Source organism: Globicephala melas, chromosome 9 (genome assembly GCF_963455315.2).
Source record: "Globicephala melas chromosome 9, mGloMel1.2, whole genome shotgun sequence".
NCBI classification, from domain to species: domain Eukaryota; kingdom Metazoa; phylum Chordata; class Mammalia; order Artiodactyla; family Delphinidae; genus Globicephala; species Globicephala melas.
In genome coordinates, this window is record NC_083322.1 from 56,088,441 (window position 1) to 56,160,529 (window position 72,089).

General features: G+C 38.0%; 1 protein-coding gene across 4 annotated transcripts; it reads right to left on the reverse strand.

Moving 5' to 3' along the window:
* Nucleotides 1–12,090: 12,090 nt before the first annotated feature.
* On the reverse strand, nt 12,091–44,332 carry LOC115853700 (sterile alpha motif domain-containing protein 9-like). Of its 4 annotated transcripts, XM_060304593.1 has the most exons (5): nt 44,246–44,332; nt 40,607–40,683; nt 39,029–39,161; nt 29,703–29,792; nt 12,091–19,266 (listed from the first exon to the last, which is right to left on the reverse strand). In XM_060304593.1, the coding sequence occupies exons 3-5, from the start codon at nt 39,057–39,059 to the stop codon at nt 14,507–14,509; spliced, it is 4,881 nt and encodes a 1,626-aa protein (XP_060160576.1). In that variant the 5' UTR covers nt 39,060–39,161; nt 40,607–40,683; nt 44,246–44,332; the 3' UTR covers nt 12,091–14,506. The 4 variants fall into 4 exon arrangements, with proteins under 4 accessions (XP_060160576.1, XP_030713128.1, XP_060160577.1 ...); XM_030857268.3 differs by lacking the exons at nt 39,029–39,161; nt 40,607–40,683; nt 44,246–44,332 and adding an exon at nt 27,148–27,379 and having other exon boundaries at nt 29,703–29,854; XM_060304594.2 differs by lacking the exons at nt 39,029–39,161; nt 40,607–40,683; nt 44,246–44,332 and adding an exon at nt 27,102–27,379 and having other exon boundaries at nt 29,703–29,854.
* Between the last annotated feature and the right edge of the window lie 27,757 nt (nt 44,333–72,089).

A 72,089-nucleotide genomic window follows, 5' to 3' on the forward strand; every position in this document is an offset into this window, starting at 1 on the left:
TAGATCACATCTTGGATCACAAATCAAGCCTCAGAAATTTAAGAAAATTGAAATCGTATCAAGCATCTTTTCTGAACACACCGCTATGAGATTGGAAATCAAAAACAGGAAAAAAACTGTAAAAAACACAAATACATGGAGGCTAAACAGTGTGCTACTAAATAACCAAGAGATCACTGAAGAAATCAAAGAAGAAATTAAAAAATACACAGAAACAAATGAAAATGAAAACACAATGACCCAAAACTTGTGGGATGCAGCAAAAGCAGTTCTAAGACAGAAGTTTTTAGCAATTCAATCTCACCTCAAGAAACAAGAAAAATCTCAAATAAACAATCTAACCCTACTCTTAAAACAACTATAGAAAGAAGAACAAGGAAAACCCAAAGTCAGCAGAAGGAAACAAATCATAAAGATCAGAACAGAAATAAATGAAATAGAAATGAAGAAAACAATAGCAAAGATCAGTAAAACTAAAAGTTGGTTCTTTGATAAGATAACCAAAACTGGTAAACCATTAGCCAGACTCATCAAGAAAAAAAGGGAGAGGATGCAAATCAACAAAATTAGAAATGAAAAAGGAGAAACCACAACAGACACTGCAGAAATACAAAGGATTATAAGAGACTACTACAAACAACTATTTGTCAATAAAATGGAAAGCCATGAAGAAATGGACACATTCTTGGAAAGGTACAATTTTCCAAGACTGAACCAGGAAGAATTAGAAAATATAAACAGACCTATCACAAGTAATGAAATTGAAACCATAACTTAAAATCTTCCAGCAAAAAAAAGTCCAGGACCAGACGGCTTCACAGGCGAATTCTATCAAACAGTTAGAGAAGAGCTAATACCGTTCCTTCTCAAATTCTTCCAAAAAAATTGCAGAGGGAGAAAAGCTCCCAAATTCATTCTACAAAGCCACCATCACCCTGATACCAAAACCAGAAAAAGATATCACAAAAAAAGAAAATTATAGACCAATATCACTGATGAACATAGATGAAAAAATCATGAACAAAATACTAGCAAACAGAATCCAACAGCACATTAAAAGGATCATACACCATGATCAAGTGAGACTTATCCAAGGGATGCAAGGATTTTTCAATACACGCAAATCAATCAATGTGATACACCACATTAACAAATTAAGGAATAAAAACCATATAATCATCTCAATAGAGACAGAAAAAGCTTTTGACAAAATTCAACACCCATTTATGATAAAAAATCTCCAGAAAATAGGCATAGAGGGAACCTACCTCAACATAATAAAGGCCATATATGACAAACCCACAGCAAGCATCATACTCAATGGCAAAAAAATGAAAGCATTTCCACTAGGATCAGGAACAAGACAAGGATGTCCACTCTTGCCACTCATATTCAACATAGTTTTGGAAGTCCTAGCTATAGCAATTGGAGAAGAAAAAAAGAATCCAAATTGGAAAAGAAGAAATAAAATTGTCACTGTTTGCTGATGACATGATATTATACATAGAAAATCCTATGATGTCACCAGAAAACTACTGGAACTAATCAATGAATTTGGTCAGGTTGGAGGATACAAAATTAATGCACAGATATCTCTGGCATTCCTATGCACCAACAATGAAAAATCAGAAAGAGGAATTAAGGAAACACTCCCATTTAACATTGCAACAAAAAGAATAAAATACCTAGGAATAAACCTGCCTAAGGAGGCAAAAGACTTGTACTCAGAACACTGATGAAAGAAATCAAAGATGACATAAACAGCGGAGAAATATACCATGTTCTTGGATTGGAAGAATCAATATTGTGAAAATGACTATACTTCTCAAAGCAATCAACAGATTCAATGCAACCCCTATCAAGCTACCAATGGCATTCTTCACAGAATTAGAACAAAAAATCTTACAATTCGTATGGAAACACAAAAAATCCTGAATAGCCAAAGCAATCTTGAGAAAGGAAAACGGAGTTGGAGGAATCATGCTCCCTGTCTTCAAACTATACCACAAAGCTACAGTAGTCAAGACAGTATGGCACAAAAACAGAAATATAGATCAATGGTACAGGATAGAATGCCCAGAGATAAACCCATGCACATATGGGCACCTAATTTATGACAAAGGAGGCAGAACATACAACGGAGAAAAGACAGCCTCTTCAATAAGTGGCGCTGGGAAAACTGGACAGCTACATGTAAAAAAATGAAATTAGAACACTACCTAACACCATACACAAAAACAAACTCCAAATGGATTAAAGACTTAAATGTAAGATGAGACACTATAAAACTTTTAGAGGAAAACATAGGAAAAACACTGTTTGCCATAAACCATAGCAAGATCTTTTTTGACCCACCTCCTAGAGTAACAGAAATAAAAACAAAAATAAACAAATGGGACTTAATTAAACTTAAAAGCTTTTGCACAGCAAAGGACACCTTAAAAAAGACAAAAAGACAACACTCAGAATGGGAGAAAATATTTGCAATTGAAACAACAGATAAAGGATTAATCTCCAAAATGTACAAACAGCTCATGGAGCTCAATATCAAAAAACAAACAATCCAGTTAAAAAATGGGTGGAAGACCTAAATAGACATTTCACCAAGGAAGACATATAGATGGCCAAGAGGCCCATGTAAAGATGCTCTACATCACTAATTATTAGAGAAATGCACATAAAAACTACAATGAGTATCATCTCACGCCAGTCAGAATGGCCATTTTCAATAAAGCTAGAAACAATAAATGCTGGAAAGGGTGTGGTGAAAAGGGAACCCTCGTACACTGTTGGTGGGAATGTAAATTGATACAACCACTATGGAGAACAGTATGGAGGTTCCTTAAAAAACTAAAAATAGAACTACCATACGACCCAGCAATCCCACTACTAGGCATATACCCTGAGAAAACCATAATTCAAAAAGAGACATGAACCACAATGTTCACTGCAGCACTATTTACAATAGCCAGGACATGGAAGCAACCTAAATGTCCATTGACAGATGAATGGATAAAGAAGATGTGGCACATATATACTATGGAATATTACTCAGCCATAAAAAGAAATGAAATTGAGTTATTTATAGTGAGGTGGGTGGACCTAGAGTCTGTCATACAGAGCGAAGTAAGTCAGAAAGAGAAAAATAAATACCATGTGGTAACACATATATATGGAATGTATATTAAAAAAAATGGTACTGATGAACCTAGTTGCAGGGCAGGAATAAAGAGGCAGGTATAGAGAATGGACTTGATGACATGGATGGGAGGGCAAAGTGAGAATATCATTGACATATACACACTACCGGATGTAAAATAGTTGGCTGGTGGGAAGCAGCAGCATAGCACAGGGAGGTCAGCTCGACGCTTTGCGATGACCTAGAGGGATGGGATTGGGAGGATGGGAGAGAGGCTCAGGAGGGAGGGAATATGGGGACACATGTATGCATATGGCTGATTCACTTTGTTGTGCAACAGAAACTAACACGGTCTTGTGAAGCAATTATACTCCAATAAAGATCTATTAAAAAAACAAACAAACAAAAAAACCCAAAACAAACCCAAAAACCCATCTGGATTCTCATAAAATTAACATCAAACAGATTTGCAAAAATGTAAAATAATACCATGCTTCTCCCTACTTTATTTTGGAAGATATAATTTTTTTCATAAAAACATGTTAATATGCAATGGTTTTACTTTATTAGTTTTAAATAAATAAATATTTTTAAATTAAAAAAAGAAAGAAACTGCCAAACTATCTTCCAGATTGGCTATATCATTTTATAACCCATCTACAATACATGTGTTTCTCTGCTTCCTTCCAAAATATAGTGTTGGCACTACTTTTTTATGTTAGCCATTCTGATAAGCATTTAAGTGATAACACATTTTGATTTTTTAGAAATATCTTTACTGGAGAATAATTGCTTTACAATGTTGTGTTAATTTCTGCTGTACAACAAAGTGAATCAGCTATATGTATACATATATGCCCATATTCCCTCTCTCTTGAGCCTGCATTTCCCTAATGGCTAATGATGTTGAGCATCTTTTCATGTGCTTATTTGCCATCTATATATCCTCTTTAATTAAATGTCTCAATGTTTTTTCATGTCCCTTGTCCATTTCTGATTGGATTGGGTGTTTTTGTTTTTAACAGGTGATATTTTAGGGTTCTTTATATATTCAGGATAATAATCCTTTGTTAAATATGTGGTTTGAAAATATTTTCTTCCATTCTGTATCTGTCTTTTCATCCTCATAATAGGATCTTCACAGAACAAAATTTTTGATTTTGATTAAGTCCAATTTATTAACTTTTCTTTTATGGTGCTTTTGGTGTCAAGTCTAAGAAGTCTTTGCCTGGCCTTAGATAGCAAATACTTTCTCCTGTGTTTTTTTGTAAAAGTCTTATAATTTTATAAAATTTAAAAAACTTATAATTAAATTTAAACCTGTGAATCCATTTTGAGTTAATTTTTGCATTAAGTGTGAGGTTTAGGTTTAAGTTCATTTAAAAACCTGTGGATGATCAATTGCTTCAGCACCATTTGTTGAAAAGACTATCCTTCCTCCATTGAACTACTTTTACAGCTTTGTCAAAAATCAGTTGAGCATTTATAAGCCTTCTATTCTGTCCCATTGACCTACGTGTCTCTTTCTCTGTCACACAGCCTTGACCATTTTATAAGACGTGAAATCAGGTAAGTCGACTCCTCTCAATTCTTTAAAAATTTCTTTTAGCTATTCTACTTTTTTTGCCTTTCCATATAAATTTTACAACAATTTTGTCTATACAAAGAACCTTGCTGGAATTTTAATAGAAATTTCACTAAAAATGTAAAATTTGGGGAGAATGGATACATTTATTATGTTGAGTCTTTTAATCCTTTAACACAGTATGTCTCTCCATTTAGTCAATCTTTGATTTCTTTCATCAGCATGTTGTAGTTTTCAATATAAGAGTGATAGGGAGGGTGGGAGGGAGATGCAAGAGGGAGGAGATATGGGGATATATGTATATGTATAGCTGATTCACTTTTTTATAAAGCAGAAACTAACACACCATTGTAAAGCAATTATACTCCAATAAGGATGTTAAAAAAAGAAAAAAAAAGAGTTTTGCACATGTTTTGTTAGACTTAAATTGAACTATTTCACTTTTTTGAGTGATTATCAAAGATATTGATATTTTATTTTAGTGTCCATGTGTTTATTGCTCATATACAGAAAGACTATTATTTTTGTATGTTAATTTTGTATACTGTGACCTTGCTGAACTTGATTATAAGTTCTAGGTGGGTTGTTTTGGTAGATTCCATAGGATTTTGTATGTAGAAAATCACATAATTTTCAGTTTTTATTTCTTCCTTTCTGATCTGTATGTTTTTATTTCCTTTCTTGCTTTATTGCATTAACTTGAACTTCCAGTACAATGTTGAATAAAAGTGGTAAGAGCACACATCTTAGCCTTGTTCTCATTCTTGGGGTATAAACAATTAGTCTTTTACCATTAAGTATGATGTTAACTGTATGGTTTTTTGTAGATGCTCTTTATTAAGTTGAGGAGGTCCTCCTCTATTCCTAGTTTTCAATGAGATTTTATCACAAATGGATGCTGAATACTGTCACATGATTTTTCTCTATAAGTTGGCATGTTATGTAACTTTCTACTTTAGCCTATTAATATGGTAGTTGATTAATTTTTGAATATTGAATCACCCTTGTATTTTGGTATATACTCCACTTGCCATGGTATATAATTCTTTTATATATTGATGAATTCTGTTTGCTTATGTTTTGTTAAGGATCTTTTGTGTTTATGTTCATGAGGGATATTGGTCTTTTCTTTGGGTGAGGCACTCTCTTTGTCTGATTTTGGCATCAGGGTAATTCTAGATTTATAAAATCAATTAGGAATGGTTCTTCTATTTTCTGGAAGAGACTGTATATAATTGGCATTAATTTTTCTTTACTTGTTTGGTAGAGTTCTCCAGTGAAAGTATCTGGGCCTGGGGACTTCATTTTTGGGAATTTAAAAATTATATATTCAATTTCCTTAGGGGTTATAAAGTTATTCAAATGATCTAATTTACACTGGATAAGATATAGTAGTTTGTACTTCTCTGAGAATTGGTCAACTTTATCTAAGTTGTAAAATTTATCTGTGTAGAGATGTTCATAGTATTCCCTTATTATCCTTTTAATGTTTTCAGAGTCTATAATGATATCCCTGTTTCATTCTTGATATTGGTAATTTTCTTTTTTTTTCTTTGTCAGTCTTGCTAGAAGTTTGTCAATTTTATTGACCTTTTTTAATTAGTAGCTTTTTAAAAGGTGATTTTCTCTATTCTGATTTCAATTTCACTGAATTCTGCTCTTATCTTTGACTCTAGTATGTGTTGGTGTGGCTTTCTTTGGGTTTATTCAAGTGAGGTTTCCTTTGCTCAGCTTTTTGAATCTGTACATTTATATATTTTGCCAACTTTGGGAAGTTTGTAGCCATTATTTCTTCCAGTAATTTTTCAGTCCCACCCTCTTTCTCCACTCTTACAATTACCGTTAAATGAATAATAGATTTTTTTTTTTTATGGTCTCACAGTTCCTGAATCTCTCTGCAATTTTTCAGACTGGTGATTTCTTTTTTTTTAAATTTATTTATTTATATTTATTTCTGGCTGCGTTGGGTCTTTGTTGCTGTGCAGGGGCTTTTCTCTAGTTGCAGCGAGCGAGGGCTACTCTTCGTTGTGGTGCGCGGGCTTCTCATTGGGTGGCTTCTCTTGTTGCAGAGCATGGGCTCTAGGCGTGTGGGCTTCAGTAGTTGTGGCACTCGGGCTCAGTAGTTGTGGCACACGGGCTTAGTTGCTCTGCGGCATGTGGGATCTTCCCGGAACGGGGCTTGAACCCGTGTCCTCTAGCATTGGCAGGCAGATTCTTAACCACTGTGCCACCAGGGAAGCCCCAGACTGGTGATCTCTATTATTCTATCTTCAAGTTCACTAATTCTTTCCTCTGTCCCCTGAATTCTGTTGAGTCAATCCTTTGTGTTGCCTATTTTAATTATTGTGCTTTTAGTTCTAAAATTTCCATATAGTTCTTCTTTACACCTTCTATTTGTTTGCTGAATCTATTTGTTTGCTGAAACTCTTTTTTCATTTGTTTCAAGTGCCTTCACAGTTCCTCACTGAAGCACTTTTACTATGTTTTAAAGTCTTTGTTAGAGAATTCGAATCTCTCTGGCATCTTGGTGTTGGCATCAATCAATTGTATTTTTTCATTCATTCTGAGGTTTTTTAAATTTTGGTTCTTGGTATGATGAGTGGCTTTTTTTTTATTGAAACCTGTACGTTTTGGGTACTCTGTTATGAGGATCTAAATCTTATTTAAAGCTTCTGTTTTAATTGGCTTTTGTGACATCACTCTGTCAGGGAAAATGGCGGTGCCCTTTGCCTTGCTCCTCCCAGTTGGGGATAAAAATCCAGCTTTCCCACTTGATTTCCATTAACACCTGAGTGGGGCATTACTACTGAACAAGGGTGAGAGTTCCGGTTTCCCATTTGGTGCTGATAACACCCTGCATCTTGTTGTTTCTTTTGATCTCTAGGTCCCTAGCTACTTCACCTTCCATTCTCTACTTTTAAAAGCCATCTTTTGACATCTTTTGTACTTAGTGAAAAGAATAGGGGAAAATGTACCTACCCATCTTCATAAAAGCTGAAATCTGTATTTTTAGCTTTATCTGTAATTATGTTTCTTTTTCTTTAATTATTTTATGATCAATCATACCAGAAGTTTGTGTATTTTGTTAGTTTGTTTCAAAAAGCCAGTTTTTGGTTTATTGAGTTCTTCTGTTTTCTTCTTCTTTTTTTTTTTTTTTTGCGGTATGCGGGCCTCTCACTGTTGTGGCCTCTACCGTTGCGGAGCACAGGCTCCGGATGCGCAGGCTCAGCAGCCATGGCTCACGGGCCCAGCCGCTCCGCGGCATGTGGGATCTTCCCAGACCGGGGCATGAACCCATGTCCCCTGCATCGGCAGGCGGACTCTCAACCACTGCGCCACCAGGGAAGCCCTCTTCTTTTTTATAACATTAATTTCTGCTTTTATCTTTATTGTAACATATTTAAAATTTTTCTTTGAGATATTCTATTTTTTTAATTTCCTAAGTTTATACCTAACTGATTTTCGTTATGTTTTATTGTCTGGAATAAGCAATTAAGGCCATACATTTCTCTCCATGCAACACTTTTGCCTCATCTCACAAGTTTTGAAATGTAATGTTTTAATTTTTATTCAGTTATAAGTGCTTTAAAATTTCCTCTTTTTTTAGTGTATAAGTTTTTTGGTTTGATTTTAAATTTCCAAATATATAAGGGTGTTTCTATTTAGTTATTTTTATTATCCACTTCAGACTTCCTTACATTATAGTCCAAGAATGTGCATCGCTTATGCTTATTGTTTGAAGTTGATAAGACCTCCTCTCTAGACAATAAATTACCAGAAACTCAACCAACTAGTAGCCCTAATTGCAATTTCATTGACAGTTGTGGTATCTTTCCTAGAGAAGATTAGAATGATCTCAGGCACATGGTATGAGGGCACTGTTTTAACCAATGCCTTATATTCTAACCCTATCAGAAAAAAGGATCAGAAATGGACAGGAGTATACAGTCAATAGTTTTGCCCAAGGACTACATAAATTCTTGGTCCGTCTGTCATGATACCAGTTGCACATATCTGGACATCCTGCTGAACATCACTGTGATCCCTTATGTTGACAACATCATGCTAATCAAGTCAGATGAGCACAAGCTGGCCAGCACATTAGAAGGTTTGGTAAGAAACAAGTGCCCCAGAGGATGGGAGATAAACACTCTGAAGACTCAGGGACTGGTCACATCAGTAAAATGTGTCTGAGTCTGCTTTCAGAAGAACGTGAACTGCAACAGATTTTCTCACTAACTCTAAAGATACCTGAACTATTGATGCCATATTTAATGTAGGCTAAAATAAATTAAAAGAACATTATTGCTACCTTTTTGTTTATCATTTTTCTTTTGCTGATCCTGTGTTTGGATTTGTTCAAAGAACCAATGAAATCCTAAAGCCCTACTTCAGATCGCAGAATATAATGCTGAATGAAACACACTAACAGAATGAAGTAAACAGCCCATTTCTGTGAATGGCTAATTTTCCTTGTTTTATATGATCACTCTCATCCTATACCTAGTCATTACCATGAGCCAGTGAATCTGAACTATGTGCAGATCAACTTCTTTCTTATCCAATAAACTAGCTATAATGTTTTTTTTTCTGTATCATGATTTTGAATTAATGCTAAATTATTTTTAAACACTTAGCTCACTTGGAGCTTTCTCTACAGATATTTATATTTGGAAACATCTCTTTTTGTAGACATTCAGAAATCAGATTGTCTTAGTTTAGTAAATGGAATCTGTTTTTATCTAGGACTTGGAACTGCTTTAATTTTGTTTTATTTGAGTTTGGTGTTTGTGATAGCCATGGGAATGCACTTTGCAGATCTCTAACCATAGGGAGCTTAACTGACCAACGGCCTTTGCTGCTGGGCTTTGAAATCCATTCCTACATTTGAACCAAGGCAAATTCCATGGGCTTCTTGCAGCCAATGATTTATCAAAGGAAGAATACTAAGGAAGGCTGGTTTCTGGGATATCTGAGACTCCTGATGGCTGATTTTTCGTTTAAGGACTGTGATAGTCAGTTCTCCAGAGAAACAGAATAGGATGTATATATATTTATAGAGAGAGATGTATACACACACACTCCACACTCACATATTGTGTGTGTGTGTGTGTGTGTGTGTGTGTGTGTGTGTATGTTGCAGCTGGAGTCTGAAGGCAGCCTCTCTAGAATTTCTTCTTCCTTGGAAGACTTCAGTCTTTTCTCTCTTAAGACCTTCAACTGATTGGATGAGGCTCACCCACATCATGGAGGGCAAGCTGCTTTACTCAAAGTCTACTGATTTAAATGTTAACATTATCTTAAAAAAAAAAAACCTTTGGACTTCCCTGATGGCGCAGTGGTTAAGAATCTGCCTGCCAATGCAGGGGACACGGGTTCAATCCCTGGTCCGGGGGAGATCCCACATGCTGCAGAGCAACTAAGCCTGTGTGCCACAACTACTGAGCCCATGTGCCACAGCTACTGAGGCCTGCGTGCCTAGAGCCCGTGCTCCGCAACAAGAGAAGCCACCGCAGTGAGAAGCCCACACACCGCAATGAAGAGTGGCCCCTGCTCGCCGCAACTAGAGAAAGCCTGCGCGCAGCAACAAAGACCCAACGCAGCCAAAATAAATAAATAAATAAGTAAATAAATAAATTTATTTAAAAAAATTACCTTCACAGCAACATCTAGATGGCTGTTTGATATAATATGTGGGTGACCAAATATCTGGGTACCTTGCCCTAGCCAACTGACACACGTCTTAAGTAAATCACTAAAATATGGGCTTAAACTATATTTTCGGCAACAAGGATGAGATGATGATAGCATTTCCCTAAAGGGTAAATTTCTGGATTTCAAACTGAACAATTGTCTCCTTCCACTAATGAAAGAAGATGCAAGTTTTTACTTACTTGGAATGTATTCAGTGGTGACATAGGACTCTCAGGCTATAAAGCCTGCCTTGGAATTGGAAACTCGTATACAACGTTATGATGATGGTATACATACATATTTAAGTTTTAAAAATACAGAAAAGAACAGAGAATTATAGTACACATACTTTAATTAGAGCTGGGCTTCTTGACAGTAGAGAAGGTGAAAAATCTATAAATATTTCAGTGCATATGAACTCTTTTCTAGTATGTTTTAAGTTGTGCAGCAGGAAGACCTTTGGAGGAGCAAGAAATATAAAAATAAGTGAGGTGCTTCCCTGGTGGTGCAGTGGTTGAGAGTCTGCCTGCAGATGCAGGGGACACGGGTTTGTGCCCCGGTCCGGGAAGATCCCGCATGCCGCGGAGCGGCTGGGCCCGTGAGCCATGGCCGCTGAGCCTGCGCGTCCGGAGCCTGTGCTCTGCAACGGGAGAGGCCACAACAGTGAGAGGCCGCGTACCACAAAAAAAAAAAAAAGAGAAAATAAAATTTTTTAAGAGAAATAACTTAGTCTATACAATAAGTGAACTTCCCTTTGGGATTACTTTCTGAGAGTTTTCTTTGCTAATCTACATTCCAAACAGCCAGAAGCAGAATCCCATGCAGTTTCCAAAGCTCATTTGTTCTGGTCACCATTTGTTTTGAGAGTGTTGATTAACATTTCCTTTTGAACACTGAGTTGTGAAACTTTTGTATTACAATGACCTAATCAATGATTCTCAAATTAAAAAAATATCTGATGCCTTCTCACTCTAGGTAGGCTCTATCTGAATTGGGAGACAGAATAGGCAATTTGGAAAGACCTCTCGGGGAATTCTGTTCAGCTGAGAACTGCTGGCTTATGAATAGTAAATTATTAATATTTAAATCTTACATTCCAAATTTCTATTTTTCAAGACCAAATTCCATGGACCTAAGGAAAATATAAAGCTAAATGAAGAGAATTATGATAAATCAATATGCTTGTCAAATTTATCCAGCATGGTTCAGCTATGCTTTATTTGCAAAAGAAAAACTGACACACTTATCACTCTGCTGTTCCTTGGTAAAGTGGGCTTGGATGATGATGATGACGATGATTATCATCATTATTATTTTGAGCAAGATAAAAAAGTGATCGTGATCTTCTTGAGTTATACAATCATCTAACTTCCAAAGCACTCACAAAACTGAGCAAATAAAGCCAGTATCTGCATATTAGGGGAAGGAAACATATTGCTAATGGAAGCCACAGGCCTAGTCAAAAATAAATGTTTTATATCAAGTGGTAAAATAAAAGAGGGATTCTACCCCAAGACCACCACCTCGATAAGGACCCATGAGTTACTGCAGCTGCAAGGGAGGGTCCATCAAAGCCACCTCAGTAAATAGCAGCCTAAAAAGTGGATGTGTTGGCACATCATTACAAGCCCCCATCCCACCCCACCCCATCATAGCCATTTGCTCTCCAGAGATGATCTACAGTTTCTTGCAAGGGAGAGATGCACTGGCAGGGCCACCTCCCAATTCCAAAACAGGGAGAGACAGTAGCATGGGGCTGGCCTGGGGCTCTGACTTTCTGAGGGTGGACAAGTAAAGCATACAGACAGAGCCCCTGCCTGAAGAATAATCAGATTTATCTGCGAAAAACAGATTCAGTGAGACAAAATGTTGTTAAATTTTAACTTTGGCCCTAAAATGATAGAAATACCAAAGTTAGGTGATACACCAAAATGTGTACTTTCAAAGTAAATGTCCAAGAAACAATTGACCTACAATAAAGACATAAAAGCATTGATAGCATAGAGCAGGGGTTGGCAACCTTTTTCTGTAAAGAGCCAGATGGTAAATATTTTAGGTTTGTGGGCTGTATGGTCTCTGTTGCAACTACTCAACTCTGTTGCAATGCAAAAGCAGCCAAAGCCAATACTTACAAAAATGAGTGTGGCTGTGTTCCAATAAAACTGTATTTAAAAGTAAAAGACAGGCTGCATTTGGTCTACGAGCTGTAGTTTGCCCACTGCTGGCACTGAGGAAGAGAGGGTTTATGAAGAGGTTCTTTTGGTGAAAGTTCTCCCAACCACCACGAGAACCTCATCCTGAGCCTAGAGAGGGGGGCTACAAGAGGACCACGTGGAGTGCTTGATGCATCCTCTTGACTCTATGGGGCACGTTGTTCCCAAGACTGGACGTTAGCTGCACTCCCTACCAATGGGAGAACAAACATCCATGAGTGTTTCTCATGCACCCCAGGTAGATCATGGGGGAGAGAGCATCTGCCTAAGCTGGTTTAATTTGAGTTCAAAAGGATCACCTGGGAAGGTAAGAGGACTCCAACAGAGACCATCCTCTTTAGAGTAGAACGAAACCTGGAGCAGAGTGGGAAGTGGCCCCAGAGAAAAAAATGCAACTGGACATTCTCATCTCTAAATTGAGACTGTGTTTGAGCAGAGGATTTTTTTATGCCAAGAGTGAATTGGTAAGTTATGAAGCTGAAATTTCATGCAGGAGCAAAGGAAAAACCTCCTCCAGTGAAAAAATTTGAATGGGATTGTAAAGACAAAACAGCATTTCTTGTTTGTTTTGTTTTATAAGTATTTTATAACAGAAAACTTCAAAAGCACAGTCCAAAGAAGAGAGAAGAGTCTGATGAACTCCCATGTCCTCATAATGCAGCAATTATTAACTCCTGTCGAATCTTGTTGCAACTATACTGCCCACCTACTCTCCTTTCACCATCCCCATACCCCATACACAGAATTACTTTGAAGCATATCCAATGTCTGTATTTCCTTTAACTTGGAAGTAGGATCCAGAGGCTTGATCAGATTCAGTTTCAATTATTTGGCGAGACTGTCTCACAGGTGTTGTATGCACTCCTACAGGACTTCCAGGCCCATGATGTCTGGTTCTCTCTCAGCAATGTTAATATTGATCAGGATTTAGGACAGTTTGATTCATCTGTTATAGTTCTTTATCAGCTTTTTATCAGTTTTAGCAACCACGGATGATTTCCCATATCCATAATTTTATTAGGAAAAATTACATTTTGATTACCTCTCACTGGTTGTGCATAGGCTATATGTATACATGCTAGAACACTGGGATCCCCTGGATTGGAGACTCATTAGTCTTTTCACAAGAGTCCTTTTTATTCATTAGCTTTGGAATTTTGGTGTATTTTTGTTTGTTTGGAGGTCTATGAGTTTGTCAGCTGTAGAAACAAAATTCATTTTTGCTCAACTGCCTGCTACTGCATGAAAAGGAAGCCTAATTCTCCAGCCTACTTACTTTGGTAAGATCTGCAGACCTCTATGGGTATGACCTTCAGAGAACTGGTTGGTCCTCTCCTTTGAAAGACCCTTCAGTGCCAAGTACATGGTACCTTTCTGGTCTGCCTGGTAGGAATAAATGTTTATATTGAGAGTTTTCATCTGTTTTTGTGAAACGGTTTCCCAGATACTGTAATGTCTTGGTACCGTAACTATTGTTTTTCAATTCTGAAAAAATTTCACATTTAAGAAGAAAGTAGACAGTCTTCCTCAATCCATGCCTTGGTTGGTTAATTGAGGGAGGTGGTGGGATTCTGTGTGGCTGAATGATTACATTCACCGCTCCTAATTCCATCCATAGCTCCTTATTTTGCCCTTGATGGTGTTGTCCAAGCCAAGGTAGATATTTGATAGTTTCCACATCTCTCATTCCTTCCTTTTCCAACACAGTCTATTTGAGACTCACAACATGCTTAAGAGGAAATATAAATATTGTCTGTACAGGGCTGAAAAGTCAGAGGCTGTATCTATAAATTTGCCAATTTAAAGTATAGATCTTGGGTCTAAAAAAATTAAGTGCTTTTGCGTCCACATTCCTGGAGGGAGAAGATCAAACTCTTAAATAACCTCAATGTCATAAGCAAGTGGGCCTCCAACGGAAAACCCCAGGTAAAAAGATACTTTTTCTATGCTTCTACCACTTCTAAGTTGACCAAGAAAAGCAGGTGTGATGGGTATTGTGACTTTTTCATTTATTCCATATTCTATGTATAAACAATTATTTTCAGCTCTTCCCTTTAACCGAAGCAAAAGTTCTCGGACTTTTTCCTCCTTCCATACATCTCCACTGTGCCACAAGGAATTAATATCAGCTGTCTTTCTAAAACATTGGTCGATTTTTCCTTTGTGAACAAGTCTGTTCATATTGTTACCTTTCCCAAGAAAGAAATATGCAATTGGTTGCTTTGTACGATACATATGCTTATATTGCCCCCTGAAAGAATTTTCCAGTGACCGAGCATACTTTTCCATTTGTTTAGAATCTTGATCTAGTTGTTGGTTTCCTGGCCAGAATAACAGGGAGGCTAGGAAATAAGGTTCTGAAAATCGATAATTCATTCCTACTTGTTGCAAGACTTCTTGAAGCTGATCTTTCAGTTTTTTAATTGGCTTCACTAATTTGGAGGTAGGTTTAATACAGTAGAGAATGATGTTGGCCAAGATGAAATTTTGCTTTTCCCTTGGCAGGATTCTGACAGTGCACTGCTCAAAGAGAAAAGTATATTTGTTAATTATATCTTCCATGGTGCGTATAGCATCTTCTTGAGTTTTGATAAGATATTCCAAGAGCCCAGAAAACTTGTCTGCTTTTAGAACTTCTAGGCTTCTCCGATACAGCTCTACTTGAAGTGGCAAACTAAGCTTTGGTCCAAGATCTTTGTTCTGTGATTCCTCTGAGGGACCGAATATATCTGCATACTTCTTAAAACATCCAGCCACCCTTTTCCGAGTTTTGGCCTCTTCATTTTGCTTACTATTGTTCCTGGGTTTTAGAAGGACAAAGTAATCATCAAAAAAATCAAAGGACTTTTTCAAAGAAAATTTCAAATTGGTTAGATAAGGAATAAAGTTCTTGAGGACTACTTTAAATTCATTGCTCGGATCTCCAGGAATATCATTATTTCCTGATATAAAATTGATCATATCTCTTTTACATAGTTCACTTTTATTGTCAAAAAAAGGAATGAGCTGGAGAATCTGGATTGTGTAGAGCCCAACTTCTATCTCCCCTTGATACCCAGCTATATTGTAAGTATCATACCGCCTTTTTGACTTCTGATAAAATCTTTCCTTTGCTTCATACTCTCTATCCTCACTTTGCTGTTGAGATTCTTTGAATGCATTTGAGGCACGCACTGCTAAATCCAAAAGATCAGATAGATCATCAACTGAAATGTTCCTGTTTCTTCCATTATCCTCTAACCACCATCTAATTTTACTTTTGTACACTTGACCCAGTGTGTCTGAGATATAAGAATTGGCAGGTTCTATCTTTTTTGCTTTATTTGCCCAACATAGAGCACTGTTAAAGTCCTTCTCTTTAATGTAGAAATGTCTTGACAAGGCTTGGCAAATGAATGCATTTGGGTTGAACCGATGAATACCTTCAAGTAATACATTTTTAACTGCCACATTCCCTTCATCTCTATGTAATGCTTCAATGAATGGGGAAAACCAAGTTCCTGTTTCACCTTCATGTTCGTTGCGCTGTCTTGTGAGCAGCAGTGTATGCATATCTTCTAAAAATTTGCTTTTTCCTATACCAGTATCATAGAACACATTTTCTGTTAGCATATCCAGCATAATTTGACTTTTATCTAAGTCATAGCTTATCTTCAATTCTTCCAATGAGCGAATGGCAATCAAAGGGTGAATAATGCGTACTCCACAGTAGTTCCCACATTCTACCACCTCTGTTTTTATTAGAATTGTAGAGTAGGTGCCCATCTTGTCTTCAAGCTTTTCTGTTCCCCAGAAAGCTTTCTTGTTTGTGATTCCTAAGAACTTTTCACACTGTGATAGTGAAATGGTGGTATCAGGCACATATGAATTAAGAAGAGCCAGAAAAGAAAAGAGCTTTGCTTCCTTGGTGGAAGTATTTTGTCCTTTCAGAATATTCCGGACCACATTTTCTATGTACGTTTTATTAAAGTTGGTTTTCATAATCATGAAGGAATAAAAATCTTTAAAGTTTTTATGTTGCTCTTCAATTTCTTTCAGTTTAAGCTCAAAAGCTCTCTGTTCTTTGGGAGATAGTTTTTGTATTAGGGCAATACTGTCTGAGATCTTTGCACTTTTTTCAGGATTCTGTGATCTCCTGCAATTTAGGATGATCACTAGAGGCCTCTCATATCGAATATACCTATTAGCTACAGCTGTCTGAATAGAGGCCTGCAGAAGATAGACATTATCTTGTTCTTCAAAATCATCAACAAGCAGTAGTACAGGTAAGTATTCCTGATTATTTGTTGTCCCATAGGTTATTAAATTAGTCACTTGTTCTCCAATTTCAGAAAAATCCACTGTCTTGTTTTTCAGCACAGCACATCTGAATTTCTTCCTTAGTTCCCAGAGAATATGCATGGCCAAGGTAGTCCCACCACAGCCTGGATGATGAAACAGATGAATAATTTTGACACATATTGGCTTTGAAGAATTTGCCCAGTTTTGAATAATTTCTTCAAGTATTTCATATTTATCCCTTTTGACAAAAGGGGAAGAATAGTTTTCAGAAGAAAAGTAGAAGTTCCACCATGATACTTTGCCACCTCGATAGAAGTCTTCCTCTTTTGATGCTTTGAATTCAAGTAATTTTTTTTTGTCCTTCTCTAAGAGTGTACCTTCACATTCATTTTCACAGAGAACTTCCAGAGCAGTCATGATATCTTCTTCTTTTTTCAGAAGGACAGTAGATGAACCAATAGATGGTAAAAATCTCTTTGAAGATTGAGTCACAGATTTTAGCTTAAGAATAGTTCCATTTATCTCTTCAAGACTTAAAGCAGAAACACATTGGCTTGATAATTCATCTTGCTGTTTCGTTAATCTTGCTTCAAGTAGATCTTTCCATCCCTGACATATGTGTGAATGTGTGCAAATACACAATATATTTTCCATTCCTTTGAGATCTTGGTAGAAAGCACAGAAGGTCTCAATGAGGGGGTCTCTTGGGTCATCCACAGAGGAGAGTAATAGAAATACCACCAAAAACTTCCCTCTTGGCATTATGTCTTCATGTGTAAGAAATGAAATCAGTTTCCTGACTTCAGACGCTTTTTCTCTTTGCCAGGAACTTGGATCTAAGGGTTTATATTTTTCACTGTCAAGGTCTAACCTGCCATTGCAGAAAATCCAGCTGAGTTGTTGATAAAGATTCAGACTAGTAATCTTCTCATTTGTAGTTTTCCCTTCCACATATAAACTTGGGAAGTGAAGGTTTGCTACTCGGGTTTCTTTGTAGGCTTTGACCACACCCTTGCTCAGAGATTCAGGATCAAACTCCAACACAGCAAACCATTTAATTTCCTTTAGGAAATCTAAGTGTTTTATTTGAGTTGGATGGCATTTATTTATTACAAGAATGTACCATTCATAGTAGGAATTATCTAACAAATCCTGATTTCCTGTCAACAGTTTAACAAGCTTTGGTCCCTCACTCTCTTTTTTATTTGTTTTTACTCTGCATTTTTCTTCTGCTTCTTTCCTACATTCTGCCAGTCTTTTTAAATCTAATTTAAATGATGTGAAATATGCATTATTTTTCATGATGTCCTTAGTACTGGCCCCATCGCGCACAAAGACTGAGAATTTTGGACTTTGTGTCCATGTCTTCTTGCTGCAATTTTGCATTTTAATCTGGAAATAATCATGTTCACATTCAGAATATTTTGGAACAACATCCACTTCAATAACAAATCTGTCAGATGGAGTACTATTTGGCATTAAAACTTCTACAAATCTTGGCTCTCGAATGCAATTCTTTGCTTTTTGGACCTGATGGTCTTCAAAATATTTGTGGATCATCAGATTGAAGTGGTCAATGAGGGCTTCCTTGGTGACAGTGGTGACTTCCACGCCAACAATTTTTCCATGGGGTTTGTCCTTGACTCCAAAATGAATAGTGCCATTGGTACGTGAATTCATACAAGCTGAAGCAAACCGGAAAACCTCATTGCTAAATTTCATCTTAACATCCTCTTCTGTGGCTGTTCCTGTATTCGTGAAGCATTTGAATTCATGTATTGGATCAATGAGATTGAGTGGTCCTGTTTCAGGCTGTAGATTAAAATTTAATTTGTAACGATATGGATTACTGAATTCATCAAAAGGGTATGATACACATGTTGGTTCTGTGGATGGCTGCTCTTCCTCTGTGTCATCTATTTCATCGTTCATGAACTCATGTTTCAGTGACTTAGAACCTTTAGTAACTGTACTCATTGTAGAGTCATTAACCATGTCTGATTTCTCTTTCTCCTTTTGTTTTTGCTTTGAAGTTTCTCCATTTTTCTCCTGTTTTTTAGGAACATTTTTACTGCCTTTCCCCCTCTTACTTGTCTGAAAAGGATCTCCAGAGGATGTTTCCAGCAACTCTTTGAAGAGATATTCTATTTGGATAGCTGGTCCAAATGTTATGCCCATAGCAACAAGGTCTTCTTTAGTTAAGTACTTCAAGTTTGCGCCATTCACGTCTTGTGCAGTCAAAATTTCCCTGTGTTTTTGGTCAATTTTTTGACTTTCTAACCACCGATTTACATCCTCTTTTGTCCATTCATCTGTATTATCTGGTAAGTTAAGTTGTGCTGCCATTCTGATACCTATGTATAGAAAAAGAAAAATTATTTAGTATTTTTATAAGTAAATTTTAAAAATAGTCAGTTAATTTTTCAATAAACAATATGTACATGTCTTATAAAACCGAAAAAGCTCAAAAGGATATACATTCCATCTAATTACCCTCCTGAGAGGAAACTACCATTATCAGTTTCTTCTATATCCTTTCAGAGAAATACTACCAAATACAAAAGCATAAACACTTTTTTCCATTCAAATGGCAACATACAATACTCAATTCTCTTTGCTTGCTTTATTCACTAACTGTATCTTGGGGATGCTTCCAGTCAATATATATATAGAGAGAGATGTTTCATCCTTCTTAATGGTTGTTTTCTATAATGTGTGTTAGCTCTATTGTTTATAAATATTCAATTCTGCTATAGAAAATAAGAAAACCAAAGGAGGCTATATGAAACTAAAGAGAGAAGGATTATGATATGAGGAGGATACATGAAACAAGGTATAGAAGCAGGTAGTTTGTGAAACATGTTATGATAGACATAGATAAAGTAAATAGAGCATATGAGCGTTAAACATAGTTAGGAAGAGAAAGAAGGGCCAAATAGATATTAAATATTCATGCGGCACACTTGAAGCACTTTATATTTTTGACATCTTAATTGGGCCACCTACTGTTGACACCCATTCTGATCCTTTGTATACTCTAATTAAAAGACATAAATAAAATCCAGAGTAGCTTATCAGGCTAACTGATGAGTTAGAGCTGTGGTCAGGCACATATGCCCCTCTGCATCTCTCTGATTGGAGCAAGTGTATGCCACTGACACAGGTGTCTTGTATCTGTTGATTCCTCTTGGACAGACCTCAACTCTGGTTCTCAAAATCACACAATCAGTGGAGAATGCTGATACTGCAGAGAGGGAGAGAGAGGATATATGAACTTGTATAACTCAGGTAATGAGATCCTTCCACCCCTCTTGTACCTTATCCAAAGTGTGTTACCCATCTCTTTCCCCCTGCTTTTTGTTGTGTATTTTAATTGATTTAATAAAGATGTGCCTCAAATACCTTAAATTGATCTGTGAGCCATTCTGTTCCATGACTTCTGGGATAGCTTGCTGGGTAGTGAACTTGGGGGCTACTATTATATCCATGTAAATTTTCACATAATATTTGGTAATAGCTAATTCCTGGGCAGTAACAAATGGCATTACTATTTCGTATTCAGGTTGAAAGACTACTATTTGGAAAAATTATTGGCAATCTGGGTTGCAGAAATATAGCAATGGTTAGAAAAAAACACAATAGAATCCAGATAATAATAGTCAGCTTTAAGTACAATCCAAAAATGGCTCAAATAATGTGTGCCATTCCTATAAAATCACCATGGGAGAAATCAAATCAACAGAGGAGATAAGCCTGGAGAATAGTGGAAAATAGACTATATAGGCACACTTCCATGAAATAATACACAGGAATATTACCTACCAGTGGTACATAAAAGATCAAGGTAGGATTTACCTTCCCGTCCAGACATAAAGCTGCCAGAGCAATTGTCCAATGTTAAAGCTATTATTTTTTGGTTAGTAACTCCTGCATTCATATTAAGTGAATAAAAGATATACCTTACAGCTACATTAAAACAAAAATAGGCAAAGATATGCACAACTGATGGAAATTTTACTCTATTACAATACTATGACAATCAGAAACCATGGAGATTTAATGCTTTCTAAAAAAAGTGAAATAGGTGAAATTTCTTTCAGTTATTTGGCCTATAGAGATTAAGAAGCTCAAATTTAAAATAAGCTGGGGAGAGAGAAAAGAGTGGAGGTGGGAAATTGCTTTAAGTGTACTACTTTTTAAAGTAAGCCCCTTGTGTGGGACTATATCAAACTTAGAAACTATGCATTGAAGGACACAATGAACAGAATGAAAAGGCAACTTATGGAATGGGAGAAAATATTTGCAATATTTTCAAATCATAGATATGATAAGGGGTTAATATCTAAAATATATTTTAGAAAACTCCTGCAACTCAATGACAAGACAAATAACCTGATTAAAAGTGAGCAAAGGATTTAGACATTTCTCCAAAGATGATATACGAATGACCAACAAACATATAAAAAGATGTTCAATATCACTAATCATTAGAGAAATACAAACCTAAAACACAGTGATATATCATTTCACATCTACTGTGATGACTACTATTTTAAGAAACCCCAGAAAATAACAAGCATTAGCGAAGATGATGTGGAGAAATTGGAGGAACCCTTGTGCACTACTGGTGGGAATGTAAAATGATGCAACCTACACAACCTACCTTAAGAGAATGGTTAAAGGAAGTTTTCTAAACAGAAAGAAAATAATAAAAGAAGGAACCCTGGTACATTAGGAAGAAAAAAGAACACAGTAAGCAAAAATATTGGTAAATATAATAGACTTCTCCTCTTTGGTTTTCAAAATTACGTTTGATTTTTGAAGCACTGGCTGATATGGTTCTAAATGTATGTAGTGAAAATATTTAAGACCATTATATGTGGATAGGGTAAAGGGATATGAAGGGAAGTAGGATTTCTATGCTTCACTCAAACTGGTAAAAAAAACACTATTGGACTGTCATAAGTTATGTATGTATAATGAAACATCTAGAGCAATCAATAAAAAAGCCATACGAAGTGATACACTCAAAGTGATATACTCAAAAGTGATATACTCAATTCCACTAGATAAAAGTGGAATTGTAAAAAAACTTTCAAGTAACCCTCAGGACATCAGGAAAATAAGAAAGAAAATTGAAAAACATAAGTTCTAACATATAAATAATTAATTACATTAAATATAAATGGCCTAAATACAGAAGTTAAAAGACAGAATTGGTAAAGTGGATTAAGAACATGACCCAACTATATCCTGCCTGTAAGATGCTCACTTGAAATAAAATTATATAAATAGGTTGAAAAGAAAAGTATGGATAAATACATATAATACAAATATTAATCAATAAAGACAGGAATGGTTATGTTAATGTCAGATAAAGTAGACTTCAGAGAAAAGGAAATTACCAGAGACAAAGGCATATTACATAATGATAAAATGTTCAATTCAACAAGATGACATAACAATCCTAAAAGTGTATGTGCCAAACAAGAAAGTTTCAAAATGTTTGAAACAAATACAGAACTTTTCAGTTTTAGACAAATCCACATTTATAGCTGGATATTTTGACACCTTTCTCTCTATAATTGAAAGAAAAATTAGACAGAATGTTAGTGAGGTTACAGAAGAACTCAACACCATCAACCAACAGGTACCAAACCACATTTATAGAACACTCCATTCAACAACAGCAGAAAATCTTTCTTTTTAAGTGCCCAAAATAGACCATAACCTAAATGATAAAACAAGCTTCAACAAATTTAAAATAATTGAAATCATACAGAATATGTTTGCCAACCACAATGGAATCTTATTAGGAACTGATAACAGAAAGATAAGAGGAAACTCACTAAACACTAAAACTACACTCCTAAATAATTCATGGGCCAAAGAAAAGTCTCAAGTGAAATTAAAAAAATACATTGCAGTGAATGAAAATGAAAATACAACATACCAAAATTTGTGGTACGTGGTTAAAGCAGTATTGAAAAAATTGTTGCAATAAATGCATACGTTAGAGAAGAAACGTCTCAAATTAATAATCTAAGATCTTACTTCAAAAACTTAGAAAACCTTGAAAAAGAAAAGTAAAATAACCCAAAGCAAGCAGAAGGAAAGAAATAATAAAGATAAGAGCAGAAATCAATTAAACTGAAAACAGAAAACAATGGAGAAAATCAATGAAACAAAATCTGCTTCCTTGAAAGATCAGTAAAATTGACAAAACTCTAGCAAAACTGGCAAAGAATAAAAAAGAGAAGACACAACTTACCAATATTAGAAGTGAAACAGTGGATATAATTTTGAACTGCATAGACATCAAAAGGGAACAAGGGAGTAGTATGAATAACTTCACACACACAAATTTAACAACTCAAATGAAATAGAACAATTCCTCAAAAAACAAACTTCCACAGTCCATTCAGTATGAAACAGATGATCTGAATAGTCCCAAACTTTAAAGAAAACTGGATTTTTAATTTTAAAGATCTCCCTACAAGGAAAAATTTCCAGGCCCAGACAGATTCACTGAAGAATTCTACCAAACATTTAAAGAATTAATGCTGATTTTATATAATCTCTTCTAGAACACAGTAAAAGACGGAATACTTCCCAATTCATTTTATGAAGCTCGTATTACCCTACTAGCAAAGCCTCTGCAAACCCAGCCTTCAGGTGAGCTCCCATGGACCAAGACTCCTGCCTCGCCCCAGTGCCAAGCCAGTCCCTGAAGCCCCAGGCTCAAAGCAGTCTCCTGCAGATCGAGGCTCCTGCCTCACTCCAGTGCAAGGCCAGCTCCCATAGACCCAGGCTCTTTGCCTGCCCTGGTGCTGGGTTGGGTTCCAAGGACACAGACTCCAGATTGGTTCCTATAGACTCAGGCTCCTGGCTTGCCCCAGCCTCCAGGTTGGCTCCCGAGGACCCAGGCACATGGCCAGCCCCACTGTCAGGCTACACCTCATGGACCCAAACTTCAGGACAGCACCTGTACCCCAAGGCTATAGGCCAACTCCTGTGGGCATCAGAATCCAGGCCCACCACCAGCACTTCAGGGGCCAGGTCCACCCCATGGACCCAAATGCCAGCCTACCTCTGTAGACCCAAGCACTAGTCCAGCCCAGACACTGACCCAGGCAGCAGACCTTCCCACCTGAGGATCAAGCTCATCCTCAGAATCTACCAGACAACTCACCCACAATCTCTGGACAAGCTGACTGGTGAAGGGCTTTTCTGGTCTAAGCCCAGTCTGTAAAGACTGAAAGAGGTGCCTACTTCTTCAAATGTGCAGACAATAATTCAAGGCCAGAAGAATTATGAATAATCAATGAAACATGCAAGGCCAGAATAATTACCAATAATCAATGAAACATGACACCATCAAAGGAAACTAATAAAGCTCCAATAAATGACCCTACAGAAATGAAGATCTATGAACTACCTGACAAATTATTCAGAATAATCTTCATAAAGAAAGTCTGTGAACTACAAGAAAACACAGATATACAATTAAACAAAATTAGTAAAACAATGCATGAACAAAATGAGAGGTTCAGCAAAGAAACAGAAACCATTAAAAACATATAAATGAACAAACAGAAATCCTAGCATTGCAGAACACAGTGAATGAATTGATGAATTCAACAGAAAGCTTCAAAAGCAGACTCATCCAAGCAAAAGAATCAGTGAACTTGATGACAGTACATTTGAAATTCTCCATTCAGAGGAGCAAAGAAAGAAAAAAGAATGAAAAAGAGTGAAGAAAGCCTATGTGAATTATGGGATACCATTGACAGCAAAATCTACTATTGTTGGAGTTCAAGGAGAATAGAGGAAGAAAAGGGCAGAAGGCTTATTTATAGATATCATGGCTGTCAATTTCCCAAATGTGGGGAGAGATTTGGACATCCAAGTTCCTGAAGCTCATAGGTGCCCCAAAAGTTTTGACACAAAAAGATCTTCTCTAAGACACATAATAATAAAACTACCTAAAATCAAAGACAAAGAATTTTAAATGCAGCAAGAGAAAAAAATTCCCACATACAAAGGAACCTCCATAAGACTATCAACAGATTCCTCAGCAGAAACCTTATAGGCCAGTAGAGAGTGGGATGATATATTCAAAGTGCTGAAACTGTCAACCGTGAATACTTAAGAACCTTACAAGTTGTCCTTCAGAAATGAAGGAGAGATAAGGACTTTCCAAGACCAAAACAAACAAACAAACAAACAAAAAAGTTGTAGAGTTCTTCACCACTAGACCTGTCTTACAAGAAATGCTAAAGGGGTGTCTTTGAGTTGTAACAAAAGTATGCTGACAGCATGAAAAGAATATGAAAGTATGAAACATAGTGAAGGTGAGAATATAGTCAAACTCAGAACACTCTAATACTGTAATGGTGGTAGATAAATCACTCTTAACTCTGGTATAAGAGTAAAAGATAGGGACTTCCCTGGTGGTCCAGTGGTTAAAGACTTCACCTTCCAATGCAGAGGGTGTGGGTTCAATCTCTGGTTGGGGAGCTAAGATTCCACATGCCTTGTGGCCAAAAAACCAAAATATAAAACGGAAGCAATATTGTAACAAATTCAATAAAGACTTTAAAAATGGTCCACATTAAAAAAAATCTTTTTTAAAAAAAGTAAAAGACAAAAGTATTAAAAATAACTATAGGTAAAATAAAATAATGTGTTAATGGATACAACATATATAAAAGATGTAAACTGTGACATTAATAACATAAAATGTGAAAGAAGTTAAGTTAAAGTGTGGAGGTTTTGTACGTGGTTGAATTTAAGTTGTTATAAATGTAAAACAGACTGTTATATCTATAAGATGAATAATGTAAACTTCATGGTAACCACAAATAAAAAACCTGTAGCAGATATACAAACAATAAAGAGAAGGGAATCAAAGCATATCACTACAAAAGGTCATCAAATCACAAAGGAAGACAGCAAGAAAGGAAGAAAGGAAAATGAAGGAATTATAAAGCAGCCAGAAAATAATGAACAATATGGCAATATTAAATCCTTACCTATCAATAATTACTTTAAATGTAAAAGGATTAAATTATCCAATCAAAAGATACAATGTGGCTGAATGGATTAAAAAAATCAGATCCAACAGTAATATGCTGCCTACAAGAGACTCATTTTAGATTTAAGGACACACATGCACTGAAAGTGAAGGGATGGAAAAACATATTCCAAGCAAATGGTAACCAAAAGACAGCAGGAGTGATTATAATTAGACAAGATAGACTTCAAGTCAAAAATTGTCAAAAGTGACAAAGAAGGTTACTACATAATGATAAAGGGGTCAATTCATCAAGATGATATACAATTGTAAATATATAATGCACCCAAACTTAGATACTTCAGTGTACCTAAAAATATAGCAGATATTAGCAGAACTAATGGGAGAAACAGACATATACAGTAAGAGTAGGTGACTTCAATATCCCAGTTTTAACAATGGGTAGGTCATTCAGACAGAAATTCAATAAGGAAACAGCAGACCTAAACAACACCATAGATCAAATAGACCTAGCAGACACATTCAGTACAGTCCATCCAATAGCAACAGAGTACACATTCTTTCAAAGTGCACATGGAACATTGTCCAGGATAGATCATATATTAGCCCACAAAAGAACTCTTAACAAATTTAAGAAGGTTGAAATCATATCAAATGTCTTTTCTGACCACAATGATATAAAATGAGAAATCAATAATAGAAGGAAAATTGGAAAATTCATAAATATGTGGAAGTTAAATGACACACTTCTGACAAACCAACAGGTCAAAGAAAAAATCAAAAGAGGTATCAAAAAGTATCTTGAGACTTTTAAAAATGGAAACACAACATACCATAATTTAAGAAATGCAGAACAGTTCTAAGACAGAAGTTAATAGTGATAAATGTCTACTTTAAGAAAAAAGAAAGATCTCAAATAAGCAACCTAATGTTACACCTCAAGAACAAACTCAACCTAAAGTTCACAGAAGGAATGAAATAATAAAATCAGAGCAGAAATAAATTAAATAGAAACTAGAAAACAATAGAAAATGTCACCTCTTCCTGGTGCCGGACCCCCCAGGCTGCGGGGCCTGACATGGGGCTCAGAATTCTCACTCCTGTGGGAGAACCTCTGTAATATAATTATTCTCCAGTCTGTGGGTCTCCTACCTGGGGGGGATGGGGTTTGATTATATCACTAGTCCTCCCCTCCTACCAGTCTCACTGTGGTTCTTTATGTCTTTAGTCGTAGAGGATCTTTTCTGGTAGGTTTCGATCTTTTTCAATGATGGTTGTTCTGCGGATTGTTGTGATTTGGGTGTCCTCTTGAGACGAGATGAGCTTAGGGTCCTTCTACTCCACCTTCTTCAAGAGAAGACCTTCCCATTGATACCAAGTTTCTTAAAAATAGTTGTATCTCAGAGCAGCTGGGCATAAAGGAAATAACACTGCAGAAAGAAAAGGAGACCAGCCAAATTAATGACCAAGGCATCCATCTTCTCTTACCACTAAGAGCTGTTTTTTGTAAAGTAAACAAAATTAATGAACCTTTAGCTAGATTAAGAAACAAAGAGCAGAGATTCAAATAAATAAAATTATAAATGAAAGAGAGATGTTACAACTGATACCACAGAAATGCAAAGGATCATAAGATAGTACTATGAATATTTATATGCCCCCAAACTGGACAGTCTAGAAGAAATAAATAAATTCCTAGAAATATACAAACTACCAAGACTGAATCATGAATAAAGAATCTGAACAGACCAATAATGAGTAAGGAGGCTGAATCAGTAACTGAAACCTCCCAAGATGGAAAAGCCTCGGACTTCATGACTTCACCAGTGAATTCTGCCAAATATTTAAAGAAGAATTAATGTGAATACTTCTCAAACTCTTCCAAAAAATAGAAGAGAAGGGAACACTTATAAGCACATTTTATGAGGCCAGCATAACCTTGATACCAAGGCCAGATAAGGACAGTACAACAAAAAGAAAGTTACAGACCAATATCACTGATGAACATAAGTGCACGAATCCTCAACAAAATACTAGCAAACCAAGTTCAACAGAACATTATAAGGATTATAAAGATCTTATACCATAATTAAATGTGATTTATCTCTGGGATGCAAGGATTGTTTGATATATGCAAATCAATAAATGTGATATACCACATTAAAAGAATGAAGGATAAAAATCATATGATCATCCCAATAGATCCAGAAAACTAAGAAAACAGAAACAGAGTCATATATACAGAGAACAAATTGGTGTTGCCATATGGGAGAGGGGTGGGAGGATGAGTGAAATAGGTTAGGAAGATTAAGAGGTACAAACTTCCAGTTACAAAATAAATGTGATGGGCATGAAACGCATAGTGTGGGGAATATAGTCAATAATAATATCAATAGTAATATCTTTGCTGACTAGATTTACAGTGGTGATCATTTCGTAATGTATAGAAATATTGAATCACTATGTTGTGTACCAGGAACTAATTATACTTCAAAAACAAACTAATAGAAAAAGAGATAAGATTTCTGGTTACCAGAGGAGATGGGTAAAGTGGCTTGAAGGTGGTCAAAAGGTACAAACTTCCAGTTATGAGATAAATAAGTACTAGGGATGTGATGTACAACATGATTAATATAATTAACATTGTTGTATGTTATGTATGAAAGATGTTTAGAGAGTAAATCCTGAGAGTTTTCATCACAAGGAAAAAATATTGTTTTCTTTTTCTTTTATTTTGTATCTACATGAGATGATGGATGTCACTAAACTCATTGTGCTCATCATTTCATGATGCATGTAAGTCAAATCATTACGCTGTATACCTTAAACTTATATGACATATAAGATATGTCAGTTATATCTTAATAAACTGGAAGAAAGAAATTAAAAAGTCAGAAAAATAATCAGGGAGAAGGCTAAATATGGGTAGAAGAGGAAAGAAGGTGAAGCCATGGAGTAAAGTCAGTGCCTAAAATAACTTTTCAATTCTATATACTTGACTAGAATTGGCCTGAAAATTTCATTCTGAGCTTCTTAGCAACCCCATAAAAAATGCAAACATAATTTGTTACATGATTGGTCAAACCTACATATATTTATGAACTGTAGGGTTAACTGTAGGGCTTTTTAGCTTTACTAAAGGAAGTTGAGGAGCAGGGCTTTAATCTAAACTGTATTTCCCCCAACTCTTTGTATTACCTTGTTCCTTACTTTGGGGGAAATCAGACGTAAACCCAGGATTTTTAGGAAGAAATAAGAAAGCTGTCATAATTTCAAGTACTTCCTGTAGTAGTCTGTCTTCATCTCTGTCACTGTCTCTGTCTCTGTCTGTCTGTCTATTATACATATAATTTGACACTAATATCTGAGAAGTTATCAGGGAATTTTATTTTCTGGCAACTCCTTAGAGTAGATGGTGGAAGGGATCTTTGATTAATGTAAAGTACATCTTTAAATTTTCATTATATGTTCTTTCTGAAGATGCTCCTAACGCCTTGGGGGATTTCATCAATAAAAGTGCCTCTAGTTTTCCACTGCATGCATCTTTTATGGAATGTTATGACTCCTTCCTCAACTAATATAAAGCAGACTCTGTCACAGCAATGAACAGTCTAGGCTTAAAATATTTTTAGGTTTAAAATATTATTTTTGGAGTATATTTCAATTTTCTAATTAAGAAGTAGATTCCTTCCTAGTCAATAAAATGCTGCTATAGAGAGTAATAATACTATAAATAACAGATATTGTACTTACCCAGATTTTTCCTGCCAAGTTCTTCTACATAAATGAGGGAAAAACCATGTATTTCGGTGCAGGAAACAAACGTCTGTGTTCTTCTTCCTACTGTGTTAGATAAAAATACTTTTTTCACTCCAGTTTTTATGACAGTTTCTCCTCTGCTTCCACTTCAATCTGAACTCTAATCGGCTCAGAAAGGACAGTGTTTCTCAGTAATGGGTGTGCCGAAACTGGAAGGTGGGGGAGGAGGAAGCCTGCAGAATTGATTTCAGTTTCGCTTTCCTAGATATGACTTTTCTCTCTGAAATGATTTTTTTTTTTTTTTGGTAAGCCATTATTCTTCCACCTTCTGGTGTGATTGGTTAGAAGCCAAAGGTTTAAAATCTGTTCTTTGCTTGAGAGTTTTGAGGGCTGCAGAGAGCCCAGAACTTGGGTAGGGAAGAGCTTATGTTGGCATTTCACTGGCCTTCCTGGGTGGACTGTCCATCCATCTCTGTTTTCCTAAAGATAATGTAAAGGAATGGCTTTCGGGGACTTTTTGGAGCTCCCTATAAATGCTAAATTCCTCTGGGTTAGTTCTGCAGGGCAGACCAGGGTGGGACCCCTAGTGGCCACATTGCAGGGATTTTCTTTTCTAATGTCAGCCTCAGGGACAGGCACAGAACAGCCTGAGTGAGAGTGAAGAAAATAGTGAGCATTTAAAAAATTGATATCAAGTGTTAAAATTTATTGTGTGTGCTCAGTTAGCATTTGGTTTCCACATTCCACTGTTGATTCACACTGGCTTCATATGTTTTATGAACATTTATTGGGCACATACTATGTACCAGGCACTGTTCCAAGTGCTTTATATTAATTTATTTACTCTTCACAACAATCCTCTGAGGTAGATGCTATTATTATTTCCATTTTACAGCTAAAGAAACTGAGGTGCAGAGACGTTAAATAACCTCTCTCTCTCCCCCCACCTCCCTCCTTCTCTTTCTCCAATATGTACTACTGGTTCTGTTTCTCTGGAGAACCCTAATACAAACAGGTTATAAAAATTAACTTCTCTGCTGTCTCAGAGAAGTCTTATTCCCCTAGCTTATCTCATTGCTCACATTCCCTGTGTGAGGCCAGGTTCCAGATCTTCAGCATGAGCAACCTTTCTCTTCTATCCTGTGTCGCCCTCCTCACGCTGCCTCTCTGACCACCCAGACAGTGCTTTTCCATTTCTTTATTAGACTATTTCCCCCTTAAGGAGGGGAATTTTAACCTAGTTGTCCCCTCCCTTGAAACTGTAATACTACAGATATGCTGTATATCTGTTTATGTATATCTGTGCTTTATACATAAAAAAGAGCATCATATGCCATTAGGGAATTGCAACTTAAAACAATGAGATACTGGGCTTCCCTGGTGGCACAGTGGTTGAGAGTTCGCCTGCCGATTCAGGGGACACGGGTTCGTGCCCCGGTCCAGGAAGATCCCACATGCTGCGGAGCGGCTGGGCCCGTGAACCATGGCCGCTGAGCCTGCGCGTCCGGAGCCTGTGCTCCGCAACGGGAGAGGTCACAGCAGTGAGAGGCCCGCGTACCGCAAAAAAACAATGAGATACCAATACACACCCATCAGAATGGCCAAAATCCAGAACACTGACTCCACCAAAGGCTGGTGAGGATATGGAGCAACAGGAACTCTCATTTATTGCTGGGGGGAAATGCAAAATGGTACAGCCACTTTCGAAGACAGTTTGGTGGTTTCTTAAAAAACTAAACCTACTCTTACCGTATGATCTGGCAATCACACTCCTTGGTATTTACCCAAAGGAGTTGAAAATTTATGTCCACACCAAAAACCTGCACACACAAGCTTATAGCAGCTTTATTCATAAATGCCAAAGCTTGGAAGCAACTAAGATGTCCTTCAGTAGGTGAATGGATAAATAAACTGGTATATCCAGACAATGGAATCTTTATTCAGTGCCGAAAAGAATTGAGCTGTCAAGCCATAAAAAGATGTGGAGGAATATTAAATGCATATTGCTTAGTGAAAGAAGTCAATCTGAAAAGGCTACATACTATATGATTCCAACTATATGATATTCTGGGAAAGGCAAAACTTTGGAGATAGCAAAAGGATCAGTGGTTGCCAGGAGTTAGGGAGGAGGTAAGAATGAACTGGTGGGGCATAGAGGATTTTTAAGACAATGAAGTTATTCTATATGACACTATAATGGTGGATTTATGCCATTATATATGTATTTGCCAAAACCCATAGAAGATACAACACCAAGGGTGAACTATAATTTGAACTATGGAGTTTGGGTGATGATGTGTTAGTGTAGGTTCATCAATTGTAACAAATGTGCTACTCTGGTGAGGGATGTTGATAGTGAGGGAGATTAACTTTGAACACTCTGAAAATATATACCCTCTCCCCCAGAGGGTATATGGGAAATCTCTGTACCTTCCTCTCAATTTTGCTATGAACTTAAAACTGCTCTAAAAAAATAAAGTCTATTTTAAAGAAAGGTTTTTTGTGGTTTTTTTTTGCTTCCAAGAACAAATTTTTACTCCCTTGGAGGTGATAGTGTCCCAGTTGAGAATGCATGATCTAGACTTGCATATATTGTTTGCCTGGATTCCTCATTACTTCACCCACCATGTTGGTTCAGTCCTGCTATTGCATACGAACTTCTTGGGCCAACTGTTTCCTGAAACGGTCCTATGAAAAGGGGAAACCAGTTATGCCTTTCCACCTGAGGGGATGGATTCTGCTGGTGAATTCTGATGTTGCCTAGCTCCCCCTCTCCTCCTGTGCTCTAGGATCTCAGTCTGGTTCTTCACCCATCAGTCCTCTCCTTCAAGTAAGCCTCTGAATAATCCTGGGATGTGGGCTGTCTCACTAGAGGACACGTCCTATATTTGAGAGGAATTCTCTGGTGAAGATCAGGGGAAGTTCCTTCTCTTTTCCAGGCCTTCTTTTAAACTCTTTTATTTAAATTATTTCAATAATCCAAAGAGTGAGGATCCCTTTCTTAAGAGAAGAGTGTTCAAAGTTAAGCTCCCTGGATACTATCTGATCAATGTTTCTCTTTTAACTCATTTGGGGTCCTTATGCTCTAATAAAATTATTATAATGTAGCAAGCACAGAAAAATGTGTCATGATCTAGAAACACTCTGTAGAATATCTCATGCTTTCATTCCATTCTCCTTCTTTTTTATAAAATTTCTCTTAGGAACAGAACCAGCAAAAATTTTACATTCGATCATGTTCCTCTTTCTCTCAGATGAAGGAAGTATTGCCACATTATAATACCAAGAAGCCTCTTAGTCCATGAGACAGGATTTTTGCAAGTGTCCGGAGCACATTTCCCTTGTTGTTATTGATTCAGAGTAATTAGGACTGAGTCTTTTTTTTTTTTTTGGTTGTTATTATTGTTCATTTTTAAGAAAGTAATATTTACAGTATATTTTTCTAGTTAAAAAGCTAATATGTGTTCAATTAAAAACATCAGAAACAACTAGAAAAAAGAAGAAAAACAAGCTCTACCTGAATCCCATCCCCCATTCATTGTTATGAACATTTTTGGTATACAATCTCTCGGTCCTTTATAGATAATCTCTCAGATAAATATTTGCCCAATAGTAGAAGTATATGCCTTATAATGTTTTGTTCTTCTACTTAGCAAAATATGGCTTCTGTTTCCCCACATGATGAAATAGACTTTTATGGCATAATTTCTTTGGAAAATTTTAAATACAAACAAAGTAAACAGGACAGCATAATGAATCCCCATGTAGTCATCACTCAGCTTCAAAGCTATTAGCTTTCTGCCATTCTCTCTCTTTTACATTCTGCTACTCTTGAGGTAAAACTGGAGTGCACATATATTAAATGTAAAATTTTGACAAACCACCCCAATCTAGATATAGGACATTTCTGTTACCCCATGTCCCTTCTCAGTTACTCCTAACCCCCTCCAGAGGAAACCGCTCTGCTGATTTTTTTTTTCACCATAGATTCGCTTTACCTGATCCAAGTGTTGATATACTGGAATCATATAGAATATACTCTTCTGTGACTGGCTTCTTTTATTCAACATAATGTCATTGAGATTGGTCTAAATGTTGCATGTATCCATAGTTTGTTTCTTTTTATTGCTGAATAGTATTCTGTTTTATTAACATACCACACTTATCTAATGTCCTTAAAGAGACATTTGAGTTATTTCCATTTTTGGCAATCACACAGAAAGCTGTTATGACTATTTCTGTACAAGTCTTGTGCAGACATATATCTTCATTTCTCTTAGGTAAATAACCTTGGCAAGGAATTGCTGGATCAAATAGGTGTGTGTTTAACTTTATGAAAAACTGTTAAGCCTTTGTCCAAACTGGTACCAGAAGCAATACTCTTTAAGGCATGGTGAGTCTTTGTATCAGGCGACTCTATCAGTCAAACTGAAATAAGGAACTGGTGTAATCTCACCTGGCAAATTTAGGAATAAAGAAATAATGATACTTGGCACATCCGTATCAAAAGTCTAAGGCTGCCAGACATCACAATTTTACCCCACAACACCTGTGAGTACAAGGGGTTTAGTTTAATTGGTACCCATAATATGTGGCCTGATGTTAGAACTGTCTAATATGTTCTCACCATCTTAGGAGTGGTCAGATGTGGCACTCATTAGTCAATGTTTATATTTTTACAATAGCTGTAATGAACATCATTTCAGGACTTCCAAGATGAGCCAGCAAAGCGAATCTGCTTTATACATATTGAGCAGGCAGATGGAAATTTAATACAATTGGTTGAAAGAACAAAGTAAAGTGACATTATAAGGGTCACATATGGATATTGTATCCTACTAGGCAGTTCTTGCTCCTTTGCACACAATGGATATCTTTTAAATAACCGCAGACCACATGGATATTTCCTATTAACTCTCTAACTATTACTAATTTTTTCTTTCTGGATGGACTTATAAATTGTATGCCATGACTCATTTGAATGCTACTTTCCAATTTTCTAAGACTGTAAGAACAAATTGAATCTTCCTGTGGCTATTTATACCCAATACACATCTTCAGTCTTTTGGACACATGAAGCTTCTTGAAGAGCTGACTCCATTCAGGAACTGGCTTATATCCTATGAGCAATAGATAATGCATTGCCACCTGTCCACCTGGAAGGCCCAATTTTCCCACAGGGACTAGGCATGTTTAGACAACAGAGTCTCTATTCCACAAAATGTTAAAAAAAAAATTGGTTAAACTCAGAGCATATAGGTATGCTTTATTTACCAAAGGTTACTCAGCTTTAAGCAGAGACCTTTGATCTTTGATGTCTGTTAAAAAATTTCTTCCTGGAAATTCCCTGGAGGTCCAGTGGTTAGGACTCGGTGCTTTCACTGCCGGGACCTGGGTTCCATCTCTGGTCAGGGAACTAAGATCCCGCAAGCCGTGTGGTGCAGCCAAAAAAAATTTTTTTCTTGCCTCTTGTTACATATCTCTTTGCTAAGAGTCTTTTTGGTAACTTAAAATACTATTTACATGATTTAAAATTCCACATTGGGCGTGCATTTCTTATTATAGGTATTTCCAAATTAATATACCAGTTATCCCTTCAGAGTGATACCAAGCTTACTGTAAGTTTTTCTCTAATCCAGTCTCTTTGTTTATCTAGTCATGTGTTTTGCAGAAACATTGGAAGTATTGTTAATATTGGAAAATAGAATGATTGTTCCCTAAAGGATTTGCTGATCCGAAGGGCCTGTATTTATCCATCCTTCAGGAAGTGTTGTAACATGGCTTCACAGTGCTCAGTAGAAGCCAACCATGTTTAAAGATATTCTGGCTCTTAGATAACTCATGCATATTTGATATTCAGGAATGATATTTATTTTCTCAAATAAAAATGAAAAAATAAAAAATTTAAATGGTTTGAAGAAACATTCTGGGGTATATTTGCTTTTTCATTTTATACTTAATTTAGGTATGAGTAATGAACTAAAAAAACCCTATGGGTTTGTTTCTTGTTTTTTCATCCAGTTGTTCATTTCCCTGTTTCCAATGTGATAATTAGTCTTCCAACTACTTGGAAAATATTGTTTTTATTTAAAATCATATAAACTGATGTACTGCAACATATCTACATGTGAAGATGAGTATTGGAAAAGGGGTAAACAATACAGTTTGAGAAAACTAAGGTTGTATGTTTAGGGGAAAGGGCTTGAACTAGAGTGTCAGTGAATAACTTTCTTTAACCAAAGACTGAAATGGAGTGACAAGGACAGCTATTATTTAAATTCAAGAAGGCCTCAGCAAACTTGGTAAAACACACCCATCTTAGATCAATAAAGCAATATTCATCTAGTGCTTCATAAAAATAAATTGCCTTTCATGACTGAATAAACAAAATGTGGTATATCCATATAATGGAATTTGTTTGACAGTAAAAAGAAATGAAATCATGATACTACAACATGGGTGAACCTTGAAAACATTATGCAAAGTGAAAGAAGCCATTTACAAATAAACACATATTGTGTGATTCCATTTATATGAAGTGTCCAAAATAAGCAACTCCATAGAGAAAGAGAGTAGATTAGTGGTTGCCAGGGGCTGGAGGATGGGGTAAATGGTGATTGACGGCTAATGGGTACAGGAATTCTTCTGGGGTGATGAGAGTGTTCTAAGATTGATTGTGCACAACTCTGTGGATACACCAAAAACCACTGAATTGTATAACTTTATGGTATGTGAATTATCTCAATAAATTTGCCTCCTAATAAGAACCTACCAAGTGCCAGATATGTAACTTATGCTACCCAATTTAATCCTCATCAGACGCCTGCAAACGAAGTTTATTATCATTTGACAAATGAGAAAACAGGGTTCTAACTTAACCTGTGTACGCTCACTTTATGGATGACTGGCACAGGTGGGCTTGCATTGTAAGCCTATTTTCTAAGTATAAGCTTCTTCCACTGGCTGTCTTGGTTCACCCTGTTTCATAGTTCTATATTCCAGGTCCTCAGTGAGCTCGACTCACAGGGTCTCTGCGTTATCCTCTGCCGTTTGAACTGCTCTGGTTGTCCTAGGCAAACGGACTTTCCTCTGGACATGCTCTTATCATTCTCCACAGACTTGCTCTGCCCAGGTCCGAGGCACTATCTTCTCTTAGCCAGAGTCTTCTCTCAGTAAGCTACCCATCGGCTCCAATGGGCGCCCCAAAGACTGTAAAGAGAAGCTCTAGGTTTTCTCTCCTGTTTGAGCCAGTGATTGCAGCAATTGCCTCCGAGCTCAGCATTCTACAAAAAACAGCATATGAAGGACTTCCGGCTTACTGGCTATTATTATACTTGCCCAGAGACATTGTACGTGCGTACGCGCACGCGCCCACGGGCACGCGCATGTGCCCGTGTGTAACATGGAGATGGTGGGAGGGCTTGTCTTTGCGCCACCTCACAGGGGAACAGGTTCCTTCTTGCTTTCTCCTTTATTGTTTCAATTCTCCGAGGAATTCTATCCAGGGAGATGGAATAGGGTGACTGACATCTGTTCTCCGCAAGCCTATCTTTTTTTTTTGCGGTATGCAGGCCTCTCACTGTTGTGGCCTCTCCCGTTGCGGAGCACAGACTCCGGACGTGCAGGCTCAGCGGCCGTGGCTCATGGGCCCAGCCGCTCCGCAGCATGTGGGATCTTCCCGGGCCGGGGCACGAACCCGTGTCCCCTACATCGGCCGGCGGAGTCTCAACCACTGCGCCACCAGGGAAGCCCAAGCCTGTCTTTTTATCTCTACCTTATCTCAAAGGTTCCCCCATTATTCAAAGATGAAGACCCTTTATAACATTAAAAAATTTCTCAGCTGCCACTCCTATGATGGGAGCTGAGAAGATATATAATGATCTGAAGCTACTATACATTTGGTAACCCCTTCAGATGAATTTTGTACTCTGTCAATTACATGAGCAACTTATGTGGTCTCTGATCTATGTTTGGTTTGGAGCTATGTATTTAATTCAAGGTGAGAATGATTTGAGCAAAAAGGTTATAATGCTTTGACATAACTCCTTGGCACATCAGTGTCTTCAACCTTTTTTTCAGTGATGGTTTGTTAATATTTATATAGAACTTTAATATAGTTCACTGTTCTGAGGCTTACCAAGTCCTTTCATGAACATTATCTGATCAGATTTATGTTCTGGAGTGTTGGCATATTTTTTAACATGAGGGACCTTTATGTTTGGCAAGAAGCTGCATAGTGTAAGTAAAGGGGGAGGAGTTGTGATCAGGAAAACTATGTCATAATTAAATTATGTGTCCTCTCAGCCAACCTGTTTTCCCATTCATTGTGCGTATAGGGGAATTGGACCAGAACCAGTGCTGTTCGTTGTTTGTTTTGTTTCTTCAAAAGAAATGCACATGAAACTTCTGTGTCTAAATGGGTAAAGGTGGAACTGCTCTGGTTGGAACTGGGGGAAGAATTACACTTTACCTTCTTTATTCTGTTCTGGGAAAATTTTGAACCCTAGAGGTCTCCTTATGAGTACTTACTTTCAGGATCCATTCCCTAAGGACTTGTACTTTCTCCATTTGGGGGGTGAGAAGGAAGGATCAAACTAGCAGCTTTCAGGGTGAGAACCAGTGCCCACCCCCATCTTTAGGAGGCTGGGCCTTGGCAGCATGCAGGTAGTCATACCTCCAGAGAAGGATGCTCGAAGTCCTGGCTGGAGCTCAGCAGGCTCATGCCCTGCTCTAATGTTCTTCCGGACTGAAACTACAAACCTAGCTACTTTCATTTTCTGGAACTATATTTAACTACATTAAAATTATGTAATTCTTCTCATAGTCTCTGTACAAGCTAATTGTGAAGGAAAGCCTTAAATAAAATGTTGATTAAACTTTGGAGGGTTTCATCTTTAACTAGATGTAAACTTTTGATATCATCTTGAGTTACATAGGACAGAATTTTGCATAGCTGCATGTGGTCACAATTTTCTACACAGTTTCATATGCTTGAATTCCTGATCTTCTGAACTACATTTTACTTAGGTCTTCTAGCTTCATCTCCAGAGCCTTCCACCATCAAACATTCTGCACCTTGCTTGCTGGAAGATTTCTTTTTTTGAAGAACTCTGCAGTCAGCACAAGTGGCATCTGGCGATATGTATATGAAAGCACTGAGATTTCTCATTCCTTTTAGAACCATTTTGCTAGAAATGACTTATGTACACTTGGAAGTATATTCATTTCCAAAGTTTTGCTTTAGTTTTTAGAATTAGATTTTAAAGATAGCTTTCAAAGAAAGTTGATGAAACAGATATATTTAATGATTAGAAACTTACCAGAGCTTTTCTGAAAACTTCTACTTTTCATATCAGCAACTTGAAATAGTTCTTCAAGAGGTTCTTTAATCTCCAGCAGTTAGATGAGTTGCATTTTCTTGTGAATTTTCAGGAGTCACATCCCGGAAAGCATCTATGAGGAAGTAGATATGTGAGAAGAATAGACCTGGTCATTTCCTAGTTTACCTGAGGGTATATTTGTTGAGAATCTACTACATTAAAAAAAAAAAAGATATCACAGCAAAATTAAAATGTAGTTGATTGGACTGTTGCTTAGAAATTGTTTACAGCACAGATTTTCCCCTTAACTTTCTACTATAAAAATTTTCGAACATAGAAGATTTAAAAGAACATCCTTCAGCTAGATGGCATCTCTTCCTATATTCCTAAATACTGATACTTTTAATAAAAAAAATAAACATTCAAAACATGTTGCAGGCATACTTTCTCTTTCTCTTCTCCCACATTCTACATTCAGTGTGGAGAAAATCCTATAGGTTGCTTCAAAACAAGCATCTGATTACCAGCTACCACTTCCCACCAGCTGGTCCAAGTCCCCATGTCTCTCTCCTGAATTATAGGAGTGGCTGTCTCACGAGTTTCCCTCTTGCTGTTATTGATCCCTTTGGGAGCTTCTCAAAATAGCAGCTAGAGTGATCCTTTCAAATGTAAATAACATACCAATATTCGGTTCACTCCTTCCAGTGGCTTTCCGTTTGACTTGGAGTGAAAGCTGAGCTCCTTATTAGGAACTACAAGGCCTCATATGACCTGGCACCCTGTTACCCCTCTGATATAAAATCTTAGTTTTATTTTTCCTCTCTGTAAATCTGGTACAGCTCCCTGGCTGCCTTGTTGCTCCTCACATGTGGCACCTGCTCCTGCTTCCAGCACTATACTTGCTTCCTATCCCTGGAATGTCCTTAGACACCTGCAGGGCTCACTCCTTCACTTCCTTCGGGTCTTTTATCAAGTGCCACCTTCTCACGGAGGCACTGCTCTGCCAGCCTACTGAAAACTATCCCATCTCCCAAGGTCTCCTATCCCTCATCTGGCTTTTAAAAAAATCTAGTTAAGACTTACCACAATCAACTATTCCATTCCATATATTTTAACGTATTTGCCTTGTTTATTTTCTGCCCCACCCATTATTCTGTGTGATTCATGAGGACAAACATTTTTGTGTGTTTTGTTCACTTATTTTACAGTGCTTAACACATAGTAGCTTCTTAACAAAAATTTGTCAAATAAATAACATATTTTTCTTAGAGTAGTAAAAAATAATGAATTTTTGAAAACCCTTGAGTTAGCAGTGTCTGTGGGTCAAGGGATTTTGCTCATTTCACTAGGTCAATTATTTTATGTGGCTTGAATCCCAGACTGAAATCTGGGGAACTTTCTTTTCTTTGCTGCCTGTTAGGCCAGAACTAACTCTAGCTTCAATCATCTAGTCACAAAAGATTGAAACAAAGCTACAGTAATCAAGACTGTATGGTACTGGCCCCAAAACACAAATATAGATCAATGGAACAGGATAGAAAGCCCAGAGATAAACCCACACACATATGGTCACCTTACCTTTGACAAAGAAGGCAAGAATATGCAAAGGAGAAAAGACAGCTTCTTCAATAAATGGAGCTGGGAAAACTGGACAGCTACATGTAAAAGAATGAAATTAGAACACTTCCTAATACCATACACAAAAATACTCAAAATTGATTAAAGGCTTAAATGTAAGTCTAGACACTATAAAACTCTTAGAGGAAAACATAGGCAGAACACTCTGTGACATAAATCACAGCAAGATCTTTCTTGATCCACCTCCTAGAGTAATGGAAATAAAAATCAAAAATAACAAATGGAACCTAATGAAACTTAAAAGCTTTTGCACAGCAAAGGAAATCATAAAAAAGACAGAAAGACAACCCTCAGAATGGGAGAAAATATTTGCAAACGAAGCAACTGACAAAGGATTAATCTCCAAAATATACAAGCAGCACATGCAGCTCAGTATGAAGAAAACAACCCAGTCCAAAAATAAGTGGAAGACCTAAATACACATTTCTCCAAAGAAGACATACAGATGGCCAACAAACACATGAAAAAAGATGCTGAACATTGCTGATCATTAGAGAAATGCAAATCAAAACCACAGTGAGGTATCACCTCATACTGGTCCGAATGGCTATCATCAAGAAACATACAAACAATAAATGCTGGAGAGGGTGAGGAGATAAGGGAACCCTCCTGCACTGTTGGTAGGAATGTAAATTGATACAGCCACTATGGAGAACAGTATGGAGGTTCCTTAAAAAACTAAAAATAAAACCATTGTATGACCCAGCAATCCCACTCCTGGGCATATACCCTGAGAAAACCATAATTCAAAAAGAGACATGTACCACAATGTTCATTGCAGCTCTATTTACAATAGCCAGGATGTGGAAGCAACCTAAGTGTCCATCAACAGATGAATGGATAAAGAAGATGTGGCACATATATACAAAGGAATATTACTCAGCCATAAAAAGGAACGAAATTGAGTTATTTTTAATGAGGTGGTTGGACCTAGAGTTTGTCATACAGAGTGAAGTAAGTCAGAAAGAGAAAAACAAATACCGTATGCTAACGCACATATATGGAATCTATAAAAACGGTACGGATGAACCCAGTGGCAGGGCAGGAATAAAGATGCAGGCTTATTGAATGGACTTGAGGACACGGGGGGAAGGGGAAGCTGGGATGAAACGAGAGGGTGGCATTGACATATATACACTACCAAATGTAAAACGGATTGCTAGTGGGAAGCAGCCGCATAGCACAGGGAGATCAGCTCCGTGCTTTGTGACGACCTACAGGGGTGGATTAGGGAGGATGGGAGGAAGGCTCAAGAGGGAGGGGATATGGGGATATATGTATACTTATAGCTGATTCACTTTGTTGTACAACAAAAACTAACACAACATTGTAAAGCAAATATACTCCAATAAAGATATAAAAAAAAGGAAAAATAAGTTTTTATCAAAAGGAAAAGAAAATGAATATATTTCCTCCCCCAGTCCTTCTAGGTACCCCAGTTCCATAATAGCCCATATCAGTTTTCTGCTGTGTCATTCTCAGTCCCCAAATGAAGCCATTTGTCATACCAGGTTTTCCCCGGCATGGGTTCCTTTTTCCTCTGGGTCCTCAGCACCTCTGCTGTTTTAATCTCCTGCCTCTGCTCTGGGAAGCTGATCTCCAGGTGAGGGGCCTGCCCCTTTCCACTGACACACTCTGTTTAGGTCTGATGCAATACCTTCTCTTAGCCAGAGTCTTCTTTCAGTAATTTAACCATTCCCCTCTCTCTGCACATCCTAAAGACTGAGAGCACAGACTCCAGATATTCTCTTTTGGTTTAACCAGTGACTACAAAATTCCAATAGGGTCTAACCTTCTGGAAATGAAGCAGCGCATCAAGAATTTCCCTCTGCAGTCTGCCCTTATTCCTACAGCTCTTTGGCCTCAAACCACCAGTGACTGTGTGCTGTGTCTAACATAGGGGATGTTGCAAAGGGAACTTTGTGCCATCTGACAGGTGACAGTTTTCTGTTACTTCCTTTTGTTCTGATTCTGCCAATAGATACCAGGGAAATAGAAATATTCTTTTCAAATAAGGTCACTGACATTTATTCCTCAAGTATGGAGTCTTTTCTTCTGTTAAATGGAAACATCAGGAATACCTGGTCTCAATATTATATACTAAACTTCAATAATATCCTTGGACTGATTATAATGTCAAAAGTTGCTCAACTTCCCTCTCCCCACATGATAGCTGTTGCGAACATATAAAGATTTGAACCTATTCTATCAGTAATGCTTTTTTAAATATATTTATTTATTTATTTATTTATTTTTGACTGTGTCGGGTCTTTGCTGCTGTGCGTGGGCTTCTCATTGCAGTGGCTTCTCTTGTTGTGGAGCACGGGCTCTTGGTGCACGGGCTTCAGTAGGTGTGGCACGTGGGCTCAGTAGTTGTGGCTCGCGGGCTCTAGAGCACAGGCTCAGTAGTTGTGGCGCATGGGCTTAGTTGCTCCATGGCATGTGGGATCTTCCCGGACCGGGGATCGAACTCATGTCCCCTGAATTGGCAGGAAGATTCTTAACCACTGCACTGCCAGGGAAGTCCTATCAGGAATGCCTTTAAACTAGTTTATACTTTATTAATTTTAAGAGCATATGTATATATATTATTGGAGATAAATAAAGATTAAAATGACTGGGTTGGACAAATTTTGAGAATGCCTTGATATAACTCTTGGCTTCCTAAGGGCCCTCATCTTCCTGTTTTGAAATAATCACGAACACAAATCTTCTTATTAGTAGTAACTAATTATTGGCAAAGGAGCTATAGGATGCCATTCTCAAGTGACTCCTCCAGTTTTCTCTCTTGAGGTATTAAACAAGAAGTAACAAATCAGCAGAGCTCTTAGGGACAAGTACTCTTAGGGGTAAGTCCACCCACCCTCATCTCAGGGGCGTCCTCAGTAGCACCCCGGATATCCATGCCCTGAGGAGTTGTTCTGCTCCACAGGACTTAGAGCTGATAGTGGGGAGAGACAATTCAGAATCCTGGCTCTTGCCCAGGAAGGCTACACACACACTCCTCTGATGGTCTGATGAACTGAAACCACACATAAGCCAAGTTAGGTTTTATTTTCCTGAGGATAAGTTTTTGTTTTAATTTTTAAACCAGATTGCTGTATGACATGGATGTTAAGGAAGCACTTACATTGAAAAATAGCCTCTGGAGGACGTTATCTTTGATTACATGTAAAACTCCTAGTAACATCTCAAGTTCTGGAAGACAGAATTTTGCATAATTGCACACAACCACAGGTTCCTTTACAATCTTTTATGCTTAACTTCCTGAACTTCTTTGCATTGTTTCTGTATCGTTTTTCCCACTGCCCTACATGACCAGAAACACTCCCGCCACCTTATGTATATACTTAATGATCCATTTCTTTGTAGAAGAGCATTTACAAAGTTAGCTTCAATTAGATATACTGATATGTATTTAACCCATTGAAATTTCTAATTACTTTCATTAGTTTTACAAGTAATTGGCTTATGCACAAACACATGTTTTATTATAAAAAGAAGTACAGCTGGAGTTTATGAAAATAGCTGTCTCCTCACAAGCATAAAAAATAAAAGTGTAATGATTCAGAAACTTACCCGGATTTTTCTGAAAACTTCCTCTTCTTATGTCGGAAACTTGAAATAGTTGGTTTTTAATCTTTGCTTTCTTATTCCGCTTCTAATGGGTAGGAGATGTATGATTGTAAGGATCCTTTTTAAAAAATAAGCCTTTAAGTTGTGAAGTTTTCTGGTCTCCTGAGGCCCTGCCCCTGTGCTGATGCAGAATGAGGAAGTAGAAATGTGAACAGTTTCAGTTTTGCTTCAGAATGTATTTATCTAGGTTTATAAAATATTAAATATATTTATAATATATGTAAATATATTTTAATGGTTATAAAATATTAAAAGATTAACATCACAAAAAATTACCAATAAAGTTGAACCATTGCTGAGAAACTATTCACCAGAGTTTCAAGTTATAAGAGTTAAGAAATCAAGGTGAAAAAACACCTATAGAAAAAAACACTGGGAAAATATTAAAAACTCAGTGTGATCCAAGTGCCTGTTATGGACTGAATTGCGCCCCGCCCCCAAATTCACATGTTGAAGCCCTAACCCTTGGTATCTCAGAATGTGGCTGTATTTGGAGATAATGTCTTTAAAGAGTTAATTAAGTTAAAATGAGGTCACTAGGGTGGACCCTAATCCAGATATGACTAGTTTCCTTGTAAGAAGAGATTGGTGCTTGCATGCTCTCTCTCTCTCTCTCTCTCTCTCTCTCTCACACACACACACACACACACACACACACACACACAAGACTGGGTGAAGACACAGGGAGAAGACAGCCATCTATAAATCAAGGAGAAGGCCTCAAAAGAAACCAACTCTGCCAAATCCTTGATCTTGGACTTCTAGCCTCTGTGAGCAAATAAGTTTCTGATTTTTCAGCCACCTAGTCTGTGGTACTTTATTATGGCAGCTCCAGCGAACTAATACTTCTGTGTGCTGAGTCGTCATTAATTTCATTATTTTTTGAAAATTAAAGCATTAGTTTTTTCATTATGAACATGACTAAAATTCACTTTCAAACTTAAGAAATACAGAATATGGAAAGAAGCGGGGAGAACCATATTATCCAAATGCAATCTCTATCTTCCACTATATTTTTTTCTATTCATACATTAAAAAATATATAAATTTAATATTTGGGAAATTTTACCAAACCTTGAAACATATAACTTCAAATAGGTAGTGAACAGTGCCTGCTAAAAGCTGAATTACATTTTATTTCTTGAATTAATATGATATGAACATCAAAATTCAGGACCACTGGAATATGCTAACTTTTGTTTTGGGGTTGTGTGTACAGTTTTTGTTAATTTTTTTTTTAAAGAAACAAACTGCTACATCTGCTAGTGGAAGAAAATGCTTTGTTCTGCTTTGAAGTTCTGAAATTGTTCAGGTGTATCATGGTTCATAGATTACAAAGAATAATGCTAGTTAAATGCCAAAGAATTATTTTTACTCATTTATATGAAATGCACAAATTTTGGGGGAGTGATAGTGGCAGTGGTGCCTCTTACTACCTTATGGAAAACACTTGAACATTCTCATCAATATTGCCATCAGCTGTTTAATACTCCCAGTATATTTTCTCAGTCTGTTTACTTAAAATTGTATGGAATGATATAATTAATAAGCAATAAAATCTGAATCACACACACACACACACACACACAATCTTGGTTAGCTTGTTAAGAAACAAAATTCTCTAAGAATGTTTTGAACATTTTTTCATTATTAAATGAAGATAATTTTTATAGCTGTTAGAGGTGCTGTAATGTCTACTGATACTCCCAGTTGTTTTACCAAACTGGCTGGCTGTTTTAAAAGCCAAGTGAGGCGTGGGTCTTCAGAATGTGCATGCTCCTGTGTACTACAACATTCTAAAGATGAACAATTCACCCCAGGAAGACTCTTGCTACAGTTTTTGTCAAATTCATTATTTTCAGAGTCTTTCGTTCTTATTTCAGTTTGTCTCCCTCTCTCAATAAGCATAGTTTCCTAGATTCTCCACTTCCCACCCCCGAAAATTTTGACCTCCATCACTCTCACCTGATGACAACTCTTCCTACCTAACGAACAAAATTGAAGGTATCAGGTGGGCTTTCTCACATGCTCTATTCTCCAGATCCCTAAACCCACGTGCACCCCTACATTCCTCTCCTCTCTGTACCTAATAGAGCAGTTCTCAACTCAGACTCCACAATAACACCATCTGGGGAGTTTTCAAAAAAAGCAGATGATGGGACTTCCCTGGTGGCACAGTGGTTAAGACTCTGCACTCCCAGTGCAGGGGGCCTGGGTTCCATCCCCGGTCAGGGAACTAAATCCCACATGCATGCCGAAACTAAGAGTTCACATGCCATAACTAAGGAGCCTTCCTGCCGCAACTAAGGAGCCCGCCAGCTGCAACTAAGACCTGGAGCAACCAAAAAAAAAAAAAAAAAGAAACACTTTAAAAAAAAAGGCAGATGATGCCCAGGACTGTTATTGGGCAATCATATCTCTAGGGATAGGGCCAAATATCAATAAATTTTTAAAAGCTTCCTAAGCAGTTCTAATATGTAGACAGGGCAAGAATGTCTGGAATAAAATGAACTCTTCCTCTTCCCCTTACCTTTTTATTTCTCTTCCATTTTCAAACAATTATGTCCTAAAATCATTACATATGCAGAGAAAGGCAGGTGTCTGTGGTGGGAGAGTGGGGAAGTCAGGGCCCAGGAAGGTGGCCCTTCAGAGAGGTGACCTGGGGTGAGGAGTCAGAACCTGGACAGTGTGAAGGGAGTATCCATCTGCAAAAGTGAGCCAGTGCTGGGAATAAGAGCCTGAAGGAGGCGTGGAGGGTGTACAGGGGCAGCCTGGTGTGGGTGTCAGAGCCCAAGCACAGTGAGCAAAGTGTCTAAATGGAGAGTTGGCCTGGTGTGGGATATCAGAGCTCAAGCAGAAAAGACAATGTTCTTCTGGGAGAAGATCCTAAAATGAAGAATGTCAAAAATTGCACTGAGCAAAGTTAAACAGGCAAGGAAAACTTTATTCAAGACTATGGTGATAGAGGGGAGATAGACAGAACTCAACTCAGCTGAAGTAAAACATGGGAAGGTTTTTTTTTTTTTTTTTTTTTTTTGCGGTATGCGGGCCTCTCACTGTTGTGACCTCTCCCGTTGAGGAACACAGGCTCCGGACGTGCAGGCTCAGCGGCCATGGCTCACGGGCCCAGCCGCTACGCGGTGTATGGGATCTTCCCGGACCGGGGCATGAACCCGTCTCCCCTGCATCGGCAGGCGGACTCTCAACTACTGCACCACCAGGAAAGCCCGGGAAGGATTTTAAGCCCTGGAATGAACTAGTGGAAAAGAACTGGAGTACTATCAGGTAGGTTGGTCAGTGGGGTGTGTCAAGCGCATGGATTGCTCCTCAGTTTGCAAACGTTTTTCTCTGTGATTAGGCCACCTGGGTTTGCTAGTTGATGTGCATCCAAGTCAGGTTTCCACCCTCCTACTGATACTGGGAGACAGGGGTGCTATCTTCTTTGATGTTTACATTTCAAATACCTGGTTCCCTGGTGCTTGAGAAAGACAATCCTGGGTTATAAAACTGGCAACAGGGTGGGAGAAGATTTACATTCATTTTAATATTAAAAAAAAATTTATATTTATTTATTTATTTAGCTGCACCAGGTTTTAGTTTGGCACACGGGATATTTTTTAGTTGCAGCATGTGGGATCTTTAGTTGCGGCATGTGGGATCTAGTTCACTGACCAGGGATTGAATTGGGCCCTCTGCATTGGGAGTGTGGAGTCTTAGCCACTGGACCACAAGGGAAGTCCCGAGATTTATGTACATTTTAAAGGGACAGAGAAAAAATTTGCAATTACAAATTTTCTAAAGTAAATGCTCTAAGGAAAGGGAGGCCTTTAGTCAGGGACCTATAATCTAGAAGATGCCTGTCCAAAGTTTAGTAAAGCTTAGGGGATTGTTAAAGGCCACTTTGGTCAAGAGTCAGATCTGAGTTGAGAGAGGAACACACTTGTGATGGGCAAGGGATTGCTGGGCATTGAGATAGAAGATTACACAGAGGGACTGCTCAAATAAAGAAATATATAAGGAAATGAAAGCCATATTTCTCACTGTTGGAGAAGTGGCTTACAAATATGAGGAGAGAGTAACTTGCAGTATGGAACTACAATTGGAGATATCTGTGTGAACTCATGGTTTTTTAATATATTTATGTACAGAAATAAATATAGCTGTGAATATATTGTCTAGGCTTGCTGATTGAGAGGGAGTAGGGACACCACAATAGCAATGAACACAACTAGAATTCAGATGGTGTCTTCTAAATGCCATTTTTCTCTATGAAGAACCAGGGCCCCTTGGAAAGACAGCTGATTCCAGAGATGGGACAGAGAAAGTATTAGATAAGCTTGGAACATCTTTTGTTCAGAAAGCAAGGAAGAAGTCAAAGAAAGATACGGACAACATTAAAAGGTCTAGTCAACTTGTATAAGCTCCTACTAGTCAAATCTAGGACAATTGGAGCATCAAAATAAATAGTATAGTAACAGATTATCCACTGAATAATCAGATAATTCACTGAATGAAATGGAAAACCACGAGTCCATACAGATAAGGAAATGAATAGATGGAAAATTTGGTAAGAAATAGTGTATTTACAAAGTTTCAAATTACCTCTCCACCAATGACACATGGGGAAAGACAACTTTACAGTGGAGAAGTCTGGCCTGTATGCTCTTTTTTCAGTGGTATTTTCAAGTCACTGAGGTAAACAACATCAATATGGGACAAATGAGAATAATGTACCACCTAATGGGATGCAATGAGTACATAGCATCACTCCTGTGATATTCCTGCCAAGATGCATAGCTTAAATCTAAGAATCTTGGAATATCATACAAACCTAAATTGAGGGATATTCTGCAAAATAACTGGCCTGTCATCTTAAAAAGTGTCAAGGTCATAAATATCATGGAAAGGTTAAGGAAATGTTCCAGACTGGAGGAGATTAAGTGCAACATGTGCTTCCAAACTGGGTCTTTTTGTTATAAAAGACATTGTTGAGACAATTGGTGAAACCTGAGTGAAGTGTGAGGATTAGATGAACACAAGCAACATTAATATCTAAGTTAATATACAATGGAATATTACTCAGCCATTAAAAAAGAACAAAGTTGGGTCATTTGTAGAGTTGTGGATCGATCTAGAGACTGTCATACAGAGTGAAGTAAGTCAGAAAGAGAAAAAAAAATATCGTGTATTAACGCATATATGTGGAATCTAGAAAAATGGTACAGATGAACCAGTTTGCAAGGCAGAAATAGAGACACAGATGTAGAGGACAAATGTATGGACATCAAGGTGGGAAAGTGGGGAGGGCGGCAGTGGTGGTGGTGGTGGGATGAATTGGGAGATTGGGATTGACATGTATACACTGATGTGTATAAAATGGATGACTAATAAGAACCTGCTGTATTGGGCTTCCCTGGTGGCGCAGTGGTTGAGAGTCCGCCTGCTGATGCAGGGGGCACGGGTTCGTGCCCCGGTCCGGGAGGATCCCACGTGCCGCGGAGTGGCTGGGCCCGTGGGCCATGGCTGCTGGGCCTGCGCGTCCAGAGCCTGTGCTCCACAACGGGAGAGGCCACAGCGGTGAGAGGCCCGCGTACCACAAAAAAAAAAAAAAAAAAAAAAAAGAACCTGCTGTATAAAAAATAAATAAATTAAATAAAATAAAAAAATAAAAGGAATGCATTCAAAAGAAAATAAATGTGTCAAGTGTTCAGAAATTATATAACCAACAGCGAATACAATCCAGCTTTGTTAAATCTGCACATTTTGCATTATTTGCTTCAGATTTTTCTTTTAAGAAATAAAATATAACCAAACCAAAAAAAATAAAAGTGTCCATCTTAAGTTAACCATCTTGATTTGGATGGTTGTGTTGTGATTAGCTTTCCTTATACTGTGGCTAGAATTTCCTTGTTTGTTGAAATACACACTGAAATACTGGAGAGTGATTCAATATCTTACTCAACTGTTCATTAAAAAGTTTTGTCCTTGCATTTCCTATCAATCTATAAGTTTTTGATTGGTGGGTTACAAGTTGGTGATTATTAAAAATAAAAAAGGAATCATACAATTATCACCTGTATAATAACACTCATAATCCCCAATAAAAGAAAGAAGTAAACTGAAGTTCATTCTCTCCTTCACTCTCAGGGACTTAACTCCAAATTAAAATTTCTCACTTTAAATGGCATCTTTCCCATCAGTATGCAAATAGGTTGAGGTTTAGAATTCCTGGATTTTCTTTGGAGATTTTACCACCCATAAAAATATCCACATACAATACACTGCTTAGTTTTGTCTACTGGAACTGGATTGTCTGTATTCATGCATTTCTTCTGAGATTCATCCACACTGATGTAACTGTAGTTAATTTTTTTCATTGCTATTTAATATTCTATTGTTTGACTTTGTCATATTGACATATCCATGCTTCTGTTGATGAATATTAAGGTGGAATAATGTAGTTTTGAACATTCTTGTGCATGTCTTCTGATGCACATGAACAAGAGCTATTCTAGAAAATATTGCCTGGAGGGGAATCCTGGTTGATGCACGCAATCAACATTCCTAAATAATACTCAAGTGTTTCTCAAAGTTGTACCAGTTTACATTCCTATTAGTAGTGGATTAAGAGTTCTCTTTACTCTACGTCCTTGATAATTCTTGGTATTATGAGACTTTCCAACTTTTGTCATTCAAGTGGGTGTGAAACTGCATCTTGCTGTGATTTTAATTTCCATTTCCCTCATTACTAATAGGCTGAAAATCTTTTCATATGTTTGGGGCTATTTATGCTTCCTCTTAATTCCTGTTCTTTGCACATTTTTAAATCAGTTTGGTCATATTTTGTTTTGTTTTGTTTTGTTTTCAGACGTTTTAAATCCTAATCCTTTATTCACTATATGTGTTGCAATTTTAATTCTAGCTTTTAGTTTCTCTTTTCACTTACTTTGTGATGATAAACAGAAGTTCTTAATTGCAATGTGGTTAAATTTATGAGTCTTTTCCTGTGGCTTATGCTTTTTGTGTCTTATTTAGAACATTTTCCCTACTTTGAGGTCATAAAATATTTTCCCATGTTATTTTGTAAATGCTTTCTAGTTTTGCCTTCTACTGGGCATGAAGTAAGGGGTTCACTTCCACGTGGCTAACAAAATTTCCCAGCACCATATCTTTAAAAATCCATCCCTTTCCTACTGACCTGCAAAATCATACCATATTTCAAGTATCAAAATATTTGTGGGCCTATCTCCAGGCTTCATAGTTTGTTCAATTGTATATTGACTACCACTGCATGAAAATCATACTGACTTTATTATGACAACTTTATGTGTTGATGGCAGGTAAGGAAAGTGCTGTTAGCTTGTGTGTGTTTTTTTAATTGTCTTGGCTATTTTGGACTTTTAAAATTTTGTGTATAGAAGTTTTAAACCAAATTAAAGAATTTTCCTTTTTCAAAGCTTAATAAAATGAGTAAGAGAAAATAAAAATCAGAGGAAAAATCTCTAACCACATACAGACAAAGGATATGGTACAAGCTTATTCCATAAACTTAAAGTGTTAATCATGAAGAGAAAGAGACAATAATAAAAGAATTTACATGTGGCATCTGCTTTTAAAATTCAAAATGAGGGAAGAATGAGTATAATAAATCTGGAAAATTTTATTAGCCTATGGAGAACCAAATAGGTCAGCAGGCAACCAAGAGGAATGATGCAGAAAAAGCCCTTTCCTATCATCTCAATGTCTTCATCCTTACCCTAACCAGAGAGTAAAGAGATGGCAGAAAAATCAGATTTTTACTTCAGTGAAATATCTCTAGCAATGAAAGCTGAAAAAGGAAAGTAATAGGTAAGATCCATGGAGGGCATTACACACTGGAAAGCATGGTACACGGAGAGCTTCTGTTAAGTCTATCTTTTCACACACAGTTCAGATCAGTAATTATAATCTATAGGTTTCACCTCTTTTTCTCTCTTTGTCTATGAAGAGAATGAGAACAGTTGATGAAGAGTCAAGTGAAAAAAAAGGCACTTTAAAGGTGACCTAATACTCTGAAAAAAAATATGTATATATACTTGAAATACAATAACTATGGAATCTATCTCAGGGTAGATGGGGATGGTCTCTCTTGGAATCAATGTTTCTGGGCTTAACGTGATTAAGAGAATTATACTAATAGTACCCCTTCCATATGGTGTCCATTACATAACATGCTTCCTGATATAGGACCAAATAAAATTAGATCACTTAAATCTCCTTACATTCAATTACATTGCAGATGACTCAACGATTTAAATGTAATAAATAAATGTATTAATACCCTCTCAGAAAACATGACAGTTTTAAACATGGCATGTATCAAACTTTTCATGTGAGTTTCTGTGCATGTTTTATTTAAATGGTAAGCTAAGCTATTTAGAAACAAATAACTGGAAAAATAAAATGATCTACTGTACTTTTCTTCCTTGCCAAGGATGTTTCCCAGCCAAATCATGATTTTTGGAGGAAAGGGGATCCATTATCACTATTTTCCCTGGAGCATATGTTGAGGGCGGTGACTATTAGAACCCAGCAACCAAAAGGTACTACTCATTTTAGCTTCAATGTTCAAAAAAGTTCAATTTTCCTGTGTCAGGCTTCAAAGGACAGTGCAGACTATTGAGAATTTAAAATTAGATGGCATCAGGTCAAATCATTTTTAAAAAATTACCCTTCTCTGGAATCAAGGATATCTAGGAGTTGGATGGGAGAAGGTAGAGAAGGGTTTGGAGGAAAGTATCTCCTGAGATAATCTCAGGAGAGAGAGTGAAGGGCAGGGAGAAGCTCCCTCCTACTCCCTGGGATAGTAGGAGTAGAGCCCAGGGCATGAGGGCTGATAGCCAGGAAGGAATAGTCTCTGGCCCCCAAGGGATTGTAATTTCAAGCATTGTGAAGTGAGCTGGCAAAGGGTTCCCCTGTGCCAGCACCAAGAGGTGACTTGATAAATAAGAGGTGATGTTGGGGGATCAGTTTATATTGCCCACTCTTCAAGATCACTCCCACCAGGGAGCTATGAGGAAATCCCATGGGCCACTCTCTAGCTAACACTGAGAATCACCCACACAGAAAGAAAAGGCCACAAGGTAATTGCACAGCCACAGCACATAAGGCAGGAATGGGATCAGACTCTCTGTGAAGCTGAGCCTACTCAGGGAACTGGGAGAACACAGATATCGTCTCATAACCAGAAACCAACCAGGAACTGAGCCAACACAACTGGCCCAGGACTCCATCAGTGACAACTTCATCACCACAGTGGGATTCTGGATGCCAGGTGGAAGCAACTGCAAGTTTGCCAAAGTGGTAATGATAAGCTGGAGAAGAAAGAGATAGAGGGAGACAGAGAGAGAGAGAGGGAACGAGTTCACTTAAAATGAATTCACAAACCAAGATTCCAAAACACAGAAAGCAGCTAATGTCAAAGAGACGGACAACAAAATTAACTATACATACATTCCAAACAAAAATAATTAGAATTTTGATAAGCATGTTTAGGATTATCAAAGAGAAATGAAGAGATAATATCCACAAATACAACAAGAAATTATGAAAAATGTAGAAGTTAAATAAGAAAAGATAGGGAGATTGGTTCAAGATGGCAGAGTAGAAGGACGTGTGCTCACTCCCTCTTGCAAGAGCTAACTGTTGAACTAACATCACAACTAACTGTTGAACAATCATCGACAGGAAGACACTGGAACTCACCAAAAAAGATACCCCATATCCAAAGAAAAAGGAGAAGTCATAATGAGATGGCAAGAGGGGTGCAATCACAATAAAATCAAATCCCATAACTGCTGGGTGGATGACTCACAAACTGGAGAACAATTATACCAGAGAAGTCCACCCACTGGAGTGAAGGTTCTGAGCCCCATGTCAGGCTTCCCAACCTGGGGGTCCGGCAACAGGAGGAGGAATTCCCAGAGAATCAGACTTTGAAGGCTAGTGGGATTTGATTGCAGGACTTTGACAGAGCTGGGGGAAACAGAGACTACACTCTTGGAGGGCACACACAAAGTAGTGTGCTCATCAGGACCCGGGGGAAGGAGCAGTGACCCCATAGATGACTGAACCAGACCTACCTGCTAGTGTTGGAGGGTCTCCTGCAGAGGTGGGGGCTGGCTGTGGCTCACCACGAGGACAAGGACACTGGCAGTAGAAGTTCTAGGAAGTACTCCTTGGCATGAGCCCTCCTGGAGTCCACCATTAGCTCCACCAAAGAGCCTGTAGCCTCCAGTGCTGGGTCACCTCAGGCCAAAAAACCAACAGAGGGAACCCAGCCCCACCCATCAGCAGACAAGCAGATTAAAGTTTTACTGAGCTTTGCCCACCAGAGTAACACCCAGCTCTACTCATCACCAGTCCCTCCCATCAGGAAGCTTGCACAAGCCTCTTAGATAGTGTCATCCACCAGAGGGCAGACAGCAGAAGCAATAATAACTACAATCCTGTAGACTGTGGAACAAAAACCATAATCACAGAAAGATAGACAAAATGAAAAGCAGAGGACTATGTACTAGAAGAAGGAACAAGATAAAACACCAGAAAAACAATTAAATGAAATGGAGATAGGCAACCTTCCAGAAAAAGAATTCAGAATAATGATAGTGAAGATGATCCAGGACCTTGGAAAAAGAATGGAGGCAAAGATCGAGAAGATGTAAGAAATGTTTAGCAAACACCTAGAAGAATTAAAGAACAAATAAGCAGAGATGAACAATACAATAACTGAAATGAAAAATGAACTAGAAGGAATCAATAGCAGAATAACTGAGGCAGAAGAACAGATAAGCGACCTGGAAGACAGAATAGTGGAATTCATTGCCACGGAACAGAATAAAGAAAAAAGAATGAAAAGAAATGAAGACAGCCTAAGAGACCTCTGGGACAATATTAAATGAACCAACATTTGCATTACAGGGTCTCAGAAGGAGAAGAGAGAAAGGACCTGAGAAAACATTTGAAGAGATTATAGTCAAAAACTTCCCTAACATGGGAAAGGGAATAGCAACCCAAGTCCAGGAAGTGCAGAGTCCCAGGCAGGATAAACCCAAGGAGAAATATGCCAAGACACATAGTAATCAAACTGACAAAAATTAAAGACAAAGAAAAATCATTAAACGCAACAAGGGAGGCACACGCAAGATGGCGGTATGGGAAGATGTGGCGTTAGCATCTCCCCACAACTGGGGCACCTGCCAGCTGCTGGTGGGGGACTCTGACACTGAAGATGGGAGGAACCCCAAAGTGAACTGGTAGGACATGGGGGACTGAGGGGGGAGGGGAAGTGGAAGCCAGAGAGGATCGGTGCCCCTGAGGCCAGGGAGATCAGGAGAGGCAGGCAGGAGGGACTCTCTGAGAAGAGTGGGAGAGGAGAGGAGGGTGATCACCTGGCCCACTCGGTCCAGGGAGTCTGATGAACTCCCAAGCCAGTACTCCCACTCCAAAGCCCCGTGCAGGCTGCATGGGACCTGGGGGGCATATGAGGGAGGCTGGGGAGATCAGGAGAGGCAGGTGGGAGGAGCCATCCAGAGGAGCGGGAGAGGAGGAGAGGGCTACTGCCCCACCCACTCTGACCCACAGAGCCTGCTGAGCTCCCAGGCTGGTCCCCTGCCCTCCAAAGCCCTCTCCAGGTTGCGTGGATCCTTGGAGGCATGGGAGGGAGGCTGGGGAGATCAGGAGAGGCAGGTGGGAGGGGTCCTCCCAGACCGGAGGAGCAAGAGAGGAGAGGAAGGAATTTGCCTCACCCACTCTAGCCCAGGAAGCCTGCTGGGCTCCCAGGTGATGTCACCTGCACTCTGAGACCAGGGGTGGGGGCACACATGGGCCCCTTCTGTTCCTTGAGCCTAAGCCCCAGCTCCCACATCTCCCAGGGCCTTTTCCAGCCCTGTGGTTCCTAAGCATTGGATTGCCCCCCCGCACTGTCCAAACCTCACCCTGGCTTAGGCCCTGCCCACCATGGCCAAGGCCTCTCCCTCCCCCTACCCTTTTTTTTTCTTTTCCCTCCTCCTCTTTTTTACTATTGTGGTACTGATGTACTTTCTGGTTGTTGATTCATCTCTATTTTTATTTTTATGTTCTTTCTAACGTATCTGTTAGTTTGCTAGTCTAATTTTATTTTTTACTTTGTTATTGTTCTTTTTTTTTTTTGGCCACCCCACTCGGCCTGCAGGATCTTGATTTGAGAGCCCGGGGTTGGGCGGAAACTCCTGTGGTGGGAGCCCCAAGTCTGAACCACTGGACTGTCAGAGAACCTCAGACCCCAGAGAATATTCATCGGAGTGAGGTCTCACAGAGGTCCTCATCTCAGCACCAAGACCCAGCTCTAGCCAATAGCCTACAAACTCCAGTGTTGGAAGCCTCAGGCCAAACAACCAGTAAGACAGGAACACAATCCCACTAAGTGGGATTTTCTCTTTCACAATTCACAATAAGTGAACCGGAAGACAGAATGGTGGAAATAACTGCCGAGGAGCAGAACAAAGAAAAAAGAATGAAATGAATTGAAGACAATATCACAGACCTCTGGGACAACACTAAATGCACCAACATTCGAATCATAGGGGTCCCAGAAGAAGAAGAGAAAAAGAAAGGGTCTGAGAAAATATTTGAAGAGATTATAGTTGAAAACTTCCCTAACATGGGGAAGGAAATAGTCACCCAAATCCAGGAAGCAAAGAGTCCCATACAGGATAAACCCTAGGAAAAATACACCAGGACACATATTAATCAAACTAACAAGAACTAAATTCAAAGAAAACATATTAAAAGCAGCAAGGGAAAAACAAAAAATAACATACAAAGGAATCCCCATAAGGTTATTAGCGAAGTTTTCAGTGGAAACTCTGCAGGCCAGAAGGGACTGGCAGGATATACTTAAAGTGATGAAAGAGAAAAACCTACAACCAAGATTACTGTTCCCAGCAAGGACCTCATGCAGATTCCTTGGAGAAGTCAAAAGCTTTTCAGACAAGCAAAAGCTAAGAGAATTCAACACAACAAAACCAGCTTTACAACAAATGCTAAAGGGACTTCTCTAGGCAGGAAACACAAGAGAAGAAAAACGCCCACAAAAACAAACCCAAAACAATTAAGAAAATGGTAATAGGAACATACATATCGATAATAACCTTGAATGTAAGTGGATTAAATGCCCCAACCAAAAGACACAGGCTGGCTGAATGGATACAAAAACAAGACCCATCTATATGCTGTCTACAAGAGACCCACTTCAGACCTAGGGACACATACAGACTGAAAGTGAGGAGATGGAAAAAGATATTACGTGCAAATGGAAATCAACAGAGAGCTGGAGTAGCAATACTCATATCAGATAAAATAGACTTTATTTTATTTTATGTTTTCATTGGAGTATAATTGCTTTACAATGGTGTGTTAGTTTCTGCTTTATAACAAAGTGCATCAGTTATACATATACATATGTCCCCATATCTCTTCCCTCTTGCTTCACCCTCCCTCACACCCTTCCTATCCCACCCTTCTAGCTGGTCACAAAGCACCCAGCTGATCACCTGTGCCATGCGACTACTTCGCACTAGCTCTCTATTTTACATTTGGTAGTATATATATGTCCATATATAAACTACCACCCTCTCACTTTGTCCCAGCTTACCCTTCCCCCTTCCCGTGTTCTCAGGTCCATTCTGTAGTAGGTCTGCATCTTTATTCCTGTCTTGCCCCTAGGTTCTTCATGACCATATATATATATTTTTCATTCCATATATATGTGTTAGCACACGGTATTTGTTTTTCTCTTTCTGACTTACTTCACTCTGTATGACAGACTCTAGGTCCATCTACCACACTACAAATAACTCAATTTCGCTTCTTTTTATGGCTGAGTAATATTCCATTGTACATATGTGCCACATCTTCTTTATCCATTCATCTGTTGATGGACACTTAGGTTGCATCCATGTTCTGGCTATTGTAAATAGTGCCACAATGAACATTGTGGTACATGACACTTTTTGTGTTATGGTTTTCTCAGGGTATATGCCCAGTAGTGGGATTGCTGGGTTATATGGTAGTTCTATTTTTAGTTTTATTTATTTATTTTTTGCGGTACGCAGGCCTCTCACTGCCGTGGCCTCTCCCGTTGTGGAGCACAGGCTCTGGACGCACAGGCTCCGGACGCGCTGGCTCAGTGGCCATGTCCCATGGGCCCAGCCACCCCGCAGCATGGGGGATCCTCCCGGACTGGGGCACGAATCCACGTCCCCTGCATCGGCAGGCAGACCCTCAACAACTGCGCCACCAGGGAAGCCCCCTATTTTTAGTTTTTTAAGGAACCTCCATACTGTTCTCCATAGTGGCTGTATCAATTTACATTCCCACCAACAGTGCAAGAGGACTCCCTTTTCTCCACATCCTCTCCATCATTTATTGATTGTAGATTTTTTGATGATGGCCATTCTGACCGGTGTGAGATGATATCGCATTGTTGTTTTGATTTGCATTTCTCTAATGATTAATGATGTTGAGCATTCTTTAATGTGTTTGTTGGCAATATGTATATCTTCTTTGGAGAAATGTTTATTTAGTTCTTCTGCCCATTTTTGGATTGGGTTGTTTGTTTTTCTGATATTGAGCTGCATGAGCTGCTTGTAAATTTTGGAGATTAATTCTTTGTCAGTTGCTTCGTTTGCAAATATTTTCTCCCATTCTGAGGGTTGTCTTTTTGTCTTGTTTTGGTTTCCTTTGTTGTGCAAAAGCTTTGAAGTTTCATTAGGTCCCATTTGTTTAGTTTTGTTTTTATTTCCATTTCTCTAGGAGGTGGGTCAAAAAGGATCTTGCTGTGATTTATGTCATAGAGTGTTCTGCCTATGTTTTCCTCTAAGAGTTTTATAGTGTCTGGCCTTACATTTAGGTCTTTAATCCATTTTGAGTTTATTTTTGTGTATGGTGTTAGGGAGTGTTCTAATTTCATTCTTTTACACGTACTGTCCAGTTTTCCCAGCACCACTTATTGAAGAGGCTGTCTTTTCGCCACTGTATATTCTTGCCTCCTTTATCAAAGATAAGTTGACCATATGTGCATGGGTTTATCTCTGGGCTTTCTATCCTGTTCCATTGATCTATATTTCTGTTTTTGTGCCAGTACCATACTGTCTTGATTACTGTAGCTTTGCAGTATTGTCTGAAGTCCGTGAGCCTGATTCCTCCAGCTCCGTTTTTCGTTCTCAAGATTGCTTTGGCTATTCAGGTTCTTTATGTTACCATACAAATTGTGAAATTTTTTGTTCTGGTTCTGTGAAAAATGTCAGTAGTAGTTTGATAGGGATTGCATTGAATCTGTAGATTGCTTTGGGCAGGATAGTCATTTTCACAGTGTTGATTCTTCCAATCCAAGGACATGGTATATCTCTCCATCTATTTGTATCATCTTTAATTTCTTTCATCAGTGTCTTACAATTTTCTGCATACCGGTCTTTTGTCTCCTTAGGTAGGTTTATTCCCAGGTATTTTATTCTTTTTGTTGCAATGGTAAATAGGAGTGTTTTCTTAATTTCACTTTCAGATTTTTCATCATTAGTGTATGGGAATGCAAGAGATTTCTGTGTATTAATTTTGTATCCTGCTACTTTACCAGATTCATTGATTAGCTCTAGTAGTTTTCTGGTAGCATCTTTAGGATTGTCTATATATAGTATCATGTCACCTGCAAACAGTGACAGCTTTACTTCTTCTTTTCCGATTTGGATTCCTTTATTTCTTTTTCTTCTCTGATTGCTGTGGCTAAAACTTCCAGAACTATGTTGAATAATAGTGGTGAGAGTGGGCAACCTTGTCTTGTTCCTGAGCTTAGAGAAAATGGTTTCAGTTTTTCACCATTGAGAATGATGTTGGCTGTGGGTTTGTCACATATGGCCTTTATTATGTTGAGGTAAGTTCCCTCTATGCCTACTTTCTGGTGGGTTTTTATCATAAATGGGTTTTGAATTTTGTCAAAAGCTTTTTCTGCATTTATTGAGATGGTTTTTCTCCTTCAATTTGTTAATACAGTTCATCACATTGATTGACTTGCATATACTGAAGAATCCTTGCATTCCTGGGATAAACCCCATTTGATCATGGTGTATGATCCTTTTAATGTGCTGTTGGATTCTGTGTGCTAGTATTTTGTTGAGGATTTTTGCATCTATGTTCATCAGTGATATTGGCCTGTAGTTTTCTTTCTTTGTGACATCCTTGTCTGGTTTTGGTATCAGGGTGATGGTGGCCTCGTAGAATGAGTTTGGGAGTGTTCCTTCCTCTGCTATATTTTGGAAGAGTTTGAGAATGACAGGTGTTATATCTTCTCTAAATGTTTGATAGAATTCACCTGTGAAGCCATCTGGTCCTGGCCTTTTGTTTGTTGGAAAAATTTTAATCACAGTTTCAATTTCAGTGCTTGTGATTGGTCTGTTCCTATTTTCTATTTCTTCCTGGTTCAGTCTTGGAAGGTTGTGCATTTTTAAGAATTTGTCCATTTCTTCCAGGTTGCCCATTTTATGGCATAGAGTTGCTTGTAGTAATCTCTCATGATCCTTTGTATTTCTGCAGTGTCAGTTGTTACTTCTCCCTTTTCAGTTCTAATTCTATTGATTTGAGTCTTCTCCCTTTTTTACTTGATGAGTCTGGCTAATGGTTTATCTATTTTGTTTATCTTCTCAAAGAACAAGCTTTTAGTTTTATTGATCTTTGCTATCGTTTCCTTCATTTCTTTTTCATTTATTTCTGATCTGATCTTTATGATTTCTTTCCTTCTGCTAATTTTGGGGTTTTTTTGTTCTTCTTTCTCTAATTGCTTTAGGTGTAAGGTTAGGTTGTTTATTTCAGATGTTTCTTGTTTCTTCAGGTAGGATTGTATTGCTATAATCTTCCCTCTTAGAACTGCTTTTGCTGAATCCCATAAGTTGTGGTTCATCGTGTTTTCATTGTCATTTTTTTCTAGGTATTTTTTGAATTCCTCTTTGTTTTCTTCAGTGATCTCTTGCTTATTAAGTAATGTATTGTTTGGCCTCCATGTGTTTGTATTTTTTACAGATTTTTTTCCTGTAACCGATATCTAGTATCGTTGCGTTGTGGTCAGAAAAGATACTTGATATGATTTCAATTTTCTTAAATTTACCAAGGCTTGACTTGTGGCCCAAGATATGATCTATCCTGTAGAATGTTCCATGAGCATTTTAGAAGAAAGTGTATTCTGTTGTTTATGGATGGAATGTCCTATAAATGTCAATTAAGTCCATCTTGTTTAATGTATCATTTAAAGCTTGTGTTTCCTTATTTATTTTCATTTTGGATGATCTGTCCATTGGTGAAAGTGGGGTGTTAATGTCCCATACTATGATTGTGTTACTGTTGATTTTATGGCTGTTAGTATTTGCCTTATGTATTGAGGTGCTCCTATGTTGGGTGCATAAATATTTACAATTGTTATATCTTCTTCTTGGATTGATCCCTTGATCATTATGTAGTGTCCTTCTTTGTCTCTTCTAATAGTCTTTATTTTAAAGTCTATTTTGTCTGATATGAGAATTGCTACTCCAGGTTTCTTTTGTTTTCCATTTGCATGGAATATCTTTTTCCTTCCCCTCACTTTCAGTCTGTATGTGTCCCTAGGTCTGAAGTGGGTCTCTTGTAGACAGCATATATACGGGTCTTGTTTTTGTATCTATTCAGCCAGTCTATGTCTTTTGGTTGGAGCATTTAATCCATTTATATTTAAGGTAATTATTGATATGTATGTTCCTATTACCATTTTCTTAATTGTTTTGGGTTTGTTATTGTAGGTCTTTTCCTTCTCTTGTGCTTCCTGCCTAGAAAAGTTACTTTAGCATTTGTTGTAAAGTTGGTTTGGTTTTGCTGAATTCTCTTAGCTTTTGCTTCTCTGTAAAGTTTTTAATTTCTCCGTCAAATCTGAATGAGATCCTTGCTGCATAGAGTAATCTTGGTTGTAGGTTTTTCCCTTTCATTACTTTAAATATGTCCTGCCACTCCCTTCTGGCTTGCAGAGTTTCTGCTGAACGATCAGCTGTTAACCTTATGGGGATTCCCTTGTGTGTTATTTGTTGTTTTTCCCTTGCTGCTTTTAATATTTTTTCTTTGTATTTAATTTTTGATAGTTTGATTAATATGTGTCTTGGCACGTTTCTCCTTGGATTTATCCTGTATGAGAGTCTCTGGACTTGATTACCTATTTCCTTACCCATATTAGGGAAGTTTTCAACTATAATCTCTTCAAACATTTTCTCAGCCCCTTTCTTTTCCTCTTCTTCTTCTGGGACCCCTATAATTTGAATATTGGTGCGTTTAATATTGTCCCAGAGGCCTCTGAGACTGTCCTCAATTCTTTTCATTCTTTTATCTTTATCATGCTCTGCAGTAGTTATGTCCACTATTTCATCTTCCAGGTCACTTATCCATTCTTCTGCCTCAGTTATTCTGCTATTGATCCCTTCTAGAGAATTTTTAATTTCATTTATTGTGTTGTTCATGATTGTTTGTTTGCTCTTTATTTCTTCTAGGTTCTTGTTAATCATGTCTTGTGTTTTCTACATTCTATTTCCAAGATTTTGGATCATCTTTACTATCATTACTCTGAATTCTTTTTCAGTTAGACTGCCTATTTCCTCTTCATTTATTAGGTCTGGTGGGTTTTTCCCTTGCTCCTTCATCTGCTGTGTGTTTCCGTGTCTTCTCATTTTGCTTAACTTACTGTGTTTGGGGTCTCCTTTTCACAGGCTGCAGGTTCGTAGTTCCCGTTGTTTTTGGTGCCTGTCCCCAATGGCTAAGGTTTGTTCAGTGGGTTGTGTAGGCTTCCTGGTGGAGGGGACTAGTGCCTGTGTTCTGGTGGATGAGGCTGGATCCTGTCTTTCTGGTGGGCAGGTCCACATCTGCTGGTGTGTTTTGGGGTGCCTGTGACCTTATTATGATTTTAGGCAGCCTGTCTGCTAATGGGTGGGGTTGTGTTCCTGTCTTGCTAGTTGTTTGGCATAGGATGTCCAGCACTGTACCTTGTTGGTCGTTGAGTGGGGCTGGGTCTTGGCTTTGAGATGGAGATCTCTGGGAGATTTTTGCTGTTTAATATTACATGGGGCTGTGAGGTCTCTTGTGGACCAGTGTCCTGAACTTGGCTCTCCACCTCAGAGGCACAGCCCTGACGCCTGGCTGGAGCACCAAGAGCCTGTTATCCACATGGCTCAGAATAAAAGGGAGAAAAAAAGAAAGAAAAAGATAAAATAAGTTATTAAAATAAAAAGTAAAAAATAATTATTAAAAAAATTTTTAAGTAATTAAAAAAAAGGAAAGGAAGAAGAGAACAACCAAACCAAAAAAGATATACACCAATGATAACAAGCACTGAAAATTATACTAAAAAAAAAAAAACAAAAAGAACCCAGAAAGAAACGGACAGACAGAACCCTAGGACAAATGGTAAAAGCAAAGCTGTACAGACAAAATCATGCACAGCAGCATACGCATACACACTCACAAAAAGAGAAAAAGGGAAAAAAAAATATATCATTGTTCCCAAAGTCCACCTCCTCAATTTGGTATGATTCGTTGTCTATTCAGGTATTCCACAGATGCAGGGTATATCAAGTTGACTGTGGAGATTTAATCTGCTGCTCCTAAAGATGCTGGCAGAGATTTCCCTTTCTCTTCTTTGTTCGTACAGCTCCTGGGATTCAGCTTTGGATTTGGCCCTGCCTCTGCGTGTAGGTCACCTGAGGGTGTCCGTTCTTTGCTCAGACAGGATGGGGTTAAAGAAGCAGCTGCTTCGGGGGTTCTGGCTCACTCAGGCTTGGGGAGGGAGGGGTACGGAGTGCAGGGCGAGCCTGCAGCGGCAGAGGCCAGTGTGGTGTTGCACCAGCCTGAGGCGCCATGTGTTCTCTTGGGGAAGCTGTCCCTGGATCACAGGACCCTGACAGTGGCGGGCTGCACAGTCTCCCGGGAGGGGAGGTGTGGATAGTGCTCTGTGCTTGCACACAGGCTTCTTAGTGGCTGCAGCAGCAGACTTAGCGTCTCATGCCCGTCTCTGGGGTCCGCGCTGATAGCCGTGGCTCGCGCCCGTCTCTGGAGCTCTTTTAAGCAGCGCTCTTAATCCCCTCTCCTCGCGCACCAGAAAACAAAGAGGCAAGCAAAAGTCTCTTGCCTCTTCGGCAGTTCCAGACCTTTTCCCGGACTCCTTCCCGGCTAGCTGTGGTGCACTAGCCCCCTTCAGGCTGTGTTCATGCAGCCAACTCCCATCCTCTCCCTGGGATACGACTGAAGCCGGAGCCTCAGCTCCCAGCCCCCACACATCCCGGTGGGTGAGCAGACAAGCCTCTTGGGCTGGTGAGTGCTGCTCGGCACCGATCCTCTGTGTGGGAATCTCTCCGCTTTGCCCTCCGCACGCCTGTTGCTGTGCTCTCCTCCACGGCTCCGAAGCTTTCCCCCTCCGTCACCCGCAGTCTCCGCCCACGAAGGGGCTTTCTAGTGTCTGGAAACCTTTCCTCCTTCACAGCTCCCTCCCACTGGTGCAGGTCCCATCCCTATTCTTTTGTCTCTGTTTTTTCTTTTTTCTTTTGCCCTACCCAGGTATGTGGGGAGTTTCTTGCCTTTGGGGAGGTCTGAGGTCTTCTGCCAGCGTTCAGTAGGTGTTCTGTAGGAGTTGTTCCACAAGTAGATGTATTTCTGAAGTATCTATGGGGGGGAAGGTGATCTCCATGTCTTACACTTGCGCCATCTTGAAGCTCCTCCCTAGAATAGACTTTAAAATAAAGACTGCTACAAGAGATAAGGAGGGACACTACATAATGATCAAAGGATCAATCCAAGAAGAAGATATAACAATTTTAAATGTTTATGCACCCAACATAGGAGTACTTCAATACATAAGGCAAATGCTAACAACCATGAAAGGAGAAATCAACAATAACACAATAGTAGTAGGGAGCTTTAACACCCCATTTACACCAATGGGCAGATCATCCAAACAGAAAATAAATAAGGACACACAAGCTTTAAATGACACAATAGACCTGATAGATCTAATTGATATTTATAGAACATTCCACGCAAAAGTGGCAGAATACACTTTCTTCTCAAGTGCACATGGAACATTCTCCAGTATAGATCACATCTTGGGTCACAAATCAAGCCTCGGAAAATTTAAGAAAATTGAAATTGTATCAAGCATCTTTTCTGAGAACAGTGTAATGAGATTGGAAATCAATAACAGGAAAAAAAATGTAAAAAACACAAATACATGGAGGCTAAACAGTGCACCACTAAATAACCAAGAGATCACTGAAGAAATCAAAGAAGAAATTTAAAAAACATAGAAATAAATGACAACAAAAACACTATGACCCAAAACCTATGGGTTGCAGCAAAAGCAGGTCTAAGAGAGAAGTTTATAGCAATACAATCTCACCTCAAGAAACAAGAAAAATCTCAAATAAACAATCTAACCCTACACTTAAAACAACTAGAGAAAGAGGAGCAAAGAAAGCCCAAAGTCAGTAGAAGGAAAGAAATCATAAAGATCAGAGAAGAAATAAATGAAATAGAAATGAAGAAAACAATAGCAAAGTTCAATAAAAATAAAAGCTGGGGGCTTCCCTGGTGGTGCAGTGGTTGAGGGTCCGCCTGCCAATGCAGGGGACACGGGTTTGTGCCCCGGTCCGGAGGATCCCGCATGCTGCAGAGCAGCTGGGCCTGTGGGCCATGGCCGCTGAGCCGGTGCATCCGGGGCCTGTGTTCCATGGCAGTAGGGGCCGCAGCAGTGAGAGGCCCGTGTATTGCAAAAAAAATAAATAAATAAAAAAATAAAAGCTGGTTCTTTGAAAAGATAAACAAAATTGATAAATACTTATCCAGGGTCATCAAGAAAAAAAGGGAGAAGACGCAAATCAATAAAATTAGAAATTAAAAAGGAGAAATCACAACTGACACTGCAGAAACACAAAGGATTAAAGTCTATTACAAACAACTATATGCCAATAAAATGGACAACCATAGGGGCTTCCCTGGTGGTGCAGTGGTTGCGAGTCCGCCTGCCGATGCAGGGGACATGGGTTCGTGCCCCGGTCTGGGAGGATCACACATGCCGTGGAGCGGCTGGGACCGTGAGCCATGGCCGCTGAGCCTGCACGTCTGGAGCCTGTGCTCCGCAACGGAAGAGGCCACAACAGTGAGAGGCCCGCGTACTGAAAAAAAAAAAAAAAAAAGGACAACCATGAAGGAATGGACACATTCTTGGAAAGGTACAATTTTCCAAGACTAAACCAGGAAGAATTAGAAAATATAAGCAGAACTATCACAAGTAATGAAATGGAAACCATAATTAAAAATCTTCCAACAAACAAAAGTCCAGAACCAGACGGCTTCACAGGCAAATTCTCTCAAACATTTAGAGAAGAGCTAACACCGCTCCTTCACAAACTCTTCCAAAATATTGCAGAGGAAGAAACACTCCCAAATTAATTCTACAAAGCCACCATCACCCTGATTCCCAAACCAGAAAAAGAGATCACAGAAAAAGAAAATTATAGACCAATATCACTGATGAACATAGATGAAAAAATCGTGAACAAAATACTAGCAAACAGAATCCAACAGCACATTAAAAGGATCATACACCATGATCAAGTGTGATATATCCACGGAGTGCAAGGATTCTTCAATATACGCAAATCAATCAATGTGATACACCACATTAACAAATTAAGGAATAAAAACCGTATGATCATCTCAGTGGATGCAGAAAAAGCTTTTGACAAAATCCAACACCATTTATGGTAATAACTGTCCAGAAATTGGGCATAGAGGGAACCTACCTCAACATAATAAAGGCTATATATGACAAACCCACAGCAAGCATCATACTCAATGGTGAAAAACTGAAAGCATTTCCTCTAGGATCAGGAACAAGACAAGGATGTCCACTCTTGCCACTGATATTCAACATAGTTTTGGAAGTCCCAGCTACAGCAATCAGAGAAGAAAAAGAACTAAAAGGAATCCAAATTGGAAAAGAAGAAATAAAACTGTCACTGTTTGCCAATCACATGATACCATACATAGAAAATCCTAAGATGCCACCAGAAAACTACTAGAGCTAATCAGTGAATTTGGTAAGGTTGCAGGATACAAAATTAATGCACAGAAATCTCTGGCATTCCTATACACCAACAATGAAAATTCAGAAACAGAAATTAAGGCAATACTCCCATTTACCACTGCAACAAAAAGAATTAAATATGTAGGAATAAACCTGCCTAAGGAGGCAAAAGACTTGTACTCAGAAAACTGTAAAACACTGATGAAAGAAATCAAAGATGACATAAACAGTGGAGAAATATACCATGTTCTTGGATTAGAAGAATCAATATTGTGAAAATAAATATACAACCCAAAGCAATCTACAGATTCAGTGCAATCCCTATCAAACTACCAATGGCATTCTTCACAGAATTAGAACAAAAAATCTTACAATTCGTATGGAAACACAAAAGACCCCAACTTGAGAAAGAAAAACGGAGTTGCAGGAATCAGGCTCCCTAACTTCAAAGTATACCACAAAGTTACAGTAATCAAGACAGTATGGTAGTGGCACAAAAACAGAAATATAGATCAATGGTACGGGATAGAAAGCCCAGAGATAAACCCATGCACATATGGGCACCTAATTTACGACAAAGGAGGCAAGAACATACAATGGAGAAAGGCAGCCTCTTCAATAAGTGGTGCTGGGAAAACTGGACAGCTACATGTAAAAGAATGAAATTAGAACACTACCTAACACCATACACAAAAATAAACTCCCAATGGATTAAGGACCTAATTGTAAGACCAGACAGTATAAAACTCTTAGAGGAAAACATAGGAAAAACATTCTTTGACATAAGCCACAGCAAGATCTTTTTTTGACTCATCTGCTAGAGTGACGGAAATAAAAACAAAAATAAACATATGGGACTTAATTAAACTTAAAAGCTTTTGCACAGCAAGGAAACCATAAAAAAGAGAAAAAGACAACCCTCAGAATGGGAGAATATATTTGCAAATGAAACAACAGACAGAGGAGTAATCTCCAAAATATACAAACAGCTCATGGAGCTCAATATCAAAAAAACAAACAATCCAGTTAAAAAATGGGCAGGAGGGGCTTCCCTGGTGGCGCAGTGGTTGAGAGTCCACCTGCCGATGCAGGGGACATGGGTTCGTGCCCCGGTCCGGGAAGATCCCACATGCCGCGGAGCGGCTGGGACCGTGAGCCATGGCCGCTGAGCCTGCGCGTCCAGAGCCTGTGCTCTGCAACGGGAGAGGCCACAACAGTGAAAGGCCCACGTACCGCAAAAAAAAAAAAAAAAAAAAAAGAATGATAAAATCTGATTATAGTAAAATAGAAAATTTGTCTGTTGAAAGATACTTCTGAGGAATATACCCAAATTAAGCCCAAAGAAAAAAATAAAATTATATGAAAGAACCATTAAAATATATGGTGAAGATTTTGAGAGGCTTCACCAAATGTCTGATGGTTGTTTCAGAAGAAGTGAAGAGAGCCAATAATATTTATTGCAATAATGGCAGATGCTTTTCAGAACTGAAGAAAAACATGAACTCTTTGGTTGAAAATAGAGAAAAAATAACAAATAAAAGCAGAAGAAATAAAAATAAATTTATAGCTACACATAGCATAATGAAACTGAAAGATATCAAGTATAAAGAAAAATTTAAACCCCCAAAGAAAACACCCCATATAATCTACAAGACTGGGGACAGAATTCTCATTAGAAACAGCTGATGAAAAACGACGATGGATAATACATTCAATAGTTTGAGAGAAAATATGCATCAGCCTGGAAACTTACACTCAGGTAAACCATAATTCCAAGGTAAAATTAAATTAAGACATTTTCAGAGATATAAATTTCTAGAGGGTTTATCACTAATTGATTCTAATTGAAAAAGTGATTACAGGATGAGTTTTAATAAGAGAAGTGAGCCTAGAGGGAAGAAACATGACTTAAAAAGTTAGAGGCACATAGGACATTAAGGAAAATATGGAGGCACACAAATTGATAAAATACACTGATAATTTAATTCTCTAACTAAAACTAACCAGCAATAACAAAGTGTGTGTGTATGCGTGTCTGCATGCATGTGTGTTCTGATGAGAGAATATTAAAGCACTGTATTTTTCGGAGAGGACTATAAAGATATACGTTAACTTCAGATTTTGAAATAAAATTAATTTTAAAAATATAGGGTACTACAAAGGGTAGAGAAATATATTCTAGAGCTTCCATGAGAACTGAGGATATAAGAAAATGCAGAAAACGTTATCAACTTAATGGGAGGCATAAAAACAAACAAACAAAAGAAACAAAGGAAAAGTATGATAATCCGAAAATATATGAAGGAAATATAAAAGAAAAAGAATTCAAATATATAGTAATCACAATGAATGTAAATGGATTATACTCACTTATTGAAATTCAGTCTATCATGTTGAATATATGCAGCTTACAAAAGACCCAACTAAAATAAAAATAACACAAATAGATTTAAAATAAAGTATTGAAAAATACATCAGGCAAATAACCAAAGGGTATATCAATGTTAATATAAAACAAAGTAAAATAGAATAAAAGACAAAAAACTTTGATAGCAATAAAGAACATTCTACCAAGAAAATATAAAAATAAATTTGTGGGTATCTAACAACATAACCTTGAAATACATAGAGCAAAAGCTGAATTATATGGTGAAACTGATGAAACACCATCCAGTTGAATTAAAATCCTAAATATGAAATGAAAAAATTTTAGAAAAATATACTTAAAACTTCAGATTTGAAAAAGAATTTTTGCCACAGGTGGAAGAACACAAACCATAAAGGAAAATAACAAAATATATATTTTTTACATTAAAAAACTCTTGTATCAGAAGATACCAACACAAGTGATATAATCAATATAGGATTATAAAATCAATAAAGGATTAATATCCAGTCTGTAAAGAGTGCCTACAAATAAATACAAAATGATAACTTGTTAGAAAAATAGGCAAAAGATATAAAGAATTAAAGAGGAAAGAATTTGAATGGCCAATAAACATAAAAGATTTTGTAGTCACTAGTAATCAGGGAAATATATATCAAAACTACACAATATGGGGCTTCCCTGGTGGCGCAGTGGTTGAGAGTCTGCCTGCTGATGCAGGGGACATGGGTTCGTGCCCCGGTCCAGGAAGATCCCACATGCCGCGGAGCGGCTGGGCCTGCGCGTCCGGAGCCTGTGCTCCGCAACGGGAGAGGCCACAGCAGTGAGAGGCCCGCGTACTGCAAAAAAAAAAAAGAAAAAAAAAAAAAAAACTACACAATAAGATAATATTTCACATATAGGAAAAATAATATAAAAAGTGTGTGCAACAAAATGCTCATAGATTCTTGGTGGGAATATAAGTTGTTAAGGAGAGCAAATAGTCAGTAGTAGAGAAGATGAAAATATCTTTGACACTAAGCTTGATTTTCAGTTTCTAGGTTTATACCATAGAGAAACTCTCACACAAGTTCATGAAAAAAAAATAAATGAGAATATTTATTGTTCCAGTGAAGAACAACAAAAGATTCAAATGCCCAACAGCCAGAGGAAAGATAAATATATTGTGAGATACTGATACAATTTAACATTACATACAATTAAGATGGATGAACTAGACCTACATGTATAAATCTCCAAAATTTGTTAATGCATGATAAGACTGAGTTGGAAAGTATCTATAATATGGCACTATTCATTTAAAACTTAAAAACAATACTATAAATTATGATTACATAAATATATGGCATAGAAGAAATTTTAGATGTTATGATGGGTTTAAAAAAATAAATCTGATGTCCATCAACAGATGAATGGATAAAGAGGGTGTGAGATACATATATATGTGTGTGTGTGTGTGTGTGTGTGTGTGTGTGTGTGTATATAAACATACATACACACAATGGAATATTACTCAGCCATAAAAAAGAATGAAATAATGCCATTTGTAGCAACATGGACGGACCTAGAGATTCTCATACTGAGTGAAGTAAGTCAGAAAGAGAAAGACAAATATCATATGATATCACACATATGGAATCTAAAAAGATGATACAAATGAACTTATTTACAAAAGAGAAACAGACTCATAGACATAGAAAACAAATGTATGGTTACCAAAGGGGAAAGGGGGTGGCGGAGGGATGGATTGGGAGTTTGGTATTAGCAGATGCAAACTATTATATATAGAATGGATAAACAACAAGGTTCTAGTGTATAGCACAGGCAACTATATTCAATATCTTGTAGTAACCTATAATGGAAAAGAAATAAAGCTGAATCACTTTGCTTTACACCTGAAACATTGTAAATCAACTGTACTTTAATTAAAAAAAAACCCTCTCTCACCCTAAATCTAGACCATGAGTCCTTATGCTCAAGGGAAAGAGACACAGAGGGACTGGCAAAGAAACCAAGCAAGTAGCAGCATGGATGGACAAGGACTACAACCAAGAGGAACAGGTCGGGGCCTGACTTACTAGCTCATCGTAGGAAATGCAGAGAGAGGAGTGTGATTACCACAGGAAAGGTGGCCCAGGGGAATTCAATCAGTGAGCCACAACCCCTATGCAGAGGAGGGAACACAGGGTTAGAAGAAGTGCTGGAAGTGTGTGTGTGTACACACATGTGCATGGGTCGGGGGTGGG

What these genes read in the sequence shown, in the direction of transcription:
- LOC115853700 (XM_060304593.1), bottom strand. Translation starts at nt 39,059, where the DNA reads ATGAAAAGTAGAAGTTTTCAGAAAAGCTCTG. An exon ending in AAGTTTTCAGAAAAGCTCTG is followed by an intron (nt 29,793 to 39,028) that starts GTAAGTTTCTAA and finishes TATCTAACACAG; the next exon opens with TAGGAAGAAGAACACAGACG. An exon ending in ACTTGGCAGGAAAAATCTGG is followed by an intron (nt 19,267 to 29,702) that starts GTAAGTACAATA and finishes TTCTATACATAG; the next exon opens with GTATCAGAATGGCAGCACAA.